The 70873-nt window shown below is 45.6% G+C and overlaps 6 protein-coding genes and 1 pseudogene across 8 annotated transcripts in view; 5 read left to right on the top strand and 2 right to left on the bottom strand.

Annotated features, from left to right (window-relative positions):
• The window catches only part of LOC144480869 (uncharacterized), a 1429-nt gene extending 253 nt beyond the window's left edge, over positions 1-1176 (top strand). The window contains exon 1 of the mRNA XM_078200494.1: positions 1-1176. This exon is cut by the window's left edge and continues 253 nt beyond it. Within this exon, the coding sequence (XP_078056620.1) occupies positions 1-1007 (1007 nt within the window). The 3' untranslated portion in view covers positions 1008-1176.
• Positions 1177-11443: 10267 nt separating this feature from the next.
• On the bottom strand, positions 11444-21093 carry LOC144480914 (uncharacterized). Its single transcript, XM_078200540.1, has 3 exons — positions 20587-21093; positions 15116-16076; positions 11444-12263 (listed from the first exon to the last, which is right to left on the bottom strand). Exons 1-3 carry the CDS (start codon positions 21028-21030, stop codon positions 11875-11877), a joined length of 1794 nt encoding a protein of 597 aa, XP_078056666.1. The 5' UTR covers positions 21031-21093; the 3' UTR covers positions 11444-11874.
• On the top strand, positions 17763-28101 carry LOC144480813 (uncharacterized). Of its 2 annotated transcripts, XM_078200427.1 has the most exons (3): positions 17763-17836; positions 22379-22503; positions 26862-28095. In XM_078200427.1, the coding sequence occupies exon 3, from the start codon at positions 27220-27222 to the stop codon at positions 28030-28032; it is 813 nt and encodes a 270-aa protein (XP_078056553.1). In that variant the 5' UTR covers positions 17763-17836; positions 22379-22503; positions 26862-27219; the 3' UTR covers positions 28033-28095. The 2 variants fall into 2 exon arrangements, with proteins under 2 accessions (XP_078056553.1, XP_078056552.1); XM_078200426.1 differs by lacking the exon at positions 22379-22503 and having other exon boundaries at positions 17771-17836; positions 26862-28101.
• Positions 28102-29131: 1030 nt separating this feature from the next.
• LOC144480913 (uncharacterized) lies at positions 29132-34708 on the top strand (annotated as a pseudogene).
• An 828-nt stretch (positions 34709-35536) lies between these two features.
• LOC144480785 (uncharacterized) lies at positions 35537-43227 on the top strand. 2 transcript variants are annotated; one of them, XM_078200382.1, is made up of 2 exons: positions 35537-35576; positions 38248-39721. In XM_078200382.1, the coding sequence occupies exon 2, from the start codon at positions 38357-38359 to the stop codon at positions 39392-39394; it is 1038 nt and encodes a 345-aa protein (XP_078056508.1). In that variant the 5' UTR covers positions 35537-35576; positions 38248-38356; the 3' UTR covers positions 39395-39721. The 2 variants fall into 2 exon arrangements, with proteins under 2 accessions (XP_078056508.1, XP_078056507.1); XM_078200381.1 differs by lacking the exon at positions 35537-35576 and adding an exon at positions 37583-38161 and having other exon boundaries at positions 38248-43227.
• A 2628-nt stretch (positions 43228-45855) lies between these two features.
• Positions 45856-50481, top strand: LOC144480911 (protein NYNRIN-like). The gene is made up of 2 exons (XM_078200539.1): positions 45856-48340; positions 48398-50481. Exon 1 carries the CDS (start codon positions 45856-45858, stop codon positions 47845-47847), a length of 1992 nt encoding a protein of 663 aa, XP_078056665.1. The 3' UTR covers positions 47848-48340; positions 48398-50481.
• Positions 50482-58535: 8054 nt separating this feature from the next.
• Positions 58536-59549, bottom strand: LOC144480801 (uncharacterized). Its single transcript, XM_078200405.1, has one exon. The coding sequence runs from the start codon at positions 59454-59456 to the stop codon at positions 58587-58589; it is 870 nt and encodes a 289-aa protein (XP_078056531.1). The 5' UTR covers positions 59457-59549; the 3' UTR covers positions 58536-58586.
• Between the last annotated feature and the right edge of the window lie 11324 nt (positions 59550-70873).

The raw sequence follows: 70873 nt of genomic DNA, 5'->3' as shown, positions 1-70873 counted from the left end.
AGAGGCCATTTTCCTGCTCTCAATGTGAGAAGGGATTCAGTCAGTTATCCGACCTGCAGAGACACCAGCGAGTTCACACTGGGGAGAGGCCGTTCACCTGCTCTCAGTGTGGGAAGGGATTCACTCAATTATCCACCCTGCGGACACATGAACGAGTTCACACTGGGGAGAGGCCATTCACCTGCTCTCAGTGTGGGAAAGGATTCATTCTGTTATCCAGCCTGCGGATACACCAGCGAGTTCACACTGGGGAGAAACCATTCACCTGCTCTCAGTGTGGGAAGGGATTCATTCAGTTATCCAGCTTGCAGAAACACCAGCAAGTTCACACAGGAGAGAGGCCGTTCACCTGCTCTCAGTGTGGGAAGGGATTCATTCTGTTATCCCTCCTGCAGAGACACCAACGAGTTCACACTGGGGAGAGGCCATTCAACTGTTCTCAGTGTGGGAAGGGATTCACGAACTCATCCATCCTGCGGACACACGAACGAGTTCACACTGGGGAGAGACCGTTCACCTGCTCTCAGTGTGGGAAGAGATTCACTCAGTCAGCCGACCTGCAGAGACACCAGCTACGTCACACAAGGGAGAGGCCGTTCACCTGCTCTCAGTGTGGGAAGGGATTCATTCTGTTATCCAGCCTGCGAATACACCAGCGAGTTCACACTGGGGAGAAACCATTCATCTGCTCTCAGTGTGGGAAGGGATTCACTAACTCATCTGATCTGCGGACACACCAGCGAGTTCACACAGGGGAGAGGCCGTTCACCTGCTCTCAGTGTGGGAAGGGATTCACTCAGTCATCCCACCTGCAGAGACACCAGCGAGTTCACACTGGGGAGAGACCATTCAACTGTTCTCAGTGTGGGAAGGGATTCACTCAGTCATCCAACTTGCAGACACACCAGCGAGTTCACACTGGGGAGAGGCCATTCACCTGCTCTCAGTGTGGGAAGGGATTCAGAGTTTCATCCCACCTGCTGAGACACCAGCGAGTTCACGAGTGATTCCAGAGGTTGGATTCTGCTGTTATTGTTTCTGCTCTCAATTACATCCAGGACTGCATTTTGTTCATTCTCACAGTTGGTCAATGGGGAGGGTCGGAGGGTTTCTTTCTGCTGGACTGGCCGGTCTCATGACTTTGCCTCCAGTGGGCTGATGCTCTTTGAGTCTTGTTGCGAATACCTGGTTTTTAGATTTCACATGGATCACAGAGTGACAGGGTGTTAGGAAGTTATAGAGGTTTACAACATGGAAACAGGCCCTTCAGCCCAAATTGTCCATTCCGCTCAGTTTTTACCACTAAGCTAGTCCCAATTGCCCGTATTTTGCCCATATCCCTCTATACCCATCTTACCCGTGTAACTGTCTAAATGCTTTTGAAAAGACAGTATTGTACCCACCTCTACCACTGCCTCTGGCAACTCGTTCCAGACACTCACCACGACCTGAGTGAAAAACTGCCCCTCTGGACCCTTTTGTATCTCTCCCCTCTCACTTTAAACCTCAAACTAAGAACAAGAAATGTATCGATAAAATGATTAGAGAACAGAGCCAACATTTTGAGTCTGAATGATACTTCATGAGAGCTGTTATGAAGGGTCATCCATTATCGAAACCTTGGCTCCATTCTTCACAGGTGCTGTCAGACCTACTGAGATTTTCCAGCATTTTGTGTTTTTGTTTCAGATTCCGGTATCTGCAGTATTTTACTCTTCTGATGAAATGATTAGTTCTGATTGGAATCCCCATGACCCTCCTTCAAAACAGAGGGAGTGGTGGCAGAAGGAGAAAAAGGATCAGGATGATAAAGTCTGGGTTCTGATTCTCCGAGCCCATGTAGAATTAACAAAATGAGTGAACCAGTTTATAAAGAACAGAAGTTACCCATCCCTAACAAAAACTGAACAAATTAAAATAATTAGGTTGAGGAAGAGAACAAAAGAATTCATAGATAAAGTTTAAAATCAACTTTGTTTTGTTGTTAGAGAAGTTTTTAAAAATTATGTAAAGTGATGTAACTGTGTGCCAAGTTTCTTCTCACTCCCCACCCCTTTCGGTTCTGTAGAAAAGTTAACCCTTTCAGCAGACAGTTGATTTAGTCATGGAGTCATAGAGGTTTCCAGCTTGGAAACGGGCCCTTCAGCCCAACTTGTCCATGCCGCCCCTTTTTTAACCCCTGTGCTCATCCCAATTGTCCACGTTTGGCCCATATCCCTCGACACCCATCTTACCCATGTAACTGTCTAAACGCTTTTTAAAAGACAAAATTGTACCTGCCTCTACTACTACCTCTGGCACCTTTTTCCAGACACTCACCACCCTCTGTGTGAAACAAGTGCCCCTCTGGACCCTTCTGTATCTCTCCCCTCTCACCTTAAACCTATGCCCTCTAGTTTTAGACTCCCCTACCTTTGGGAAAAGATATTGACTATCTAGCTGATCTATGCCCCTCATTATTTTATAGACCTCTATAAGTTCACCCCTAAGCCTCCTACATTCCAGGGAAAAAAGTCCCAGTCTATCCAGCCTCTCTTTATAACTCAAATCATCAAATCCCGGTAGCATCCCAGTAAATCTTTTCTGCAGTCTTTCTAGTTTAATAATATCCTTTCTATCATAGGGTGACCAGAACTGTACACAGTATTCCAAGTGTGGCCTTACCAATGTCTTGTAAAACTTCAACAAGACATTCCAACTCCTGTATTCAATGTTCTGACCAACATGCAGAATGCCTTCTTCACCACTCTGTCCACCTGCAACTCCATTTTCAAGGAGCTATGTACCTGTACCCCTAGATTTCTGTTCTGTAACTCTCCCCAACACCCTACCATTAACTGAGTAAGTCCTGTCCTGGTTCGATCGCCCAAAATGGATTACCTTGCATTTATCTAAATTAAACTCCATCTGCCATTCGTCAGCCCACTGGCCCAATTGATCAAGATCGCGCTACAATCCTAGATAGCCTTCTCCACTGTCCACAATGCCACCAACTTTGGTGTCATCTGAAAACTTACTACCCATGCCTCCTACATTCTCATCCAAATCATTAATATAAATGACAAATAACAGTGGACCCAGCACCGATCCTTGAGGCACACCGCTGGTCACAGGCTCCAGTTTGAAAAACAACCTTCTACAACCACCCTCTGTCTTCTGTCATCAAGCCAATTTTGTATCCATTTGGCTAACTCACCCTGGATTTCATTAGATTTAACCTTAAGCAACAACCTACCTTGCGGTACCTTGTCAAAGGCCTTGCTAAAGTCCACGTAGACAGCATCACCTGTACTGCCCTGATCTACCTTCTTGGTTACCCCTTCAAAAAACTCAATCAAATTTGTGAGACATGATTTTCCACTCACAAAGCCATGCTGACCGTCCCTAATCAGTCCTTGTGTCTCCAAATGCCTGTAGATCCTGTCTCTCAAATACCTTCTGACAACTTACAGATGTGAATCACACCGCCCTTTAGTTCCCAGGCTTTTCCCTGCAGCCCTTTTTAAACAAAGGCTCCACATTTGCCACCCTCCAATCTTTAGGCACCTCACCCGTGACTATCGATGATTCAAATATCTCTGCTAGGAGACCCGCAATTTCCTCCCTAGCCTCCCACAGTGTTCTGGGATACACTTCATCAGGTCCCGGGGATTTATCTACCTTGATGCGCTTTGTGACTTCCAGCACCTCCTTCTCTGTTATAAGTACACTTCTCAAGACATCACTTTATTTCCCCAAGTTCCCTAACATCCATGCTTTTCTCAACAATAAATAATGATGAAAAATATTCATTTATGATCTCACCCATCTCTTGTGGATCCGCACATAGATGACCTTGTTGATCCTTAAGAGGCCCTGCTCTCTACCTAGTTACTCTTTGGCACTTTATGTATTTATAGAACCTCTTTGGATTCTCCTTTGCCTTATCTGCCAAAACAATCTCGTGTCCCCTTTTTGCCCTCCTGACTTCTCTCTTAATTCTACTCCTACACCCTCGAAACTCTTCAAGGGATCCACTTGATCCCAGCTGCCGATGCATGTCATGTGCCTCCTTCTTCTTGACGAGGGCTTCAATATCTCGAGTCATCCAGGGTTCCCGACTTCTACCAGCCTTGCCCATCACTCTAAGAGCAATGTGCTTACCCTGAACCCTGGTTAAAACACTTTTGAAAGCCTCCCACTTACCAGACGTCCCTTTGCCTTCCCACAGACTCCCCCAGTTAACTGTCGAAAGTTCCTGCCTGATACCATCAACATTGGCCTTTCCCTAATTTAGAATTTTAACTTTTGGACCTGACCAATCATTTTCCATAGGTATCTTAAAACTAATGGAATTATGGTCACTGGTCCCAAAGTGATCCCTCACTCACACTTCTATCACCTGCCCTTCCTTATTTCCCAAGAGGAGGTGAACTTTTGCCCCTCTCTAGTCGGGCTTATTTCCCAAGAGGAGGTGAACTTTTGCCCCTCTCTAGTCGGGCCATCCACATACTGAATGAGAAATTCCTCCTGAATACACTCAACAAATTTCTCTCCATCCAAGCCTCTGGCTGTCCCAGTCAATGTTGGGAAAGTTAAAATCCCCGACTATTACCACCCAATTTTTCTTGGAACTATCTGTAATCTCCTTACATATTTGCTCCTCAATTTCCCACCGACTATTTGGGGGCCTATAGTACAACCATATCAAAGTGATTTCCCCCTTCTTTCTCAGTTCAACCCTTTTGACTCAGTAGGCGAACCCTCGGATATATCCCCTCTCAGTACTGCCGTGATGTTTTCCTGAATCAAAAGTGCAACTCCCCCTCCTTTCTTTCCTCCTGTTCTATCTTTCCTCTGGCATCTTGTTTTTAACTTGTTTTTAAATCACCCAGAAACTCGTGTCTATTTTAGTTTATAATTGTGGATTTATTGGAGCCAGTTAAATGTGGAAATTTTAAGCATACCCTGGAGGAATTTGGAATAACTGAGAATTTTATTTTGTTGTCACCTCAACACCAGATAAAGAACAAAGAGTTTGCAGGTGGTAACGTGTTTGGGATTTTAAATTAACAAAGATTAGATGTTGCTGATAAAATCAGGCCTTGGAAGTTGGCTTAAAAAGGGTTAAGTTACAATGAAGGATCTTGCATCTTATTTTAATCAAGGAGTTGTGAGCTTGTAGTGCTCTGTCGCTTTAAGAAGTTATAGCTGCGAGAGAGAATGCTGAGGATTCATTGTTTGAAATTTACAAGCTGTGAGAATCTGTGTGTTTTGTTTGTTTTTGTGTGGATGTTTGTAGATGTGTTTTATCATTGTTTTGGGCTACATTTGTTAAGGTTTATCTTTCTGGGGAATTAACCTTACCTTGAGTCTTTAATTAAAGGCATTTTTGGGAGTTTAAAAACAGAATCAGAAGAATGCTTAAGTAATTAATTTTGGTTATTATTGTAAAGCACATGCTAAGTTTCTCTGTTGGTGTGTGGATGATATTTGTGGGTTGAACGCTTTAAGCTTTGAGGTTTTTTGTCTGTGATTTAAATCAAACAGATTTTTAAAATGGAAGTGTAATGAATAAAGCTTTTTTTTTCAAAAGTTATGAACCTGGAGCCATATTTACTGTCCAGAGACAGGATTCCAGGATATTTTACTAAACATGTGGGAATTTTAATCCAGATAAAACTCACTCATGAAATTGAGAGTTTTAATTTGTCATGGTTATTGTAAGGGGAAGTTTTCTCACTTCCTACCAGCATGAAAGACAAGCAGACATGAGTACAGTACAAAAAGGCAACACAAATTTTATTCTCTGTTTAAAATAACAAAACCGCAGGCCTGGGGAGAGACAGCTGCTCGTCAACTGCTCTGCCTGGCCATTATGCGCTTTACAGTTTATAGGGTTTTGAACTTCATGCCAAACATATGGTAATAGGTTCAACATTTACGACAAGTTACATGATCAGTACCAGCTCATAACACAAAGCAGTGGCACAATAGCGAGATATTAAAACAGCCATTATAGATAGGTGGAGCTGATCCCATTTCCCCTGGGCTGATCTGTTTCTGGAGGGCTCCCTTTGTGATTTGAGCTTCTTGCATAATCTAATCAGTTGAGCTATTGTCTGTGTTTCCCTGCTTGGAGTCTAAAGTGATTAAGGCTGTCTGAAGTGATTAGGGGGTGCAAGGAGCCTCTCCATGAGTCATCGCATTGCTGTGAACTGTTGACAATATTTTAAAATAAATTTGATATACACACGTAAAAATATCCATGATATTAAGCATAAAGGTCGCCCCCTTCAGTTATTTAAAATTTGGTACATATGAAACGATTCTGACCAATCCTGTGTTGGATTGATCTTGGGTTAAACTTCCTGTCAGGTCCAAAGATTTAATCCTGACACAATTAACACAATGAAAAGGAAAATTCTGGAATTGGATACTGAAGAACAGAGTTTAAAAGGAGAGATTATTAAATAGAAATGTTCCCAGACCGTGTGGTCATTAGATTGAAACAAAGGAAGGGTGCTGACATCCATTTGAGAATTTTTAATCCACCCCTTTTCAAACTGAGTCTATGTACAAAGAAAACCCCAAGGATGGTAGACGAGGGGGTCTGGAAAACATCATGATGGGGGCACCTATCTGTCCATGAGATGATCACAAAGCCCCATAATGCCCAGATACTAATTTTATTGAACCTATAATGTATGTAATCTATCACCATTCTGATTGGATTGTGTCCAGCCGGGATGGGCTGAGTAACTGGATAAGAATTGATGATTTTCTTTGTTGGGTGGAGTTACACATGGTCAGCCCCTGTGGCTTCTCCCCACTGGCCTAGCTCAATAAACTGTTTGTCGATTGAATCAGGTTTGAGTGTTGAATGATTCTTCTGAGTTCATTCCCCACAACACACTGGGTACATTACCACTTCATCCTCGGGAGTGGCCTGATAGGCCGTGGTCCAGACTACATGTGGCCCTTGGGGGGCCTTTCATGAATCACATGTTTTTGCTTGTTGTAGATGCACATTCAAAATGCTTGGAAGCACAGATCATGAGTAATATTCCAGGGCAATTAGGACTAGCTTAGTGGTAAAAACTGGGCAGCATGGACAAGTTGGGCCGAAAGGCCTGTTTCCATGCTGTAAACCTCTACAACTCTAACTACCTTTTTTGTGGCCTGAAGTTCCCACAATTGGAAAGCAGCCAGATTAGTTAAATAGACAGCATTAATTGTGAGACAATTAAATAATAAATGATTCATTAATACATATGTTATAAAGGCTGGAAATATAAATTTGAACACAGGTTTATAACTTTTAGAATTATAAACACTTTAAGAATGGTTAAAATGCTGTGGGAATTATAAGATGTTCCCTTCCCATGCTGACAGAATAAAGAAAGATGAAAGGACTTGTTAACCTTGACTGGAGGGAATGAATCGGCTCCTGTTCAAGATGTCTCAACATTGAATGACTGATGTGAACCAATTATCGGTCAACACTTGGGCTACCCCAAGCTAAGAGATATCGTTTGAGAGAAAGGTATGTCTTAAAATTAAGACAATATGTGCAATTAGCTAAAAACCAAATCAATTTCATTATTGACAAGTTATAGACCAATTGGCTAATTCCTAACAATTAGCTGAGGATGGCTTTCTACATTTTGAAAGTATAAAAAAGGGGATTCGAGAAACCAATCTGGTAGAAGTTTTTAAAAGTTAACTTTTTTTATAGTTTGTTTATTAGTGTCACACATAGACTTACATTAACATTGCAATGAAGTTACTCTGATAATCCCCCAGTCGCCACACTCTGGTGCCTGTTTGGGTAAACTGAGGAAGAATTTAGCATGGCCAATGTACCCAACCAGCACGTCTTTCGGACTGTGGGAGGAAACCGGAGCACCCAGAGGAAACCTGCACAGACACGGGGAGAATGGGCGAACTCCGCACAGCCAGTGACCCAAGCCGGGACTCGAACCCTCTGCTGTGAGGCAGCAGTGCCTCACACTGTGCCCTACAGAGAGACGTTGAGAGCTGTTAGTTTTACAAGTTATCCACGTTTTCAGAGCCATCACTTCATGTCCTGGTTTGAGAAGGATGGAGAAGTTGAAGTTAAGCTCTCCTCCTTTTGCTGTTGATCGATACTTTGCTTTTTTATCTTTCTGACTCGTTACATTTTTAATGGTTAATAAACTTTCTGAATTCACCATTTAAAGTGTTCTTTCTTGCTATATGATTAAGTCACTGGAACCTGGTGTGATTTACGATGAGGGAAGTTATTGTAAACAAGAGAACCCTCATAAATCTTAGTTCAAACAAATCAAAGTTCTTATAAATGGAATGTTATCCTTTATTCTGAGAGAAATTGAACATAGAAGTAAAGATGTTATGCTTCAGTTGTGCAGGGCGTTGCTGAGATTGCACCTTGAACACAGGGTACAATTTTGTCTCCTATTAAACAAAGGATATAAATACATTGGAAGCAGTTCAGAGGAGGTTTACAAGATTGATTCCCAATCCAGTAGTGTGAAACATTAACACTGTTTCTCTCTCCACAGATGCTGCAAGACGTGTTGTGTTTTTCCAGTCCTTTCTGTATTTATTTTAAATCTACCTGTAGTGGTAGGAAAAACACTATTTACTATCCAGGATAAAATAAATGTCCTTCATCAGCTTTTGTGGATCATTTCAGTGGCAATGTGCTCTCCCAGGCTCAAAGAGCATCAGCGAACTAGAAGCAAAGTCGTGAGACCGGCCAGTCCAGCAGAAAGAAACCCTCCGACCCTCCCACTTCACCAACTGTCAGAATGAACATGGTTCAGTCCTGGATGTGATTAACAGCAGCAATAAAACAGAATCCAACCCCTGTCATCACTTGTGAACTCGCTGGTGTCTCAGCAGGCTGGATGACTGAGTGAATCCTTTCCCACACGCCCAACAGGTGCATGGTTTCTCCCCAGTGTGAACTCGCTGGTGTTCCTGCAGGTTTGATAACCGACTGAATCCCTTCCCGCACTTGGAGCAGGTGACAGGCTTCTCCCCGGTGTGAACCCGCTGGTGATCCTGCAGGGTGGACGAATGTGTGAATCCCTTCCCACACACACAGCAAGTGTACGGTTTCTCCCCAGTGTGAACTCGCTTGTGTCTCAGCAGGTTGCTTGACTGAGTGAAACACTTCCTACACTCAAGGCAGGTGAATGGTCTCTCCCCGGTGTGGCTGCGTCGATGGGTTTCCAGCTCAGATGGGCACTGACATGCCTTCCCACAGTCCCCACATTTCCACGGTTTCTCCATGGTGCAGGTGTCTTCGTCACCCTCCTGGTTAAACAGTCAATTAAATCTCACACAGAACACGGGTACAGTCTCTCCCCGCTGTGAATACTGCGATGTATTTTCAGGCTGTGTAACTGGTTAAAGCTCTTTCCACACTCAGTGCACTGGAACACTCTCACTCAGGTGTGTCTGTGTCTTGGTGTATTTCCAGTCACATTTATGTTATAAAAAATTCTGACGCAGACAGAACATTAAAAGATTTCTCCTTCAAGATTGAAAGGCCAATGATATTCGGGTCCCAATCAATCAAATGTCTGTCAGATGTTGATGTGACGTTTGATTCGAGATTTCTGTCTGTAAATCCCCACCTTCTGATATCCTGCAAAAGGAGATTACAAAATTCATCAGTGTCAGTACAGGACAGAAATTCAGAACAGACAATTCTAGTTTCTATGGAACATTCTTTCCTCTCTCATTCCCCAAACGCAGTAAATCTCCATCCCACACACTCTCCCTCAATTCTCACTCTGCTGTATCTAATATTCACCCTCCCAATTCTCCTGAAGGTGCTGATTGAGGCTGATTGACAGATCCATGCTCACGGCTTCCTGTCCTGGACACAGGGAGCTGAAAATCTCCATGCAGGCTGCCAGACAGATGTCTATAATACTGGATAAAAGTGTAACATACAGGACATTACTTGAGTAGTGGTAGAGCAGGGATTTGAGGAAGATTTATATTTAGGTAGGGAGAGCACATGATCTAGAACTCGCTGCCTATGAGGATGGTGGAACAGAAGATTCAATCATTTCAAAATGAAATTGGATGGGTACTTGAAGGAAATAAAACTTGCAGAGGAATGTTGATAGAGAGAAAGAACAGGATTCTACAGAGAATCAATCTGCAGTCCATAAGATGACGTGGAGATGTCGGCGTTGGACTGGGGTGGGCACACAACACCAGGTTCATCAGGTGAGTGGCCATTCACCTGATGAAGGAGCAGTGCTCCGAAAGCTCGTGCGATCAAATAAACCTGTTGGACTTTAACCTGGTATTGTGAGACTTCTTACTGTTTATAAGATGTACAGGTTAGGTTGATTGGCCATGCTCAATTGCCACTTAGTGTCCCAGGATGTGTGGGTTGGGGGGGCAATGCTCGGGGGGGGGCAATGCTCGGGGGGGGGCAATGCCCGGGGGGGGCAAAGCCCGGGGGGGGGGCAAAGCCCGGGGGGGGGCAAAGCCCGGGGGGGGGGGGCAAAGCCCGGGGGGGGGGGGCAAAGCCCGGGGGGGGGGGGGGCAAAGCCCAGGGGGGGGGGCAAAGCCCAGGGGGGGGGGGGGGGGGGCAAAGCCCAGGGGGGGGGAGGGACAGAGAGATAGTAAAAGTTTTTACAAATATATAAAAAGGAAAAGAGTAGCTAAAGTAAATGTTGGACCCTTAGTAGATGAGAAGGGGGATTTAATAATGGGAAACGAGGAAATGGCTGAGGCCTTAAACAAGTTTTTTGTATCAGTCTTCACGGTAGAGGACACAAATAGCTTACCGAAAATTGACGGTCATGGGACTGTAGGGGATGAGGTCCTTAAAATGATTACTATTACTAAAGAGGTAGTGCTTGGGAGGCTAATGGGACTAAAGGTAGACAAGTCCCCGGGCCCGGATGGAATGCATCCCAGGGGACTGAAAGAAATGGCAGAAGTAATAGAGGATGCGTTGGTTGTAATTTATCAAAATACGCTGGACTCTGGGGAAGTGCCGGCTGATTGGAAAACAGCTAATGTGACGCCACTGTTTAAAAAAGGAGGTAGACAAAAGGCGGGTAACTACAGGCCGGTTAGCTTAACGTCCGTAGTTGGGAAATTGCTGGAATTCATCATTAAGGAAGAAATAGCAGGACACCTGGAAAAAAATGGTTTGATCAAGCAGACGCAGCATGGATTCATGAAGGGAAAGTCGTGTTTGACAAATTTACTGGATTTTTATGTTGATGTAACGAGTGCGGTTGACAGAGGGGAACCAGTGGATGTGGTGTTTTTGGATTTCCAGAAGGCGTTCGATAAGGTGCCTCACAAAAGGTTGCTGCAGAAAATCAGGGTGCACGGAGTTAGGGGTAAAGTGTTAGCGTGGATTGGGGATTGGCTATCTAACAGGAAGCAGAGAGTTGGAATAAATGGGTGCTTTTCTGGTTGGCAGTTGGTGACTAGTGGCGTGCCACAGGGATTGGTGCCGGGGCCTCAAGTATTTACCATATGCATAGACGATCTGGAGGAGGGGACCGAGTGTTGGGTAACAAAGTTTGCGGATGACACAAAGATGAGTGGGAAAGTGAATTGCGTGGAGGATGCGGTAAGTCTGCAGAGAGATTTGGATAGGCTAAGTGAGTGGGCGAGGATCTGGCAGATGGAGTATAGCGTTGGTAAGTGTGAGCTTATCCACTTTGGAAGGAATAATAGTAAAATGGAAGCTGCAATGCTGCCCCCTGTTGTTCACTTCTCCCAGTCTCAGCATTGCAGAGTGTTTAAACAAGAATGGCACATTCAGCACCATGGAATGAGAACATTCGGACTAACTCTTCGTTATACAATTGTTCTGTTTGTATTAACAGTTCACAATCCAGGTCACAGATCTGATTCAGTGAGAGGAGGTGAGAGTGCCTTTGCAGGTTTTTGTACGGGCTCACTGCGCCTTTGTAACAGTGTGGGGCTCAGCGCACAGTGATACACGGCAGAGTCAGAGACATGGACCCCAGTGATATTTAAAGGAACTGTTTTCTTGTCCTTGTCCAAATCAGCAGAAAACCGGTCAGGGAAATCTGGAGACTTTTCTCCGCCCCCCGTGCTATATTTCTGCAGTAAATATCTCGGAGCTTCCCCGGGATACTGGATGTACCAGAAGAGATTTGGAAAAGCATCCGTTGTTGTGTAATTACAATTCACTATTACGTTCAATCCTTCCTGAACCGTTAATTCAGCCGGGTCCTGGGAAACTGAATCTTGGCCATTGATTCCTGCAACAAAATGTAGAATGTGTGAGAAATCTGTGAACAAATATAACCCATGAAACACACACTGAGGATCTGAGCTCAGACTCACCGGGCAGCGTGGTCATTGTTATCAGTAAAGCACACAGGAGATACATGGTTCCTGATTGGACAGTAAGCAGCGACAATGTTTACAATAAGTTGCTGCCTCTAGTCTTATATCACAGAGTGAACTCAGATCAGAGGCAGCTTCAAGTATTCAGAAACAGGGAGGCGTTTCTCAGTGCTGCGATTGGCTCATCTCCCTGAGCTGACGTCAGCTGCGAATCATAAAATCCCTGCAGTGCAGAAGGAGGCCATTCGCCCCATCGAGTCTATACCGGTCACAATACCACCCAGGCTCCACTCCCGCAACTCCATGTATTTACCCTGCGTATCCCCTGACGCTCGGGTCAATTTAGCATGGCCAATCAACCTAACCTGCACATCTTTGGACTGTGGGAGGAAACAGGAGAACCCGAAGGGGACCCACGTAGACACTGGGAGAACATGCAAACTCAGACAGAAAGTGATCCGAAGCCGGAATTGAACCCGGGTCCCTGACACTGTGAGACAGCAGCGCTGACCATTGTGGCATCATGCCGCCCCGTAACCAGTGAACCAATCACTGTTAGTTAATGATTTAATATAGCTGGCACTTTCCAATCACATTCCTTCCCTGGCCGTAAACTTATTTCTAAAGTCTTTGCTCTCTCTCTGCTCTCTCCCACATCATCACTTATTCTGTCTCATTAACTGGTTAACTCGCTTTCCTCAGAACTCAGTCCATCAATCTTTCTTAAGGCAGATCCTTTTTTCTAATTTAATCATTTATGGGTGACACGGTGGCGCAGTGGTTCGCATTGTTGCCTCACAGCCCCAGGGACACGGGTTCGATTCCAGCCTCGGGTCACTGTCTCTGTGGAGTTTGCACTTTCTCACCGTGTCTGCGTGGGTTTCCTCAGGTGCTCCAGTTTCCCTCCACATTCCTAAACTGTGCAGGTTTGCTGGATTGGCCACGCAAAACTACCCTAAGTGTCAGGGGATAGCAGGGTAAATATGTGGGTTACGGGGATAGGGCCTGGGTGGGATTGTTGTCGGGACAGGCTCCATCCTGCATTGTCGGGATTCAATGATTCAGCAGCCTAACGTACAGGGATTAATGAGTAGCATCCAGGACTCAACATAATTAATAGTTAGTGCTGTAAGTATACCGGGGATAAGTAGTCACTCAACTCTGCACCAGGAAATATTTCACGGACTCATAACATAGAAACTAGAAGCAGGAGCCTTCTCCGCCATTCATCGTAATCATAGCTGATCATGGAATTCAATATCCTGATCCTCCTTCCCCCTCGACCCCTTTAGCCCCAAGAGCTATATCAAATTTCTTCTTGAAATCAGACAACGTTTTGGCCTCAACTACATTCGGTGGTATTGAATTCCATACATTCAACACTCTCTGGATGAAGGAATTTCCCTTCACCTCAGTTTTTCCCTTATCTTCAAAAGATGACCCATGGTTCTGGATTCCACCATTGGGAACAGTCTTCTGGATCTACCCTGTCGAACCCTGTTAGAATTTTATAAGTTTCTATGAGACCCCCTCTCACTATTCGAAACCGCAGTGAATATAATCCTAACGGATTTAATCTCTCCTCATATGACAGAGCTGCCATCCCAGGAATCAGCATAGTAAATCTTCACTGTACCCCTCTATTCCCCAAATAGAAAAGCTCTGATTTCAATCAGTTATTATTTCTGCTCCACGGACTTGAAAATGGAACAATTCTGAGGCTGCATTTGATAATAGATCACTTTTAAAATGTGTCGCCGGGCAGATAGGCACCGAATCCAGAATTTTTCTAAGTACAGATTAAGGAAGTTATTCACCCGGGGTAATCTGCAGATTTTGTGCGGATGGGATCGGAGAATGGTTGGATTTGATCCGGGAATAATAGGATGGCAAATGTGACATTTCACAACACTGACAATGGCTGAGCTCAGTGGGGGAATATTATTCAGCTGGGGCTGTATTGTGGCCTTCATTTCCTGCGCATTTTCGTTGAGATCCGACTCTTTTTCTCTGACCCTGAAACGTCTGCGTCACTTTTTGTATGAGGCCCGCGGGAGCCTCATTCACTGTGGGTCTCAGTGGGAATCAAATTGTTGTCTAATTGTCCCAGCAGATAACAGGTTCCTTTGAACTCTCCAGCTGCTACTTTAATGCAGACTTTAACCAATTTATTTTGAGCTGGTTTCTGTTCAATAAACTGGCACTGACACACAAACACATTAAAATATTTTAGACTTTTCTGCATTTTCAGTCTGGAAATCTAATCCTGCCATTTCACTCTCAGTCAGGAACAGATCCCAGTTTTGCACCAATCTCTGATTTAGCAGCATGCTTCCAGCATTCACTGTTGTTCTTCCTGACTCTAAACACAGTTGTAAAGGAACTTCTGTTCCTGGTCTAGGAGCGCTGAAACATAGAAGGGAGTGACTGAGATTCTTGCACATCTCAGGATTAAACCACACGGGTACTTTGCTGTCGTGAAGAGAGACGAGGAAGAGCAAAGTGCTGTTTGTCCCTCTGTGACCCTGAAGGACTGCGTCCTGTTTGCCATATGATCCACCCCCGATTGTCTTTTCTGAGCTCCAGCCTGGTGATGTTAAACAGTCAGGTGGGAAAGACAAAAATCTACAACAATTTTAAAAAACAAAGCTGGTCTATTTCATATTTATTCAGAATATTAAACCTCAACGGATGAAGACTGTCAGAGTGAACACGATTCAGTCCTGGATATGATTAACAGCATCATTAAGAGTAGAATCCAAACCTTGCAGTCGTTTGTGAACTCGCTGGTGTGTTAGCAGGTGGGATGACTGAATAAATCCCTTTCCACAGACATTACAGGTGAACGGCCTCTCCCCAGTGTGAACTCGCTGGTGTTTCAGAAGATAAGATAAATGAGAAAATCCCTTCCCACAGACAGAGCAGGTAAGTGGCCTTTCCGCACTGTGAACTTTCTGGTGTGTCAGCAGGTTGGATGACTGACTGAATCCCTTCCCACACACAGAGCAGGTGAACGGCCTCTCCCCAGTGTGAACTCGCTGGTGATTCAATAAGTTGGATGAACGAGTGAATCCCTTCCCACAGTCTGAGCAGGTGAAGGGCCTCTCCCCAGTGTGAATTCTCTGGTGGTTCAATAGGGCAGATGGACGGCTGAATCCCTTCCCACACACACAGCAGGTGAATGGCCTCTCCCCAGTGTGAGCATATTGGTGCGTGAGCAGATCCTTTTTATTTTTAAAGCTCTTCGCACAGTGGGAACAATTAAAAAGTTTGTTATCAGAGTGAACAAGTTGATGTGTCTGCAAGTGGGATGACTGAATGAATCCTTTCCCACACACAGAGCAGGTGAACGGTCTCTCCCCAGTGTGAATTCGTTGGTGTGTCAGCAGATCCTTTTTGCATTTAAAACTCTTCTCACAGTCAGAACATGTAAACATTCTCTCATCAGTGTGAACAAGTTGGTGTGTCACAATGTGGGATGAGCGAGTGAATCCCTTCCCACACACAGGGCAGGTGAACGGCCTCTCCCCAGTGTGAACCCGTTGGTGAGTCAGAAGGTTGTATGAATGGGTGAATCCCTTCCCACAGACGGAGCAGGTGAACGGTCTCTCCCCAGTGTGACTGCGCCGATGAACTTCCAGTTGTGATGGGAAACCGAATCCCTTCCCACAATCCACACATTTCCACGGTTTCTCCATGGTGCGGGTGTCCTTGTGTTTCTCCAGGTTGGATGATCAGTTCAAGCCTCATCCACACACACAACATACACGTAGTTTCACCCTGCTGTGAACTGTGATGTTTTTTCAGGCTGTGTAACTGGTTAAAGCTCTTTCCACATTCAGTTCACTGGAACACTCTCACTCGGGTGTGTGTTTGTCTCGATGCTTTTCCAGTCACAGTGATGTTTAATTTCTTTGCCCACAGGCAGAACAGACAAATATTTCTCTTTCTATATTCAAAGACCAATGATATTCAGCTCCGAAGGAACTGAATGACTTTGTCAGATGTGATGTCCGGTTTGAGTTTTCTGTCTGCCGTTCTTTCACTTCCAATATCCTGTAAAAACAGTTTAGAAAAGTCATCACTGTCAGAACACGATACAAACTCTGAACAGACAATTCTAGTTCGTCTGGAACATTTTTTCCTCTCTTGTTCCCCCAAATCTGTAAATCTCCGTCCCACACACTCTCCCTCTTCCCTGGGCTGAAATCCAAACCCATAGCGTTATGTTGCAACTGTACACAACTCTGGTGCGGCCGCACTTGGAGTACTGTGTGCAGTTCTGGTCCCCACATTACAGGAAGGATGTGGAGGCTTTGGAGAGGGTGCAGAGGAGGTTTACCAGGATGTTGCCTGGTATGGAGGGGAGATCCTATGAGGAGAGGCTGAGGGATTTGGGATTGTTTTCGCTGGAAAGGCGGCGGCTAAGAGGGGATCTTATTGAAACATATAAGATGATTAGAGGTTTAGATAGGGTGGATAGTGATAGCCTTTTTCCTCTGATGGAGAAATCCAGCACGAGGGGGCATGGCTTTAAATTGAGGGGGGGTAGTTATAGAACCGATGTCAGGGGTAGGTTCTTTACCCAGAGGGTGGTGAGGGATTGGAATGCCCTGCCGGCATCAGTAGTAAATGCGCCTAGTTTGGGGGCGTTTAAGAGATCCGTGGATAGGTTCATGGACGAAAAGAAATTGGTTTAGGTTGGAGGGTCACAGTTTTTTTTTTAACTGGTCGGTGCAACATCGTGGGCCGAAGGGCCTGTTCTGCGCTGTAGTGTTCTATGTTCTATGTTCTATGTTCTATCTCTACCATTTCTTTCCTCCACTCCCAGTTTTCTCCCTCCCTCTCCTCTGTCTGGGTTCAGTTCTCCAGCTCCTGTCTGCAGACTGACAATAAAACCAATGGGTCTTACTGGGGGTGTTGGGACCTCCAGCGGGTGTTTGTGAATCCTCCCCGCCCACCTCCCAGGGTTTCCTTCCTTCCCAGAGATCAGAACCCTCATTGATTTGAGGCCAAAGTGTAACCTCTTATTTATTGTCCTCCTCCCCCATCCTCTGATGTGAACCATCCTCCAGTGGCTGAGCCAGGATGGGGCCGTTAACCTGGGCCTGTTCCCGGGAGGGAGGGAGGGAGAAGCCCCGCAGCTGCAAACCAGGGAGCTGACAATGATTCTGAAGGGTTTGCGGATCCACAAAGTGTTTCCAAATCCTCCCAGCCACCGCCTAACGCTGACTCCGCTTCTCCGGGACAAACAAGCGCCAAGGACAGCAATGACACTGCGCATGCTCCACATCACAATGCCCGGGAGCTGATTGACGCCAGCTCCGGACCAATAGGAAGAGGGGGCGGGGCTGGAGGACCGAGCGGGAGCGGCTGGTCCTCCAACCAATCGGAGTGAATGAGGGGCGGGACCTGAAGCATGCGCAGTGCGGGTAATGGCGGCGGCGGACGGACGGTTTCAACTTGGAAGCGAGATCAATACAAGGTAGAGGGCGGCGCGCGGGGAATGATAAATGTGGCGGGTGGGTGGCCTTCAAAAAGAATACGGCCCGGCCGGACATCTTAGAGGCCGCGACAATGGCTGAGGGGCCGACAACCCCAGCCATTGCCTTGACACAGGCCTCGATGGACATGTCGGGGTGGGCGTAGCACTTAACCCCGAGCTGCCGCGTGAGCAACGAAAAAGGTGGCAGGGCCTTGGGAGCGGCGGGGGCTCTGGCAGCCGCCACGCCCGCATAGGTGGGCCGAGAAGGCTCTGCCACGGCAGGGCGTATAAGAGGAGGGAAAAATAAGGGAGGGTAGGGTAGGTGGATGGGGATCTAGGTGCTCTCTCCCCGGAGCGAGAGAGGAGGTCGGAGGAGCAGGAGGGAGGACGAGGGACAAGGCACGGAGGGGGGCCGGTGCCCCAGTCAGGGGGAAAGAGGGGAGGGGGTGCCGGTGTTGGGGGCAGCAGCAGTGGGTGGGGGACTTTACTCCTCCAGCCCTTTTGGGCGCAAACAGTTCAAGTCCGGGGTGTCTTCGCCCGCCCGCCCGCCGATGGAAAAAACAGTCTGAATTTACTTCACCCCCCCATCCCTTTCAGGCACCGACCTTCTGATGATGAGGGCACCAGCCCAACCACTCAGTCCCTCGATGTTGAAACGTGCAGTCCTCCCTCCCAGAGATGGAAAGAAAAAAGAAAGAAAGTCACTCCGTGTCCTCTCTCCCTCCAGGGAGAGAGCACCCTCCAGTGGGCGGACGGACGGAAGACAGCCAGGCCAGACGACAGGCAGGCAGGCAGGCAACAGCTCACCTTCCTCCCCCTTCCCACTTTCAGATGCTGGAATTAACAAATTAACATTCCTGCCCGGTTCTGACCCGGGGACCTTTTGCGTGTCAGGCAAACGTGACAACCACTTCACTACAGAAACAACCTCTCTGATGTTGGAGACAGGAGGAAGTTTCAGTCTGTCTGAAGCTCAATCTTCATTCACGCAAAGCCCGCGCTCTGATCAGCTGGAGAACCAGAGTCCTTCCGGTCCTCCAACTCTTCCTATTAATCAACACCTCAGAAGGTCAGGGGGCAGGATCTGCCCTGCAATTCACAGCTTCCCCCTCCCTTGGACCTGCGCAGTCCCGGGCCGGGGGGAGGGGGAGCTCACCGAGCGGCTTCTCGCTCTGGCCGGAGCCGCCAGCCGGTTGCCTGGAAACCGTGGCTCGATGTGGTGTAGGGGGAGGGGAACAATGGGTGGGGGCGGGGCTCCCGGGTCCGCGCGCCCGGGCCTGCTCACTGGAACCCGGAGACGTCACCGCGGAGCACAGTGATTCCCATTGGCTGATTCAAGGATGGCTCCACTGTGACGTCACAAAGGGGAAGTTGGCCAATGATGATGTAATTTAAACAATGCCTTGAGATCACTTCACTTCTTGGTCAGACCCCCTTTTCAGTCCAGTGCTACTTGGAGTTTACCGTCAATTCAACAACTATTGGGTTACAAGTCCCTCACAGTTCTGATCACAAATTTATGATAAAATAATTCAAATAATGCATGAGAACGCTTCTTAACTAACTACCTACCACTGTTTGTTGATTGATCAGACCCCCTTTTTACACATTCAGGAATCTCAGCCACTGAACACCAGCCGGTCCTGGGATAAGTTTAATTCTAACTCATTATGAGTAAATATTCTCACCAGGTCCTCTTTCAGAGCCCTGCTAAGCAGCTTTAATGGTTCATGATTGCAGAAACTGAGCAGTCACAGGAATGTGGTCAAGATAGTCATGTCCCACAATGCCTCGCATTTAATCTGCAGTCCTTCAGTTATAACAGAATATGTGGCTGTCTGTAGCTGCCTCGGCCACGATCAGCACCAACACTGCCTTCCTGAACTGCTACAATGCCTGAGGTGTAAGTACACCCACAGTACTGTTAGGGAGGGATTTCCAGCTACACATTCCACACTTCCTCTAGACTGTGGGTGGATACGAGATTGATACATTTCATTCAACTGCACCCAAGCTGAGTTATTCAAATCCCTTTATTGTACGGGACAATATATTCATGATTTCTTTAAAACAGAAATTAAACATTCCCATTTGATTTCAGGTATTAACATATTCTGTTAGTTTGTTCTTTATTGTCAATGTCAGGCTGGGGGTTGTTCCTCTTGGAGAAAAGGAGGTTGAGGGGAGATTTGATAGAGGTGGACAAGATTCTGACAGGTTTAGATAAGGTGGACAAAGAAAAGCTGTTCCCATTAGCTGACGGACAAGGACGAGGGGGACACAGATTTATGGTTTTGGGTCAGAGATGCAGGAGGGATGTGAGGAAGAATATTTTGATGCAGCGAATGGTAATGACCTGGAACTCGCTGCCTACGAGGGTGGAGGAAGTGGAGACAATAAACAATTACAAAGGAAATTGGATGGGCATTGGGAGGTTTCAAACAGAAATAGTGACTCTGAACTTCCTAACACCCTGTCACTCTGTGATCCGTGTGAAATCTGAAACCAGGTATTCGCAACAAGACTCAAAGAGCATCAGCCCACTGGAGACAAAGTCATGAGACCGGCCAGTCCAGCAGAAAGAAACCCTCTGACCCTCCCCATTGACCAACTGTGAGAATGAACAAAATGCAGTCCTGGATGTAATTGAGAGCAGAAACAATAACAGCAGAATCCAACCCCTGGAATCACTCGTGAACTTTTTGGTGTCTCAGCAGCTGGGATAAAAGACTGAATATCTTCTCACACACAGAGCAGGAGAACGGTCTCTCCCCAGTGTGAACTCGCTGGTGTCTCAGCAGCCGGGATGAAACTTTGAATCCCTTCCCACACTGAGAGCAGGTGAACGGCCTCTCCCCAGTGTGAACTCGCTGGTGTATCTGCAGGTCAGATAATTGACTGAACCCCTTCCCACACTGAGAGCAGGTGAACGGCCTCTCCCCAGTGTGAACTCGCTGGTGTCTACGCAGGGTGGATAAATTAGTGAATCCCTTCCCACACTGAGAGCAGGTGAACAGTCTCTCCCCAGTGTGAACTCGCTGGTGTCTCTGCAGGTTGGATAACTGACTGAATCCCTTCTCACACTGAGAGCAGGTGAATGGCTTCTCCCCAGTGTGGCTGCGCCGATGAACTTCCAGCTCTGAAGGGGCTCCGTATCCCTTCCCACAGTCCGCACATTTCCATGGTTTCTCCATGGTGCAGGTGTCCTTGCCTCTCTCTTGGGTGGACAATCAGTTGAAGCCTCGTCCACACACAGAACACGTGTCCAGTCTCTCCCCGCTGTGAATGGTGTGATATTTATTCAGGCTATGTAACTGGTTAAAGCTCTTGAGTCTGTGAACTGGAAGACTCTCACTCGAGTGTGGCCGTGTGTTGGTGCTTTTCCAGTCACACTAATGTTTGAAATCTTTTCAAACTGACAGACCAGACAACAATTTCTCCTTCAAGATACAAAGGCCGATGATATTCAGGTCCCAAGGAATATGACTCTGTCAGATCTAGATGTGACGTTTGAGATTTCAGCCTGTGATTCCTCTTTCAATATCCTGTAAAACAAGTTTACAGAAGTCATCAGTGTCAGTGCAGGATAGAAATTCAGAACACACAATTCTAGTTTCTATGGAACATTCTTTCCTCTCTCCAGACTCAGAACATTGGCTCTATTCTCTCTCTATCTGGTGGATAGCGTGGGAAATGATGCTGCGGTAGATCAGCCAATTCTCAATGAATGGTTGAGGCAGTTCAATGGGCTGAATGGCCAACTGCAGCTCCTATTATGATTTCTGAGTCGTGGACAGGAAGCAGTGAGCATGGATCTGTCAATCAGCCTCAATCAGCACCTTCAGGAGAATTGGGAGGGTGAATATTAGATACAGCAGAGTGAGAATGGAGGGAGAGTGTGTGGGATGGAGATTTACAGCTTTTGGGAATGAGAGGGGAAAAAATGTTCATGAGAATCATAGAATTAATACATCTTATCAACTGTCCCTGAGCCTTCACAATGAATCTCTCTTCTCAGGACACTCTTATCTCTGACTTGTCTGTGCTGCTCACAGTCTCACAAAGCAGCTGCCTGTGTGTTGATACGAGGGGCCCTGCGAGGCAAGTTTAATGCTCCATGACTGTGTCTTTAATGACTGAATAACTATAGGAATATGGTCAAGTCAGCTAAATCACATGATGCTTTATATTTCGGTTAGTAACTGCCCATTTTGTTAACATAGCACATTTGGATATATAAATATATATAAAAGCAAAATATTGCGGATGCTGGAATCTGAAACAAAAACAGAAAATGCTGGAAAATGTCAGCAGGTCTGACAGCATCTGTGGAGAGAGAATAGAGCCAACGTTTAAAGTCTGGATGACCCTTCATCAGAGTTCTGACAAAGGGTCATCCAGACTCGAAATGTTAGTCTATTCTCACTCTATAAATATATATACGACAGCTGCCTCAGCCTTGGCCCACTCTAACACATGCACGAAGCAGTGCTGACTATGTGGAAATGCTCAGATTAAAGTTTCCTGCCTTCTCTTTAACAGCGAGTGAAAATGTTTATCGGCTTGCAGACCTTCAAAGGAGTCAGTGTCTGCTATTTCAGCATGAACAGGCTAATCTTCACCTACGTAGGCCCCAGAACATTCTGCTTTTCGGCCTTCACCAGAGGGTGAGCAAGACCAGATTTCTCCATAACAAATACCAAAGGCGAGATATGGGGATATGCTATGCAAATAAAAGATTAGCAGAAGTCAATTTTGAACGCGAAAGGGCGAAAAGCTAGGATTTAATTGGCGAATATGTCCGTCAATGAAGGATTAGAAACATTCCTGGTTTCTGATTTGCTGTAATTGACTATTATTGCCAAGTTATTTTTCTGTAACATCAGAACCACTTGCGGGACAGCTGCACAGGGTTTCTCCTTGTGCACAAGTTATTAAAGGGCCCACATTGGATTATGCCTGGTGTCCAGTGCTGTTTGTACTCAAGTTGACTAAGAATGCTTAAAGTTGCTGGTACCCAGGATCTCTGACAACTCTCCCTAACCAGACCTTGATTACCCAAAGGTTGGCCAAATCCTCTCCAGTAACTTACCCGCCACTGTTGTCAGGTTCACCGGCCTGTAATTACCAGGCTTCTCTTTGCAACCCTTCTCCAACAATGGAATAACATTAGCCACACTCTAGTCTTCCAGAACTTCACCAGTGGAAAGGGATGAAGCAAATATTTCTGCAAGAGCCTCTGCAATTTCTTCCCCAAACTCCCACAAGATCAGAGGATGCACTTGATTTGATTTATTATTGTCACATGTACTAGTATACAGTGAAAAGAATTGTTTCTTGCACACTATCAAGACAAGGCATACAGTTCATAGAGAAGGAAAGGAGAGAGTGCAGGATGTAGTGTTACAGTCATAGCTAAGGTGGACAGAAAGATCAACTTAGTGCGGGGTAGGTCCATTCAAAAGTCTGATGGCAACAGGGAAGAAGCTGTTCTTGAGTTGGTTGGTACGTGAGCTCAGACTTTTGTTTCATTTCCCAAAGGAAATAGGTGGAAGCGTGAATGTCCGGGGTGCGAGGGTTGATTATGCTGGCTGCTTTTCCGAGGCACCCGGATGTGTACACAGAGTCAATGGATGGGAGGCAGGTTTGGGTGATGGACTGGGCTTCATTCACAATCCTTTGAGGAATCCTTTGTTGAGAAAAGCATGGATGTTAGGGAACTTGAGGAAATAAATAGTGATGTCTTCAGGAGTGCACATGTAACAGAGAAGGAGGTGCTGGAAGTCTTAAAGTGCATCAAGGTAGATAAATCCCCGGGACCCGATGAAGTGGATCCCAGGACATTGTGGGAGGCTAGGGAGGAAATTGTGGGTCCCCTAGCAGAGATATTTGAATCATCGATAGTCACAGGTGAGGTGCCTGAAGATTGGACGGTGGCAAATGTTGTGCCTTTGTTTGAGAAGGGCTGCAGGGAAAAGCCTGGGAACTACAGGCCGGTGGGTGAGCCTCACATCTGTAGTGGCTGAGTTGCTTGAAGGAATTTTGAGAGACAGGATCTACAGGCATTTAGAGACGCAAGGACTGATTAGGGACAGCATGGCTTTGTGAGTGGAAAATCATGTCTCACAAATTTGATTGAGTTTTTTAGAACTTAGAACATAGAAAAAAATACAGCACAAACAGGCCCTTCGGCCCACAAGTTGCGCCGGTCATGTCCCTACCTACCTAGGCTTATATATAGGCTTACCTATAACCCTCAATCCTATTAAGTCCCATGTACTCATCCAGAAGTCTCTTAAAAGACCCTATCGAGTTTGCCTCCACCACCCTGACGGCAGCCGATTCCACTACCCATCACCCTCTGAGTGAAGAACTTACCCCTGACATCTCCTCTGTAGCTACTCCCCAGGACCTTAAACCTGTATCCTCTCATAGCAGCCATTTCAGCCCTGGGAAAAAGCCTCCGAGAATCCACTCGATCTATACCTCTCAACATCTTGTACACCTCGATCAGGTCACCTCTCATCCTTCGACTCTCCAAGGAGAAAAGACCGAGCTCCCTCAACCTATCCTCATAAGGCATGCCAACCAATCCAGGCAACATCCTTGTAAATCTTCTCTGCACCCTTGCAATCATTTACACATCCCTCCTGTAATGAGGTGACCAGAACTGAGCACAGTCCTCCAAGTGGGGTCTGACGAGGGTCTTATGAAGCTGCATCATTATCTCCCAACTCCTAAACTCAATCCCTCGATTGATGAAGGCCAGCACACCATACGCCTTCTTAACCACCTCCTCTACCTGCGAGGCCGATTTAAGAGTCCTATGGACCCGGACCCCAAGGTCCTTCTGATCCTCTACACTGCTAAGAGTCTTACCCTTGATATTATATTTTTGAAGGGGTAACCAAGAAGGTAGATGAGGGCAGTGCAGTTGATGTTGTCTACATGGACTTTAGCAAGGCCTTTGACAAGGTACCACATGGTAGGTTGTCGCAGAAGGTTAAATCTCACAGGAGCCAGGGTACGGTAGCCAAATGGATACAAAATGGGCTTGATGACAGAAGATAGAGGGTGGTTGTGGAGGGTTGTTTTTCAAACTGGAGGCTTGTGACCAGCAGTGTGCCTCACGGATCGGTGCTGGGTCCTCTGTTATTTGCCATTTATATTCATGATTTGGATGGGAATATAGGAGGCATTGTTATTAATTTTGCAGATGACACCAAGATTGGTGGCATATTGGACAGTGAAGGTTATCTAGGATTGCAACAGGATCCTGGTCAATTGGGCCAGTGGGCTGATGAATGGTAGATGGAGTTAAATTTAGATAAATGCAAGGTGATGCATTTTGGTGGATCGAACCAGGGCAGGACTTACTCAGTTAATGGTGGGACTTGAAGAGAGCTATAGAATAAAGAGATCCAGGAGTACAGGTTCATAGCTCCTTGAAAACGGAGTCACAGGTGGACAGAATGGTGAAGAAGGCATTCAGCATGCTTGGTTTCATTGGTCAGAACATTGAATACAGGAGTTGGGACGTCTTGTTGAAGTTGTAAAAGACATTGGTAAGGCCACACTTGGAATACTGTGTCCAGTTCTGGTCACCCTATTGTAGAAAGGATATTATTAAACAAGAAAACGTGCAGAAAAGATTTACTAGGATGCTACCGGGACTTGATGGTTTGAGTTATAAGGCTGGATAGACTGCGACTTTTTTCTCTGGAGCGTAGGAGGCTTTGTAGTGACCTTATAGAGGTCTATAAAATAATGAGGGGCATAGATCAGCGAGATAGTCAATATCTTTTCCCATTCCATTGTGACCTCACACTCCGACCCATTCCATTGTGACGTCACACTCCCACCCATTCCATTGTGACGTCACACTCTCACCCATTCCATTGTGATGTCACACTCTCACCCATTCCATTGTGATGTCACACCCTCACCCATTCCATTGTGACGTCAGGGCTTCACTCTCCGGTCACAATCCCTGCCGGCCTCCCACATGCAGCCTCAATGGCGGCAGTCAGCCCGGGTCTAACACTACAAGCTGCCGCTCCATTTGGTACAAAGGGGGGGAACCGTGAAGTTCATTTCCGGGGTTTGGGTTTGAACAACATGTTTACAAAGTCTCTCCACCCACCCGCCACATTTATCATTCCCCGCACGCCGCCCTCTACCTCGTATTGATCTCGGTTCCGAGTCAAAACCATCCATCCGTCGCCATTACCGGCACTGCGCATGCTTCAGGTCGCGCCCCCCATTCACTCCGATTGGTTGGAGGACCAGCCGCTCCCGCTCGGTCCTCCAGCCCCGCCCCCTCTTCCTATTGGTCCGAGCTGCCGTCAATCAGTCCCCGGGCATTGTGATGTGGAGCATGCGCAGTGTCATTGCTGTCCTTGGCGCTTGTTTGTCCCGGAGAAGCGGAGTCAGCGTTAGGCGGTGGCTGGGAGGATTTGGAAACACTTTGTGGATCCGCAAACCCTTCAGAATCATTGTCAGCTCCCTGGTTTGCAGCTGCGGGGCTTCTCCCTCCCTCCCTCCCGGGAACAGGCCCAGGTTAACGGCCCCATCCTGGCTCAGCCACTGGAGGATGGTTCACATCAGAGGATGGGGGAGGGGGACAATAAATAAGAGGTTACACTTTGGCCTCAAATCAATGAGGACTCTGATCTCTGGGAAGGAAGGAAACCCTGGGAGGTGGGCGGGGAGGATTCACAAACACCCGCTGGAGGCCCCAACACCCCCAGTAAGACCCATTGGTTTTATTGTCAGTCTGCAGACAGGAGCTGGAGAACTGAACCCAGACAGAGGAGAGGGAGGGAGAAAACTGGGAGTGGAGGAAAGAGATGGTGAGATGGGTTTGGATTTCAGCCCAGGGAGGAGGGAGAGAGAGTGGGTGGGACGGGGATTTACAGATTTGGGGGAACAAGAGAGGAAAAAATGTTCCTGACGAACTAGAATTGTCTGTTCAGAGTTTCTATCCTGTTCTGACAGTGATGACTTTTCTGAACTGTTTTTACAGGATATTGGAAGTGAAAGAATGGCAGACAGAAAACTCAAACCGAACATCATAACTGGCAAAGTCATTCAGTTCCTTCAGAGCTGAATATCATCGGTCTTTGAATTTGGAAAGAGAAATATTTGTCTGTTCTGCCTGTGGGCAAAGAAATTAAACATCACTGTGACTGGAAAAGCATCGAGACAAACACACACCCGAGTGAGAGTGTTCCAGTGAACTGCATGTGGATAGATCTTTAACCAGTTACACAGCCTGAAAAAACATCACAGTTCACAGCAGGGTGAAACTACGTGTGTGTTGTGTGTGTGGATGAGGCTTGAACTGATCATCCAACCTGGAGAAACACAAGGGCACCAGCACCATGGAGAAACCGTGGAAATGTGTGGAGTGCGGGAAAGGAATCAGTTTCCCATCACAACTGGAAGTTCATCGGCGCAGTCACACTGGAGAGAGACCGTTCACCTGCTCTGTTTGTGGGAAGGGGTTCACCCATTCATACAACCTTCTGACTCACCAACGGGTTCACACTGGGGAGAGGCCGTTCACCTGCCCTGTCTGTGGGAAAGGATTCACTCGCTCATCCCACATTGTGACACACCAAGTTGTTCACACTGATGAGAGACTGTCTCCATGTTCTGACTGTGAGAAGAGTTTTAAATGCAAAAAAGATCTGCTGACGCACCAATATACTCACACTGGGGAGAGGCCATTCACCTGCTGTGTGTGTGGGAAGGGATTCAGCCGCCCATCTGGCCTACTGAACCACCAGAGAATTCACACTGGGGAGAGGCCCTTCACCTGCTCAGACTGTGGGAAGGGATTCATTAATTCATCCAATCTTCTGATACACCAGCAGCTCCATACAGGGGATAGACCGTTCACCTGCTCTGGATGTGGGAAGAAATTCACCCGTTCATACAACCTTCTGACACACCAGCAGGTTCACAGTGAGGAGAGGCCATTCACTTGCTCCGTGTGTGGGAAGGGATTCACTCGTTCATCCAATCTATTGAATCACCAGCGAGTTCACACTGGGGAGAGGCCATTCACCTGTAACGTCTGTGGAAAGGGATTTATTCAGTCATCCCACCTGCTAACACACCGGCGAGTTCACAAACGACTGCAAGGTTTGGATTCTACACTTATTGATGCTGTTAATCATATCCAGGTCTGAATCATGTTCACTCTGACTTTTTTCTTCTGTTGAGGTTTGATATTCTGAATAAATGTGAAATAGACATTTGATTGAATCATTGTTGTCAATTTTTGTCTTTTCCATTTGAGTGTTTAACGTCACCAGGCTGGAGCTCAGAAAGGGAAATCTGAGGGAGGATCATACAGTAGGAACAGAACTTCATTCTTGACCCAGTCCTTCAGGGTCACGCTGAGAGGGACAAACAGCACTTTGTTCTTTTTCGTCACTTTTCACTGACAACAAAGTCCCCGTGTGGGTGAATCTTGAGGAGTGTAAGAAATGTGTCCCAGTCGTTCTTTTCCATGGTTCAGAGCTCCTAGACACGGAACAGAAGCTCCTTCACAACTGTGTTTAGAGTCAGGAAGAACAATGGTGAATGCACCCAGAGGAAACACACATAGACACAGGGAGAACGTGCAAACTCCACACAGATAGTGACCCAAGCTGGGAATTGAACCCGGGTCCCAGGCGCTGTGAAACAGCTGCCCCTCAATGTTGGTCTTGGAAATAGGGCAGTGCTGACCCAGTCAGTTCTGGAATGTAAGTGGTCAGTTATCCTATTTACAGCAGCACAGCCACACCAGAAAGAGACCATTCAGGTATGTTGTGTGTGTAAATGGATTTATTCATTTTCCCCTTCTGTTAACATATTTAAAAGTTCAAAGGATTTGATCAACCATGAGTTCATTCTTATTTTCAAGTCCGTGTGTGTGTGTGTGTGTGTGTGTGTGTGTGTGTGTGTGTGGAGAGGGGGTGGATGGTAAATCAATCAGTTTGTTACACCAGCTGACACTCCAAGGAGTTCATCTTCAGATGTAGACGTTTGTTCCGCTATTAATTAAACTCAGGACAGAGCTGTGGTGCCTGTTGACATTAGCTGCTGTATTAGTTATTTGCATTTTATACCTTGGTGCTTTGGCTTCAGTTGTAATTGAATCACAAAACATAATTTTTTAATATGCAATAACATACTTCAATGGTGGCTATCTTACCCAGCATTCACAGTGAATCAGAATATGATCTATCCTTACAACAGACTTTGCGCACGCGCATTGTAGATCCAAAGTGCATGCGCAGTGGATGTTGCTGCCGCAGTAGCAGCAGGGCGGTTATATCGGCTCCGGGTTTCCAGGGAAACGGCTTATTCTGGAGGGTAATGCAGGCGGTGGGGTGGGTGGGGCTTCATAAGCACCCAGTGGAGACAGGAGAACCCGAATAATAACTGCTCAGTGCCGCGTTCCAACCATTCGGGGCCGCGACCGCAGATGCCGAGTTGGAGGCCCCGAGTTGACGGAGACCATCTTTCTCGGAGCGATGGGCAATAGCGCGCATGCGCGCTGCTCCCTGTCAGCAGGAGGAGAGAATGTTGTGAATTTCTCTCCTGGACTGACAGGGATGGACTTTGGAAACTCCTTTTACAGGGAGTTAGAAGGGGAGGATTTACACACAGAAAACTCAACCCAAGAGAAATGTTTCTCACTTAATTTCTATTCTTGACTGACAGTGATGATCTTTTTTTACAGGAAATTTGACGACAAAATTTGAAGGGAAACTCAAACCAGACATCAGATCAAAACCTGCCAGAGTCACTCCATTCATCAGAACCTGATTGTAAGTGTGTCTGTAGAAAAGGATTCAAACATCTGTGTGACTGGAAATACGGAACAATAATGTCATGGAAGGATTTGCAAAAAAAGATGCAATGTTTTAAATTGAGTTGTTTAACTGGGAGCCTGTGTGGGTCAGTGTTTTAAACTTTATTTATTAGTGTCACAAGTAGGCTTAGCCTATATTAACACTGCAAGTTCCTGTAAAATTCCTCTAGTTGTCACACTCCGGCACTTGTTCGGGTCAATGCACCTAACCAGCAAGCCTTCCTGACTGTGGGAGGAAACCCATGCAGACATGGGAAGAATGTGCAGACTCCACACACACAGTCACCCAAGCCATGAATTGAACCCACTGTGAGGCAGCAGTGCTAACCACTGCAGCCCCATGGTGAGGACATGGTGATGGGTGAGTGTGTGGGACTTGATGCAGAGGACAGGGGTTTATATACAACAACGTTTTTCATGGGTTAAATGAGGGACACTGACAGTCAAGTCTAAAGAAAATAAAGGAATGAATGAAAGTTCTAGAAACCTCAGCTGAGACAGGGATTTAGCGAAACTCAAGTTGGTAATGAATAGATGAGGCTGTCCAGTCAAGTCAGGAGGGAATGCATGAAATTTTCAGAAACAACACTAAGACAGGGCCAGGGTGAGCCATGTTAGGGGGATATGTTATCTACAGGAGGGGCGGAAGGTAACTTATTCCACATTGATTTCTCATCTCACATCTGTCTGTGACCAGAAAGATGTTTTTGATTTGATTCGTCCTTTATAAGCAGTGGCATACGACCCAATACTTCAAGGCTTACTCCTGCTCGTAATTCATACATCCGTATGTATGTTCACTAATGTCCTTTAGGGAAGGAAATGGGTACGATGGCTATAGAGGGATATGGGCCAAATGCGGGCAATTGGGACTAGCTTAGGGGTTTAAAAAAAGGGGTGGCATGGACAAGTTGGGCCGAAGGGCCTGTTTCCATGCTGTAAACCTCTATGACTCTAAGTGAGAATTAACTTTAGTTTACTCACAGACACTCCAAATGTGGTAACTCAATGTTGCACCATTTGATTTGATTTATTATTGTCACACAAAGTTTATTTATTAGTCACAAGTAGGCTTACATTCAGACTGCGATGAAGGTCCTGTAAAAATCCCCTCGTCGCCACACTCTGGCACCTGTTCAGAGGGAGAATTTTAGCACGGCCAATTAACCTCACCTGCACATCTTTGGACTGTGGGAGGAAACCAGAGCTTCCGGAAGAAACCCATGCAGACACAGGGAGAATATGCAAACTCCACACAGACAGTGAGCCAAGCCGGGAATCGAATCTGGGTCCCCAGTGCTGTGAGGCAGCAGTGCTAACCACTGTGCCACCATGTATTAGTATGAAGTGAAAAGTATTGTTTCTTGCATACCATAGATAGAGGAAGAAAGGAGAGAGTGCAGAATGTTGTGTTACAGTCATAGCTAGGGTGTAGAGAAAGATCAACTTAATGTAAGGTAAGTCCATTCAAAAGTCTGACAGCAGCAGGGAAGAAGCTGTTATTGAGTCGATTGGTACGGGACCTCAGACTTTTGTATCTTTTTCCCGATGGAAGAAGTTGGAAGAGAGAATGTCCGGGGTGTGTGGGGTCATTGATTATACTGGCTGCTTTTCTGAGGTTGCGGTAAGTGTAGACAGAGTCAATGGTTGGGAGGCTGGTTTGCGTGATGGACTAGGCTTCGGTCATGACCCATTGTAGTTTCTTGCGTTCTTGGACAGAGCAGGAACCACGCCAAGCTGTGATACAACCAGAAAGAATGCTTTCTATGGTGTATCTATAAAGGTTGTTGAAAGTCATAACGGACATGCCAAATTTCCTTAGCTTCCTGAGAAAGCAGAGACATTGGTGGGCTTTCGTAATTGTAGCATTGGCATGGAGGGACCAGGACAGTTTGTTGGTATCTGGTCACCTAGAAACTCAGCTCTCGACCATTTCCACTTCATCCCTGTTGATGTAGACAGGGGCATGTTCTCCTTTACGATTCCTGAAGTCGATGACTATCTCCTTCATTTTGTTGACATTGAGGGAGAGATTATTGTCACCAGTTCACCAGATTCTCTGTCTCATTCCTGTCTCTGTCTCATCATTGTTTGAGAAATGACTCACTGCGGTGGTGTCATCAGCAAACATGAAAATCAAGTTGCGGGGGAATTTGGCCACACAGTCATAGGTGTATAAGGAGTATAGTAACGGGCTGAGGACACAGCCTTGTTGGGCACCAGTGTTGAGGATGATTGTGGAGGAGGTGTTGTTGCTTATTCTTACTGATTGCAGTCTGTGTGTTCGGAAGTCTTGGATCCAGTCGTAGAGAGAGGAGCTAAGCCCCAGGCCACGGAATTTGGAGATGTGTTTCGTAGGAATAATGGTGTTGAAGGCTGAGCTGTAATCAATACATAGGAGTCTGAAATAGGTGCTTTGTTATCCAGGTGGTTCCAAGGTTGAGTGCAGGGCCAGGGAGGTGGTGTCTGCTGTGGACCTGTTGTGGCAGTAGTGAACTGTAGTGGATCCAGGCAGTCTGGGAGGCCGGACTGATTTGTGCCATGACTAACCTTTCGAAGCACTTCATAATGATGGATGCATTCATACATAGAAGATGGACAGAGAAAGGAAAGATTTACAGTGCAGAGATCACAGAGAACAATTGTGTTTCACATGATCCAGAATCAAAATGTCGCTTTTGGGAGAATGAGGTGTGAGTTTCTTTGTGTCTCCCAGATTGCTCCATTTGTTCAGGGGTCAGAGACACTCACAGATTCAGCTATTTCTCCCATTTTAATAATTTTAGAAATAGCTATGAGGATATCAATACATGTTTTCAAAGAAGTATGCAGTGTGAGGTCCCAGCCCCCTCACCGATGGAAACCCATTCTTGGAGATGGGACAGGTGTGTGGTTGGAAGGGCATCGAGGGGGTGAGACCCAGGGTAATGTTCTGGGAACCGAGGTTCAAATCCTGCCACGGCAGGTGGTGGAATTTACATTTAATAAAAGTTTAAATTTGAAAAGCTAATGATGAGCAAAAAACCATTATTGATTATCATTAAAGCCCATTGGGTTCACTAGTGCTGTTTAGGGAAAAACAAATCTGCCATCTTCACCTGGTCTGGCCTACATGTATCTCCAGATCTGCAATGTGGTTGAATCTTAAATTCCCTCTGATATGACACAGCAAGCCACTCAGTTATACCCAACTGGTACAAAGTTACTAAAAAGGTATGGAAATGGGCAGACCAGGCATAGGCCTTGGCACGGGAAACAGCCTTGTCGACCCTGCAAAGTCAGACTTAGAAAATAAATATTTGAACCTGGTTGTAAACAGCCTGCTTCAGCATCAGAGTGGGATGGTGTCAGTGTCCACGGGGTGGAGTTTGTAGCGTGGACTGAAGACAATTGTTTCATGTTTCTCACTCTTTAAATGGAGGAAACTTCTCCTAATCCAGGACAGGATCTCAGTCCAGTCGCGATGCTGTGTGACTTTGAGGTGATGATGTTCACATTCACCTGTGAACCTGGTCTTTCTAAATGGTGGAGGTTAAGGGTTTGGGAGTTTCTGTCTGGTTGTAGATGTATCCACTCCTTCACCTCTTCTCCTCCCACATCTCTTAATCCCGCCCATCCGCTGCCTCTTCACATTGAAGCTCTGGTCTTGTATAGGTTCAGACTGGCTCAAAGGTTCCCTTCCCTGAAGGACATTAGTGAACCAGTTGGGTTTTTGTGACAATCCATCAGTTTTCTTGGTCTCTTTTTCCCAGTGCCGGCCCCACAAATTACCAGATTCATTCAGCTCAATTTCACAACCTGCCTTTGTGTTTTTGTGGGTTCTCTCTCACTCTCTTTTTTTCTTTTTTAAATCAATTTCACAGCATATTCAAAGGTGAGGATTTGCAGTCGGAAAACTGAAACCAAACATCACATCAGGATCAGACAGAGTCGCCCAATTTATCGTAATATGCGTATCATTGGATTTTGAACATGGAAGGAAAAAGCACCGCTCACAGTGGGGAGAAACTGTACACGTGTTCCGTGTGTGGACGAGGATTCAGCCGTTTATCTGGCCTGTCAAAACATAAATGCAGTCACAACGGAGAGAAATTGTGGAAATGTGAGTATTGTGGCAAGGGATTCAGTTCCCCATCAGAGCTGGAAATTCATCGACGGTGTCACACTGGGGAGAGACCGTTCACCTGCTCCGAGTGTGGGAAGGGATTCACTCAGTTGTCCCACCTGGTGAGACACCAGCGAATTCACACTGGGGAGAGACCATTCACCTGCTCTGTGTGCAAGGTGGGATTCACTCAGTCAGCCCACCTGGTGTCACACCAGCGAGTTCACACTGGGGAGAGACCATTCACCTGCTCCGAGTGCAAAATGGGATTCACTCAGTCAACCCACCTGGTGACACACCAGCGAGTTCACACTGGGGAGAGACCATTCACCTGCTCCGAGTGTGGGAAGAAATTCAGCCGGTCGTTTCACCTTCTGATTCACCAGCGAATTCACTCTGGAGAGAGACCATTCACCTGCTCTGAGTGTGAGAAGGCATTCATTACATCAACAGAACTGTTGACACACCAGCGGATTCACACTGAGGATAACCCGTTCACCTGCTCCAAATGTGGGAAGAAATTCGCTAACTCTTCGAACCTGATCTGCCATCAACGGATTCACACTGACGAGAGACCTTTTAAATGCCCAGACTGTGGAAAGTGCTTTAAAAGTTTTGGGAACTTGATGACCCATCAACGGGTTCACACTCGAGTCCGTTCGGATGCTTTCACTGTGGGACTGAGTTCAGACAATCATCTCCTCTCACTGTAAACCAGCGAGTTCACACTGGGGAGAAACCATTCATCTGCTTCAAGTGTGGGAAAGGATTCAATCAGTCATCCAACGTGCTGACACACCAGCCAGATTGGAGTTTGCTGTTAATCACATCCAGAACTGAACTATATTTATTGGGGTCTGATGTTAACAATATCCAGTGCAGATTTAGATATTAGTATTCTGGGTTCAAAATAAAAAAAATCAACTTTGTTTTAATTTTTGAATGACTGCATCTTCATTTGGGAGGCTGGGATTATCCCCGTTTCGAGGGAACTAAGGAATAGACCATAAGCCGTAGGAGCAGCATTCGGCCATTCAGCCTTCATTATAACAATGATCCCATTGTGATTCCTGCTGGTTGGGAAATGTGCGATATTACTGCCAGTCTGTCTTTCTTTAATTATCTTCAATCCCAGTCCTCTGGTTACTGACCCGCATCAGTGGAACAGTTTCTCCCGATCTGCTCTATCAAACCACCCGTCCCCACCCCGATCATCTTGAACAGCTCCATGAAATCTCCATTTCAGCTTCTTTGTTCTAAAGGGAACAAATTTGGGGGAGGCGATGCCTAATGGTATTATCGATAGACTATTAATCCAGAAACCCAGCTAATGTTCTGGGGACCCGGATTCGAATCCACATTTTGAAAAAGATGAACAGTGTCTGTGGTACCTGCTGGATGTGGTGCAGCACATTTCCCAGGACATTGGAGCAGTAATGAATGAGGCCAGGATAACAGAGTCGAAACAACATTATATTCTTTATGCTTGAAACCTGTCTTAGAATTCTCTTCATTAACTGGACCATCAATGTGAGGGGAATTAGCATCTTCTGTAATTCCAGAGCCCAGAGACACTGATTACCCAGGGATGTTGTTCTGTAATTTACACTATCCCCCAGCAGGGCTCTTCACCCAGGCTGACAAGAGGCAGCTCAGTGTTAGTGATTTGTCACTGCTGCTGTCCCAGATGTTGTTCAATATAGATTCAAGTTTAGAGAAAGGAGTGGAAATGGGTAATCAGAACTGCTCACTGCCCCTGACGGGTAATGGTTACTTGAATTTCTCAAACATCGTAGTTTGTGAAGCCACTGTTATTTCATCTCCAGTATTAGTCAGAATGGGCTGTATTCTCCACATGATAGGGCTGGAATTATCTGTGTGGGTGTGTGTCTATGAATGAAGATGTCTGTTTGGTTGTGGATATGTCTCTATGTTTGCCCATGTCTGTGTAAGAGACAGGGAGAGAGAGTGTGTTTGGATCTCTGTGTTTGGATATCTTTATGTGCTGCTTCTTCTTAGGTGCTTCCTCTCAAAGGTTCCTCTCCGGGTGATTTGAATAGAATCATTCAGAGATTCTGCATCCTGGGTGAATCCACAGGCTGACCATGTGCTGTGTAAAACCTGACATCCACACCACCAGACCCCACTTTTCCTGGAACAACATCAAGTGTTTGCTGCTTTCCTGATCCTTCCTTTTCCCTCCCTTTTCAATGATATCACTTCTCATTATTCTGAATTTCAGAGAGGACAGACTCATCCCACTGAATGTCCTCCAAGGACAACCGCCTCATCTCAGGAATCAATCCAGTGAAATTTAGTTGCACAAAGACAGTGAGCAAATAGAACAAAGACCAAAAGAGGGAAATAGAGACACAGACAAAGACTGTTAGAGTGAAGGAGACTGAGCGAGAGTTACAGTCATAGTCATACAGTGCAGAAAACACCCTTCGACCCATAGAGTCTGCACCAACAATAGCTATCACTAAACCCCATGCTAATCCTATTTTCCAGCACTTGTCCCATATCCTTACCTGAATGCTATAATATTTCAAGTGCTCATCCAAATACTTTTTAAAGGTTGTTAAGTTTCCAGCCTCCACTACCTTCCCAGGCAGTTTATTCCAGACTCCCACCACCCTCTGATTTTTTTTTCTCAACTCCCCTCTGAATCTCTTGTCAGGCACCCTAAAACTATGTCCCCTCATGATTGACCCCTCAACCAAGGGCTCTGCTCACCCGGTCCATATCCTTCATAATCTTATTCACCAGTCATGTCCCCGTCAGCCTTCTCTGCTCTAAACACTCCAAACCGATCCAGTCTCCTTATAGCTCAAATGTTCCATCCCAGGCAACATCCTGGCGAATCTCCTCTGTACCCCCTCCAGTGCAATCACATCCTTCCTGGAGTGAGGTGACCAGAACTGCACACCGTACTCCAGCTGTGGCCTAACCAACATTCAGTACAGCTCCAACATTATCTCCTTGTTCTTATACTGTATGCCACGACTGATAAAAGCAAGTGTCTCATATGCCTTCTTATCCTATTCAGCTGCTCTGCTACCTTAAGTGAATAAGTACCCCAAGATCCATCTGCTCCTCTGATTTTACCTCGTGTCCTTCCTTTCATTAATTATTTCTTTGTCTTGTTACTTATTCCAAAGTGCATCACTTTGCACTTATCAAGATTAAATAGCATATTTTTTTTATTAATTTGTGGGACATGGGTGTTGCTCGCTGGCCATCCCTAGTTGCCCTTGAGAAGGTGGTGGTGAGCTACCTTCTTGAATCGCTGCAGTTCATGTGCTGTGGGTTTACCTACAATGCGGTTCGGGAGGGAATTCCAGGATTTTGTCCCAGCGACTGTGAAGGAATGGTGATATATTTCGAAGTCTATCACTGTTCTGCCCATGTGACCAACCCAACTATATCTTGCTGCAACCTACGACAGAGTGGGGAAGACTTTAAAAGGACCCTGGGTCTCTGGAATACTCGTCCAGTGACAATCCCACCATGCACATTGGTAGATGTATCAATTGGTTTAATAATTTTATATATTAACCCTGTAGTTCTGATCGTAATTGGATGACAAAATACAATTTTGTGTTGAACATTATCTCCTTCCTATGGCGGTCCTCTTACCCAGCATTCGCAGCGAGAGAGAATGTGCCGTATTGTCACAATAGCAGCCGCTTGCGCGGGCGCAGTACCTGATTCTGAGTGGAGCATGCGCTGTGCGGATTCGGACTGGCCCATGCGCAGTGTGGGTGCTGGAGCTGCAGGGAGGCGGGGAAGTGAGTGCAGAGGCTTCAGAAACAGCCAGTGGAGGAGGCCTCAAACCCCGAATAAAACCCCCCCCGGGCCCGAGTTTGCACCGACCTGGGGGGTAATTGCAGCCCCTCTACAATCGGGGAGGTGGTGGTAATATCAGTGACACAGCCTAATGTTCTGGGGACAAGGGTTCAAGTCCCATCATGGAGCTGGGGGGGATTTAAATAGAATTCACAAAACGCCGGAAAATCTGGAATATAATTTCACTTGAGTAACCATTACAGCTGTGAACAATTTTAAAAACCCACCCTGTTTATTCATGGGAATCTGCTGTCTCTCCATAGACTTGTCAACATGCGATTCAGTCTCTAACTGCCCTCCTCAGGGGCAGGAAATAAATGCTGGTTTTGGCAATAAAACCCACATCACATGAAATAGTGAAGGAGAAACACTGATAGACTTGGGTTAATGGCTGTCATCTCAGGACACAGGCACGGTTATCACTGTCCCTGTGAGAAAATGTTGTGAATTTCTATCCTGGACTGACATTGATGGATTTTGGAGTCTCCTTTTCCAGAGGGTGAGAAGGGGAGGATTTCCACACAGTAAACTCAAACCAAGAGAAATATTTGCTTCAATTTTTAACTTTGGACTTTTTTTTTACAGGATATTAGAAGTGCAGGAGTGGAAGGGAGAAAACTCAAACCAAACATCGCATCAGGATCTGACGCTATCGCCTAAATTAGTGTAATCTGAATATCATTGGGTTTTGAACATGGAAGGGGAAAGCACGGTTAACAGTGGAGAGAAACCGTACACGTGTTGTGTGTGTGGACGAACATTCAGCCGATCATCTGGCCTGTTGAAACATAAATGCAGTCACAACAGGGAGAAACAATGGAAATGTGGAGACTGTGGGAAGAGATTCAGATTTCCATCTGAACTGAAAACTCATCGACACAATCACACTGGAGAGAGACCATTCACCTGCTCTGAGTGTGGGAAGGGATTCACTACCTCATCCATCTTGTTGACACACCGGCGGGTTCACACTGGGGAGAGACCGTTCACCTGCTCCAAGTGTGGGATGGGATTCATTTGTTCATCCCATCTGCTGAAACACCGGTGGGTTCACACTGGGGAGAGGCCATTCAACTGTCATGAGTGTGGGAAGGGATTCGCTACCTCATCAATCCTGCTGACACACCAGAGAGTTCACACGAGAGAGAGACCATTCAGATGCTCTGACTGTGGGAAGGAATTCCCTACCTCTTCTATCCTGCTGAAACACCAGCGAGTTCACACTGGAGAGAGGCCGTTCACCTGCTCTGATTGTGGGAAGGGATTCACTGATTCATCCTACCTGCTGAAACACCAGAGAATTCATAACGGGGAGAGGCCATTTATCTGCTCCCAGTGTGGGAAGAGATTCACTCAATCATTCAACCTCCTAAAACACCAGCGAGGTCACACCGGAGAGAGGCCGTTCACCTGCTCTGAGTGTGGGAAGGGCTTCAGTCAGTCATTCATCTTGTTGAAACACCAGCGAGTTCACACTGGGGAGAGGCCATTCACTTGCTCCAGTTGTGGGAAGGGATTTATTGATTCATCCACCCTGCAGAGACACCAGCGAGTTCACACCGGGGAGACACCATTCACCTGTTCTGATTGTGGTAAGAGATTCAGTCAATCATCCAACCTGGTAAAGCACCAGCGAATTCACACTGGGGACAGGCCATTCACCTGCTCCGTGTGTGGGAAGGGATTCACTCAGTCACCTCACCTGCTGAAACACCAGCGTGTTCACGAGTGACTGCAAGGACCGGATTTTGCTCTTAATCACGTCAAGGTCCTGACTATTTTCATTGGTGTCTGTTTCTGCTGATAAATCCTAGCCCAGTTGGAAGGTTTATATTTTGGGTGGAACTTAAATACACAAGCTTTATGTTCAACACAGTGTGATGAATGCTTTTAATACCTCAAACATGTTAGTTCCATTTGAAGGGCTTCCCCCTCTCCCGTCTCCTCCATCCTCACCTCCAACAAGTGTGAGGAGCTCATGGAGCTTCTTTGTCACCAAGATTGAGACAATCTGATCAGCTGCCTCTGCTCCTTCCCTCTCTTCCATTCGCCCACCGGGCCAAACTGTCTTTAAATTTCCTTCTGGCCTGACTCCTGAACTCATAAATACAAACAGGGAGTGCTGTAAAAACACAGCGGGTCTGACAGCACCTCTGGCGAGAGAAACAGATTTAATGTTTTGGGAGGCACGGTAGCACAGTGGTTAGCACTGCTGCTTCACAGCGCCAGGGACCCAGATTTGATTCCCATCTGAGTGTTTAACACACCCACAAGACAACGGAGCTGTTACATTATTTCTGCTGTGAAATGAGAACCATTATTATTACTCTCCATCCTTTTCAGAAATCCCCATCTTGTAAAGAACTGTTCCCACAAGATTTTAGCTGTAATTTATGCATAATTTTTATGCATAAAGAGTTTCAATCCACCAGGTAAATATATCTACCACTACAAGGTTATTCTGGGATAAAGGGGGAGGTGGCTAGATGGGTGGAGAACTGGCTTGGTCATAGAAGACAGAGGGTGGTAGTGGAAGGGTCTTTTTCCGGCTGGAGGCCTGTGACTAGTGGTGTACCGCAGGGCTCTGTATTGGGACCTCTGCTGTTTGTGATTTATATAAATGATCTGGAAGAAGGAGTAACTGGGGTGATCAGTAAGTTTGCGGACGACACAAAACTGGCAGGACTTGCAGATAGTGAGGAACATTGTCAGAGGCTACAGAAGGATATAGATAGGCTGGAAATTTGGGCAAGGAAATGGCAGATGGAGTTCAATCCTGATAAATGCGAAGTGATGCATTTTGGTGGGAATAATGTGAGGAGGAGCTACACGATAAATGGAAGAACCATAAAGGGTGTAGAGACGCAGAGGGACTGTAAGGGAAATTGTACTGGATATTGTATGAGTTTAGTATGAAATTCAGATTCACTTGTAAGGGAAATTGTATTAGATATTGTATGAGCTAGGTATGAAATTCAGATTCACAGGTTTTAGTGAAATGATATAGCAGATTTAGGTGAGTAGTGAGATGGGTATATAACCTAAAATAACTTCGTGTGACCTAATATAATCAAGTGTAGTCGATATGATCAAAGTGGAGGAACTAGAGAAGTAATATAGCAATCACTAATTAAGGTAAGCAGACAACAGTCACTTAAGAAAACAAGGAAGACTGCTCGGTGGTTCAACTTAATAGTGGACCATAAAACCATAAAATCAGCAGAGAGAATGTCCTTTCTAACACTTTCGGCCTTAGTCTACAAAACCACGATTATTATACAAACAGAAAAATTCAGATAAGAGCAAGAGTTATAACCACCATGGTTTAAGAGACAAAGAGATATAACAGGGAGCGACCAATTGCAAAGAAAACAGATAAAGGGTCAACTAAAACTAATGGTGGCCAAAGAAAGGTCGGGCTGTAGGGTAAGATAACAACCAAGGACAGGCTGTAAAAGGGAGAGGAGGATCTTGAAATATGAGGCTGAAATGTACATAAAAGACTGTAAGCCCAAGGGCTCTTTGGAGTGTTCCGGACGTTCCCGACTTTATCTCTTGTGCTGAGAAATAAAGTCTATTGCTTGGAAGATCGCTGCTCAGACTCTCTGTTTTAATTGATGTGAATAAATTGTCGTCCTGGGGAACCACGACAAAATTGGCGCTGCTTAGCAGGGTTGGTGAGAGATCGCCCAGAAAAGCATCTGGAAGGAGTAGCGGAGACGGTGGTCCGACCGGAACCGAGAAGTCCCCAGCCGGCCTTCTGTCAACAAGGTAAGCAGACTTGCATGCATGTAAATCCTTGTTGTCAGAAAGGGGTTTTCTCGAGGCCCGGTGCGCCCGGCTCTCTGCTGGTCCTGGATCTCCCCAACCCAAAAAGATATCCTGCACAGGTAAAACCAAATTGTGTAAAAATTTTTGAGAGACTGAGTCTGATCTGAAGAGCAGAATTTTTGCATGCAAAAGCGCGCTGCGAATACTGTATTGTCTGTGAATGGGTAAAAAGTGAGACGGGAAAAAGGCCGAAAGCTAAAGTAATGCAATTAGGTTAAGTCAAGCGGTTTGGAGCGGGTTTTTCAGGTCACGACTTGCCCAGAAGAGAGTAAGTGTGGGAAAACCTGCCAGTCCAAACCTACCCAGGACCTCGGGTAAGGGACGTCAACCGAGAGGGAGAGAGATCAGTGAGAGATCACTCTCTGACCTAATACAGTAGCCAAAAGCACAGGAGTGGATTTTAACCACAGGAAAGGGGAGTAGCAGCTAGAATAGAGGAAGTAAAAGACCAATTTGAACAAACTGGTCTGAGAAAACAGCGTGAAGGACAGAAATAAGAGAGAGAGTCAGAATATAGGTAGGGTAATAACTAACAACTTGAAAAATTACCCTGACATAACTGCCTGGTGACAAGATTGAAAATAACTAATCTTTGAATAATAAAAAAAAAAACGGAAGCAACACTGGATTGGAAAAAGATTACACATATAACTAACTTAGAGGAGATAAAGAATGAGTGGCCGTATGTAAAATGGGAAAGAGTAGTCGATAGGAATTGGATAGACGAAATAAAATTGGAAACCCTAGAGAAATTAATAAAGGGATCTGACCGATACAGGATTCTTATACACATAGACGAGCAAGTGAAAACCTACTACCCTCTGGCCCGGGAGAGGAAAATAGTGCCGGGACAGGGGACTACGGGGAAGTGGATATCAGGACCCCGGTTAGAATTACAGATAGTGGCAAAAGAAATCCAAAGGAAAGGTAAACAGGGGACTGAGCACGGAAAAACAATACAGCAAGTAATAATCACTGTAATACCTAACTCTGACAGACTAAGTGACAAAAATTGTGACAGTGATCCAAAAAGACGAGTAATGGCGCACCAAGTTAAGACACCAGTGGAGATATTAGGGGATAAGTTCCCAGCCCTTAGGGGAGATATAGAACACGTCTCTAAAAAATGGGCCAAAAGAACAAATAAGACCAATACACAGTGGCCGGAGGAAGGCACATGGTCCATAGAGAGGTGTGAGGACCAGAAGGGAATGATAAAGAACTATAAGATTAAGGATAAATCGAGCAAAAGAAGGGAAAAGCGAGAAAAGGAGTTAGAGATATTAGCCCTATTCCAACAAGAAGGGAAAGAGAGAAGAGGGGTATGGAGGGGAGGTAGGATGCAGATGCCAGTACAACTTGAGGAAAAAGCAAAATTGGAAGATCCAAACGTAGCCCCACCCCCATACTTAGAGAAACAGAGCTCCACGGGACTGTACCCAGTTATATCAGGCACAGTTGGAGGAGATCAAAAGCAAGGATAAGCTAAAGGCAAAAGAGGATCTCGCACCCAGAAAAATAGCACCAATGATGGTGGAGCAAAAGCCAGAGGAAATACCTGCACTAATCAAAGGGGGGAGCGGAGATGGAGGCCAGCCCGTCATAACCTATAACATTTCTGCCTTCCCACTGTCCATGAACCCAGGAGCCTATGGCCTAAATTATCAAAACCCATACGCCCTGCAAAGTCAGACTGACTGGAATAGAAATGGGAAAGGACAGGGAGGTGGTAGGCCACCCTATCAGAATCAGAGAGGACAGGGACAGGTTAATCATCAGACTCCGAGACAGGGACCACTGCCTGGCCCTTCAGGTGTGTGTTGGGGGTGCGGGGAGGCAGGGCACATAAAAAGGAATTGCCCGCGGAATTTCCCCAGACAGGGAGAAAACCAGCAGCAGACAGGCCAACAACTGATCCAAGGATCGCCAAACAGCATCCCGATGTTTCAAGGGCCGGTAAACCATCAGAATTCCCCATAGGGAGGCCCAGAGAACCCCGAAATGGTAGGACAGTACGTACAGATAACAGAAACTGCAGAGCAGGAACCTATAGTTAACGTTAGAGTAGGAGGGATCGAGGTCCCCATGATGATAGACACCGGCGCCACATGTACGTGCATGCAAACGAAATATGCGGATCACTTACCATTGTCAAACCAGTTTGTAAAAACTGTGGGGTTCTCGGGGAAAGTAACATTAGCTCGAATGACGACGCCGGTGCCTGTTACCATTGGAAATAAGACAACCCATGTACCTATTTTAGTATGTGATAAAACTCCTTTAAATCTATTGGGAAGGGATGCAATCCTAGGTTTAGGACTGAAATTAGAATGCACTGAACAAGGAATTGATTTGATGGGAATGTATCCACTTGAAATACCAGGAAAGGAAGGGGTTAATGTATATTGGTTGGGAGATATAGAGGAACAAGTTAAAAAACAGATATGGGAAGTTTGGGGAAAGCTTATAAACACTTGGGTTCCACAAGCCAAATGGCCAAGAACAGAATTACACAGTACAATGATATTTGATGAAGGGCAGGAACCTGAGATACAGGAGAAATGGGAAAGGGAGGCAGGACGAGAACAGGAAATAAAGTCAGGAAGTATTTTAATCGGACTAGAGGGAGTAGCCCTCACCATTGTTAGGAATGAATGGGTTAACAAATGGTTCTCTGTATCTGGGGCGGAGCCACATGTCACATTGAAAGTGAATCCGAGATACAGATCAAAAGACCTAGGACCAATGGTGTTGAGAGCACAAGATTTAGAATTTGTCCAGACAGACAATGTAGATATTTGGACGTCCAGCAATGGACAAATGACGAAAATAATTTTGGATGTTAAAATGCTTGGGAAACCGAAGCAGATAACAATAGGAGTGCAAATCGAGAAACAGGAACTGGAGTGGAGAGAGAGGTTAGAGCAGGATTTGAACTCCCTCCCGCAGGAGTTGTGGTCCAGACAGGACACGGATGTAGGGAGGGTCAAAAACGCTAATCCAGTTGAAGTCAGATTAAAGATAGGACGTCAGGGGCCGTATAGGCCGCAGTACCCAATCAAGACAGAAGCAATTGAAGGAATTAGAGGGACGATTAAGGGATTGATAGAAGCAGGGGTATTAAAAGAAACCCGGAGCAGGTGTAATACACCGCTACTACCAGTGAAAAAGGCGGACGGAGAAAAATGGAGATTGGTGCATGACCTAAGGGCAATTAATGAGGTAGTGGAAGATATGCCAGCAGAGGTTCCAAACCCTTATACCTTGATGACAAATATACCACCTGAAAGTAGATGGTTTACTGTAATAGACCTATGTTCGGCATTTTTTAGTGTGCCACTAGCTCAAGAAAGTCAGTATCTCTTTGCATTTACGTACGAGGGGAAACAATACACATACAATAGGATGCCCCAAGGATTTAAACATTCCCCACATGTATTCAATCAGGTGTTGAGAGCAGATTTAGAAGGAATACAGTTGGAAGGAACACTAATACAATATGTGGATGATTTATTATTATGCACAGGAACACAAGAACAATGCAGGAAGGATAGTTTAAAACTATTGAAAAGACTAGCAGAAGGGGGCCATAAAGTTTCCAGGAAAAAGCTGCAGCTGTGCCAGAAAAAGGTAGAATACTTGGGGAGAGAAATATCAGCAGGACAGAAGGAGATAGCTTCACAGCAAATAGAAGCAGTACTAAAAGTTCCGAAACCACAGACGGTGGGACAAATGATGACATTTTTGGGAATGACAGGATTCAGTTCAGAATGGGTGGAAAGCTATGCCGAAAAAACGCAGGCACTACGAAAGATAATGAAGGAGGCAGGGTGTGACGAATTAAAAGCCAAACTAAAATGGGATAAAGATGCTTCAGACGCATTTGAGAATATAAAGAGAGAAATGGCACAGGCACCAGCCTTGGCTTTACCGACCTATGACAAGCCCTTTGACTTATTTGTGAGTAACAGAGAAGCTGGATTTGCTACAGCAATGTTAATGCAGGAAAATTGCAAGGGTAGACGAAGGCAGGCTGTAGCATATTACAGTACCAAGCTAGACGACGTAGCAATGGGATACCCTCCGTGCTATCAAGGTCTGGCAGCAGCTTGGTGGGCGTACGAAAAGGCAGCCACGGTCACAATGGGATATCCGATAAACATACATGTATACCATAAGGTAGCTGAATTGATTGAGCAAGGAAAATTTGTGCTGACACCTGCTAGGATCCATCATTATCGAATGCTAACCACATTTCCAGATATCACGATTATAAAGTGCAACAGAGTAAATCCAGCTGATTACATGCCATTACCTCATGAAGGAGAAGAACATGAATGCTTAAGAGAAGCAAAAACATTTATGAAACTGAGAAAAGATTTAAGAGCAGAGGGACTAGTGACAGAAGGGAAAAGGATACTGTATGTAGATGGCTCATGTTACAGGGATCACTTAGGAAACCACGCAGGCTATGCCATAGTTGAACAGAAAGGGGAAACACTTGAAGTCATAGAAGCAGAGAAATGTGAACAGCCCTGTTCAGCCCAACTGGCAGAACTTAAAGCATTGACCAGACCATGTGAGCTAGCAAACGGGGAAGCATTGGAAATTTATACTGATTCGGCCTATGCCCACGGGGTCTGCCATCTGTTCGGGGCAATATGGAAGCAAAGGGGATTTATGAAAAGCGGAGGAGGACCAATACAACACGAAGGTCAAATCAGGGCTTTAATAAGGGCCATGATGGGTCCAAGGGAATTAGCCATAATTAAGTGTCAGGCGCATAAAAAGGGAGCAGACAGCATCACACAGGGAAACACCAAAGCCGACAAGGCAGCTAAAGAAGCGTCAGGATGCATTGAGGCTACGATAGCCCCAGTAGAAATAGCAAGGCCGCACCCAGGGCCAGGTACGGGGGATATCGAACCTCAGATCACATTAGAAGATGTAGCACAGTTACAGGAGGAAACCTCTGTAGCTGAAAAGGCAATGTGGAAAGATAGAGGAGCACTACAGGGACAACAGGACAGGATATGGAGAAATGGGGAGGGATTAGTCATAGCACCCACATCATTACTAACCGTACTAATTAGCGAAGCGCATGGAGTGGACCACTGTGCAAGAGGAGAAGTGGCTAGGAAGATCAAGAAGGAAGGATTCTGGTCACCATACCTGCAAAACTCGATTGACTCCATACTAAGTCAGTGTGAGGTGTGTGCTCAGAATAACATCAGGAAGGGCATTACTGCCCCAATAGGGCATATACCCATTCCTGAAGGACCATTTAAACATCTATGCATGGACTATGTGGATATGGGAAAGGTGGTGAGGGGGAAAAGATACATGTTAGTGATTATTGATAGATTCAGCAGATGGATAGAAGCAACGCCATCCAAAGATCAAGGATCTGGAACGGTGATTAACTTCCTGTCAAAAGAAATTATCCCAAGATTTGGCATACCCACGCAATTAAGTTCAGACAATGGATCTGCTTTTATAGGAAGGGCACTGAGAGAGACACTCTCGGCACTCCGAATAAAGCAGAAGTTTGGATGCGTATATCACCCCCAATCCCAAGGAATGGTGGAGAGAGCAAACGGGACCCTTAAGGCTAAAATAAGCAAAATTTGCAATGAAACAGGGAAAAACTGGATAGATGCTCTGCCATTGGCTCTAATGCAATACAGGAGTCAGGAAAACAGAATCACACATTTGAGCCCTCATGAAATGATGACAGGAAGAGTAATGCCGGTACCTAAGATCAGGGGATCAGGAGGTCCTACGCTAGAATGTTTAGATCAAAGCACAAAAGAATATATACAACAATTAACTGTTATACATAGAACTATATTTGAACAGGAAAAAGCCAAGGAGGAGGAGAATCCGGTAACAGAACATCAGATCAAACCTGGAGATCGAGTATACATCAGAAAGTTCCGGAGACGTTGGAACGAACCGAGACGAGAAGGACCGTTTGAAGTCACCAAAGTGTCTCCCACGGCGTTGCAAGTAGAAGGCAGTACACTGTGGTATCACTTAAACCATTGTACCAGAACGGTACCAGGGGTAGGGGAGAGAAGGGAAATTGAAGAAGTACACAGAGTGGATAGAGGTGATAGCGAGGAAGAAATAGAAATACACGGGGAGAATCGTGGGGAGGAGGAACAGAGCCAAGGAAGAACAAAAAGAATAGAGGATGATGAAAGTAGTTCTGTACATGAGCTGGCTGATGATACAAATGCCCAGCCTGAGCCTATTAGTCAAGGTGCCGAGGGAGGTGAGGACAGGGAAGGGGCCCCATTCCCCACCTGGGAGTTGGAAACTATTTCCCTTAGGAACTTCCGTGACCCATAGAAAAGGAGAATGGGATACAGAAGACATAAGGGTGCAAAATCAGGAAGATAGAGTATTAAGACGAACAAAACGTGAACGATTAGTGAGCACAAATACTATTTGGGAAAAAGCGCAGAAAAACAAATGGTGGAAATGGGCTGAGTATACAGGTCAGAGAAACAGTGATGGGAAAGAGTGTGTAGTATGCGCATCAGAGAAACCTAACACCCAAGTAACTGATATACCATGGGGATCAGGAGACTGTAGAACCAGGCAACAAAGCTGGAGAAAGGAAAATTGCCGTCCATATACCACATATATACGGTATCATATGATAGGGAATCGGAACTACTCGTATGAGAAGATAGACTGTTCCGGATCCGCATGTGATAACCTTTGTAAAGGTGAGTCGCCGTTGTGTCAATACCACTGCATCCTGTTTGCTGGGGTAAAAAAGGGCATCTACAACTTGACCCACAGATGTCCAAAGTGGCCAAAAACGACAGTAGACGCGGTCCCAAAGGAATGGAGTGTAGAGCCCAACTTACAAATCCAAGATTGCTATTGGAAGGAAAGTAGCACAGGAAGTAGTGTGGGAAATTACACAGGAAAGTGTGAAAGGATTTGGAATATAACCGATGCTCTTAATCTGATCCTCTAAGGAGAGGGATGGGCACCCCCTCCTTATGTGTTAGACTATCAAGAAAATCAACTGGCCGATCTCTGGTGGCTTTGTGGCCCGGAGAAAGGGCTATTGGCAAAATTACCACAGAATTGGAAGGGACTATGTGCTCGAGTTATGCTTGCCCAGAGCACTGTGATACTACCGGTGGAAAGAAAAATTAAATCACAAAAAGTTAAGAGGGCATATACCCCTGACCCTACGATAAAATTGGATGCAATCGGACAGCCCCGCGGCATCCCGAATGAGTTCAAAGCTAGGAACGAAATAGCTGCAGGGTTTGAATCCCTCTTTGTTTGGATCACACCCAGCAAGAATACTGAGTGGATCAATTACATCTATTATAATCAGCAGAGGTTTATTAATTATACGAATGATGCCCTGGAGGCCTTAGGAGAGCAGTTGGATGCGACCAGCAAAATGGCGTGGCAAAATCGACAGGCGTTAGATTGGCTCCTGGCAGAGAAAGGAGGGGTGTGTGTTATGTTTGGGGATCAGTGCTGCACATTTATCCCTAATAACACTAATCCAGAGGGGTCATTTACACAAGCCATGAATAAGTTAAGAAATCTTAAGAAAGAAGTGAAAGAAAATGCTGGGTTTGGGCATGAGGTATGGAGTTGGCTGGACAGAATATTAGGAAGATGGGGGGCGTGGTTTGCCAAAGCTGGAGCTGTAGCAATCGCAACAATAATCATTCTGGGATTGATATTTTGTTGTTTTTTACCCGCCCTGAGATCCTTCCTTACCAGAATGGCAGCGCGGCAGATGGTGACGCGGGTGCTAAGCAGCTCACGCTCGAGAGAAAAAACAGAGGAATGGGAAAACCTTGAGCCGCCCCCGCTGAGTGGATTCACAATGACCTTGGTCGAAGTTGAAACTCGTCACTCTGTAAAATAACTACAATAGTGGAAGATCATCTTGTGGAAACAACAGCACCTTGCTGAAGTCCGCGCGAAACCAGGAGAACTTAGTCTGTACACAGGAATCAGTCTTTTTCCCTTCCCTAGACAAGAGTGGGAAGGTTTTTGGCTGATGACTGTCAGGGGCAGGCAATCTGGAGGAGCAACCCAAAAATCAGAACCAGGATAGACAAATTATGATAAAGTTAGAATAGGGACACTGATCCCTGACCAAAATAGTCGGCTCCTCCACATCGCCTGAAAAAGTGATTAAAATGAAATGCAAATGGAATTGAGCGAGGGGATTATTTGAGCTTGGTAATTGGGATGAGGCTAGGGAATAGCCTCAAAGGGGGGACTTGTAAGGGAAATTGTACTGGATATTGTATGAGTTTAGTATGAAATTCAGATTCACTTGTAAGGGAAATTGTATTAGATATTGTATGAGCTAGGTATGAAATTCAGATTCACAGGTTTTAGTGAAATGATATAGCAGATTTAGGTGAGTAGTGAGATGGGTATATAACCTAAAATAACTTCGTGTGACCTAATATAATCAAGTGTAGTCGATATGATCAAAGTGGAGGAACTAGAGAAGTAATATAGCAATCACTAATTAAGGTAAGCAGACAACAGTCACTTAAGAAAACAAGGAAGACTGCTCGGTGGTTCAACTTAATAGTGGACCATAAAACCATAAAATCAGCAGAGAGAATGTCCTTTCTAACACTTTCGGCCTTAGTCTACAAAACCACGATTATTATACAAACAGAAAAATTCAGATAAGAGCAAGAGTTATAACCACCATGGTTTAAGAGACAAAGAGATATAACAGGGAGCGACCAATTGCAAAGAAAACAGATAAAGGGTCAACTAAAACTAATGGTGGCCAAAGAAAGGTCGGGCTGTAGGGTAAGATAACAACCAAGGACAGGCTGTAAAAGGGAGAGGAGGATCTTGAAATATGAGGCTGAAATGTACATAAAAGACTGTAAGCCCAAGGGCTCTTTGGAGTGTTCCGGACGTTCCCGACTTTATCTCTTGTGCTGAGAAATAAAGTCTATTGCTTGGAAGATCGCTGCTCAGACTCTCTGTTTTAATTGATGTGAATAAATTGTCGTCCTGGGGAACCACGACAGGACCTGGGTGTGCAAGTCCACAGATCTTTGAAGGTGACGTCACAGGTGGAGAAGGTGGTGAAGGCGGCATATGGCATGCTTGCCTTTATAGGACGGGGCATAGAGTATAAAAGTTGGGGTCTGATGTTGCAGATGTATAGAATGTTGGTTCGGCCGCATTTGGAATATTGCGTCCAGTTCTGGTCGCCACACTACCAGAAGGACGTGGAGGCTTTGGAGAGAGTACAGAGGAGGTTTACCAGGATGTTGCCTGGTATGGAGGGGCTTGGTTATGAGGAGAGATTGGGGAAACTGGGGTTGTTCTCCTTGGAAAGACGGAGGATGAGGGGAGACTTAATAGAGGTGTATAAAATTATGAAAGGCATAGATAGGGTGAACGGTGGGAAGCTTTTCCCCGGGTCGGTGGTGACGTTCACGAGGGGTCATAGGTTCAAGGTGAAGGGGGGGAGGTTTAACACAGATATCAGAAGGACATATTTCACACAGAGGGTCGTGGGGGCCTGGAATGTGTTGCCGGGCAAGGTGGTGGAGGCGGACACACTGGGAACGTTTAAGACTTATCTAGACAGCTATATGAACGGAGTGGGAATGGAGGGATACAAAAGAGTGGTCTAGTTTGGACCAGGGAGCGGCGCGGGCTAATTGTTCCTTGTTTCTCGTGGAAGTGGAAATGACTAGGGTTGGGAAGCATTTTCCGATCAGGGCCATTGTGATCTCCTGGACTCGTTTCGATCGCCTCAGGGGGTCGGAGAGGAATTTCCCAGATTTTTTTTTCCCCATATTGGCCCTGGGGTTTTTCACTCTGGGTTTTCGCCTCTCCCTGGAGATCACATGGTCTAAAAGGGGGGGGTGGGGGTGAGTTAATAGGTTGTAATGAACAAAGCATCGTAGCTGTGGGGGACAGCTCGGTAGATAGGATATTGGTATGTAGATAGGCTGGAAAATTGGGCGGGGATCCTGGATTCAGGATTCAATCCTGGACCGGGGAGCGGCGCGGGCTTGGAGGGCCGAAGGGCCTGTTCCTGTGCTGTATTGTTCTTTGTTCTTGGTCCCCTCTTTTTACTGTGGGTTGTGGACCTGCAAACTCAATCTGCAATATTTCCCATTGGGACTTTTCAATTCACAGGTCTGGATTAACTTCGAATCAGATGATATAGAAACATAGAAACTAGAAGCAGGAGTAGGCCATTCGGCCCTTCGAGCCTGCTCCACCATTCATTTTGATCATGGCTGATTATCGAGTTCAATATCCTGATTCAACCCCCCCTCCCCCGCCATATCCCATGATCCCGTTAGTCCCGAGAGCTATATCTAAATTCTTCTTGAAATCAGACAAGTTTTTGCCTCAACTACATTTGGTGGTCGTGAATTCCACACACTCACCACTCTCTGGCTGAAGAGATTTCTCCTCATCTCAGTTATAAAAGGTTTACCCCATTATCTTCAAACTATGACCCCTCGTTCTGGACTCTCCCACCATTGGGAACATTCTTTCTGAATCTACCCTGTCTAACCCTGTGGGAATTTTATAAGTTTCTATTAGATCCCCACTCACTCTTCTGAACCCAATGAATATAATCCTAACCAACTTAATCTCTCCTCACATGGTAGACCCTGCCATCCCAGGAATCAGCCTTGTAAACCTTCACTGTACTCCCTCTATAGGAAGGACATCCTTTTTCAGATAAGGACATCAAAACTGCATACAATACTCAGATGTGGCCTCACCAACGCCCTATACAATTGCAGCAAAACATCCCTATCCCTATACTCAATCCTCTCGCTATGAAACCCAACATACCATTCCCTTCTTTACTGCCTGCTGTACCTGCACGCTTACTTTCAGCGACTGATGCGCAAGGACACCAAGGTCTTGCTTGTTATTGACCTCTCTCAATTTACACCCATTCAAGTAATAATCTGTCTGACTATTACTGCTTCCAAAGTGGATAACTTCACATTTATCCATATTATACTCTACATTATGCATATGCTCACACATTCAGCCTGTCCAAATCACGCTGATGCATCTCTGCAGCCTCCTCACAGCTCACCCTCCCACCCAACTTTGTATCATCTTCAAATTCTGAGATAGTACCTTTTGTTCCGTCTTCCAAATCATTAATATATAATGTGAACAGTTGGGATCCTCGTGTAAATCCCTGCAGAACTCCACTACTCACTGACTGCCAATCAGAAAAAGACCCATTTATGCTAACTCTTTGTTTCCTATCTGCTAACCAGCTTTCTATCCATCTCAAGACATTACCTCCAATCCCATATGCTTTAACTTTACATAGTAGTCTGTTTCATGAGACCTTGTTGAAAATATGTCTAAATAATCCACGTCCACTGGTTCTCCTCGTACAACCTAACTCTTTGATCAAACTTCGGGTCAGAATCTACTTCGCCATTCTGTATCGAATTTGTTTTCAAAGTTCATGTCGAGCATCCCTCACATCCGTATTGGAATACCTGAAGGAAGAAGGACAAGTCAACCTTTGCAAGTGAAATCTCGAGATGAGTAATAAATGTTGACCTTATCAGGAATATTCAAAATATAATTATCCAAAATTTGTCAAACTTGCTAACTCAAGACACAAGACAGATCAGCTTAAAAATCTTGAATCTCCATTTATCCCTTTCAAAGTTTCCATAATTAATTGCTAAGACCACATTAATATATCACTGTTCCTTCACTGATACTGGCTCAAACTCCTGGAACTCCCTCCCTAACAGCACAGTACGTGTACCTATACCACAGGGACTGCAGCAGTTCAATTGGCAGCTCACTGCCACCTTCTCAAAGGTATTTAGAAGTGTACAATACATGTTGGCCTGGTCAGCAACGCCCACATCCTGTACATAAATGAAAACAATAAAAATAACAGTTGGGACAATCCAACAAACTGTAGCTATTACCTATTTCCTGAGAGCGCACTATACATTACTGTTATCACACAATATATTTTCTGTCTCAACTAATGTCATATAATGATTGCACTGCCCATTTTCTGAGACTATGATATCAGTTCACGAAAAGGTATTTTACTGCACCATGAAATGCTGTCATTCCACAATGCTAAAGGTTGCATTTTATTACATTAGCATGAGCGTTAATGTCAAGTTATAAATCAGATGATTCACGCACTGCCATAAACTACAATTCATATTTCAGTGATAATAAACTATTTCTGTAAATGTGCAGCAAAATAATATGAATAGTATATAATTATATAATATATATGGATAATATATATTATAAATAGATAATATATATTACATAATAATATAGTCAAAGAAGGAGGCATGGCTCAGGTACAAGCAGCTGGAATCAAGAGATTCCCTGGACGTGCACAGGGGTCACAGGAATATACTCAAGGAGGAAATTAGGAGGGCAAAAAGAGGACATGAGGTAGCTTTGCCTGAGACGATTAAGGTGAATCCAAAGGGATTCTTTAAGTATATTAAAGGAAAAAGAATAACTAGAGAGAGAATAGGACCCCTCAAAGACCAAAGTGGACACATACATGTGGAACCGCAAGAGATGGGCGAGGTTCTCAATGAAACTTTCTCCTGTCTTACCGTGGAGAACGACATGAAGACTTGGGAAACTCAGAAACGTTGCGGCGATATAGGGGTCAGTCCGCATTACAGTCAAGGAGGTAACTGATGTATTAAAATGTATGAACATGGATAAATCTCCAGGCCGTAAAGTTTAAAGTTTTATTTATTAGTCACAAGTAAGACTTACATTAACACAGCAATGAAGTTACTGTGAAATCTCCTGGCCCTGACCAGGCATATCCAAGAACATTGAGTGAGGCTAGAGAAGAAATTGCGGGAGTCCTGGTTGAGATATTTGCGATGTGGAGATGCCGGCGTTGGACTGGGGTAAACACAGGAAGAAGTTTAACAACACCAGGTTAAAGTCCAACTTGGAGAACGCTTGTACCGCAAGCCCACGGATAACCTCACGATGCTCCACTTCTCCAGCTTCCACCCTAAACACGTTAAAGAAGCCATCCCCTACGGACAAGCCCTCCGTATACACAGGATCTGCTCGGATGAGGAGGATCGCAACAGACACCTCCAGACGCTGAACGATGCCCTCATAAGAACAGGATATGGTGCTCGACTCATTGATCAACAGTCCCAACGCGCCACAGCGAAAAACCGCACCGACCTCCTCAGAAGACAAACACGGGACACAGTGGACAGAGTACCCTTCGTTGTCCAGTACTTCCCCAGAGCGGAGAAGCTACGGCATCTCCTCCGGAGCCTTCAACATGTCATTGATGAAGACGAACATCTTGCCAAGGCCATCCCCACACCCCCACTTCTTGCCTTCAAACAACCGCACAACCTCAAACAGACCATTGTCCGCAGCAAACTACCCAGCCTTCAGGAGAACAGTGATCATGACACCACACAACCCTGCCACAGCAACCTCTGCAAGACGTGCCGGATCATCGACACAGATGCCATCATCTCACGTGAGAACACCATCCACCAGGTACACGGTACATACTCTTGCAATTCGGCCAACGTTGTCTACCTGATACATAGAACTCCAAAAGTGCAGAAGGAGGCCATTCGGCCCATCGAATCTGCACCGACCACAATCCCACCCAAGCCCTACCCCCACATATTTACCCGCTAATCCCTCTAACCTACACATTCCAGGACTCTAAGGGGCAATTTTTTTTTAACCTGGCCAATCAACCTAACCCGCACATCTTTGGACTGTGGGAGGAAACCGGAGCACCTGGAGGAAACCCACGCAGACACGAGGGGAATGTGCAAACTCCACACAGACAGTGACCCGAGCCGGGAATCGAACCCAGGACCCTGGAGCTGTGAAGCAGCAGTGCGAACCACTGTGCTACCGTGCCGCCCCGATACTCTGCAAGAAAGGATGTCCCGAGGCATGGTACATTGGGGAAACTATGCAGGCGTTGCGACAACGGATGAATGAACACCGCTCGACAATCACCAGGCAAGACTGTTCTCTTCCTGTTGGGGAGCACTTCAGCGGTCACGGGCATTCGGCCTCTGATATTCAGGTAAGCGTTCTCCAAGGCGGCCTTCGCGACACACGACAGCGCAGAGTCGCTGAGCAGAAACTGATAGCCAAGTTCCGCACACACGAGGACGGCCTCAACCGGGATATTGGGTTCATGTCACACTATTTGTAACCCCCACAGTTGCCTAGACCTGCAGAGTTTCACTGGCTGTCTTGTCTGGAGACAATACACATTTTTTTAGCCTGTCTTGATGCTCTCTCCACTCACATTGTTTTGTTTCTTAAAGACTTGATTAGTTGTAAGTATTCGCATTCCAACCATTATCCATGTAAATTGAGTTTGTGTCTTTATATGCTCTGTTTGTGAACAGAATTCCCACTCACCTGAAGAAGGGGCTTCGAGCTCCGAAAGCTTGTGTGGCTTTTGCTACCAAATAAACCTGTTGGACTTTAACCTGGTGTTGTTAAACTTCTTACTGAGATATTGGCATCATCCTTAGGCAAAGGTGAGGTTCCCAGAAGACTGGAGGGTAGCAAATGTTGTGCCCTTATTTAAGGGCTGCAAAGAAAAACCTGGGAATTATAGAACGATAAATCCAACACCTGTGATGGATAAGTTACGGATAAGAGGATTCTGAGGGATAAGATATGCAGGCATTGGAAAGATAGGGTTTGATTAGTCGTCAGCACGGCTTTGTGCATGGGAGATCATGCCTTATAAATTTGTTAGAGTTATTTGATGAAGTGACCAGGACGGTTGACGTAGTCCATATTGAGTTCAATGAGGCCTTTGATAAAGTTCCACATGGTAGGCTGCTCTGGAAAGTTAGGTCACATGGAATCCATAGAGAGCTGGCAAATTGAATACACAATTGGCTTGATGGTAGGAAGCAGAGGGTAATGGTGGAAGGATGCTTGTCAGACTGGAGACCTGTGACTAGTGGTGTGCCTCAGGGGTCAGTGCTGGTCCCCTTGCTGTTTGTTATCTCTCAACGATCTGGATGAGAATGTACAAGGCATGATCAGTAAGTTTGCAGATGACACTAAAATAAGTGGTATTGTAGACAGTGAGGAAGGTTATCAACAATTGCAGCAGGATCTTGATCAGCTGGGGAAGTGGGCCGAGAAATGGCAAAAGGAATTCAATACAAATAAGTGTGTCGTGTTGCATTTTGGAAAGTCAAATCAAGGTAGGACTTTCACAATGAATGGTAGGACCTTCGGGGGTCTCTTGGAACAGAGGGACTTTGGAGTTCAGGTGGGGGCACCGTTCTCTAAAAGTGGAGTCACAGGTAGATAATGCAGTGAAGAAGGCTTTTGGCATGATGGCCTTCATCAGTCAGGGCAGTGAGTATACAAGTTGGGAAGTTATGTTGTAGTTGTGTAGGATGTTGGTGAGGCCGCAGCTGGAGTATTGTGTCCAGTTTTGGTCGCCCTGCTATAGGGAAGATGTTAATAAACTGGCGAGAGTGCAGAATAGATTTATAAGGATGTTGCCAGGACTCAAGGGACTGAGTTAAAGGGGCAGACTGATCGGGCTAGGACATTTTTCTTTGGCACCTCGGAGACTGAGGGGTGATCTTATAGAGAGGTATAAGATCATGAAAGGCATGGATATGGTGAATGCACTCAGTCTTTTTCCCAGGGTTGGGGGATCAAGAACTAGGGGGCACAGGTTTAAGTTAAGAGGGAAAAAATTAATGGAAACCTGAGGAGCAGCTTTTTTACACAGAGGGTGGTACGTATGTGGAATGAGCTGCCGGAGGGAGTGGTTGAGGCAGGGACATTGTCAACATTTAAAAGGCATTTGGACAGATACATGGATAGGAAAGGTTTCGAGGGATATGGGCCAAATGCAGGCAAATGGGGTTGGCTTAAATGGGCAATTTGGTCGGCATGGACCAGTTTGGGCTGAAGGGCCTGTCTCCGTGCCATAGACTCTCTGATTCTATGACCACACACACTGAGTAGTTAGGGAACGGAATTTGTCGTGGTGACTGAAGACAATGGCTTTGGTCTTCCTGAATTTTAACTACAGGAAATTTCTGCTCATCCAGTACTGGATGTGGGATGAGCAGTTTGATAATTTAGTAACGGTGTAGGAATGGAGAGGAATGGGGCTGAGGAAGAGCTGGGTGTTGTCAGTGTACATGTGAAAACTAACACGGTGCTTTTGGATGATGTCACCCAGTGGCAGCATGTAGATGAGAAATAGGAGGGGCCAAGGATAGATCCTTGGGGGACACCGAGTTCAGGGGCTTTGGAGAGGAAAGGGAGGTTGGAGATGGGGCAATAATTTGCAAAGATTGTGCAGTCAAAAGATTTGATAATGGTGGATTTAAAGGTCAGAGAGACAGTGCCAGAAGAGAGAGAATAGGGATTTAATTTTCAAACCTGTATGTAAGATAGAGAGGTTGGGAGAAACACAAAGGCGGATATGGAGATAAAGACTGAGCAAGAGATGGGGAGAGAAACACAGATGGCAATACTCTGAGATAAACAGGGGGAAAGACAACAGTAGATAATGAAGGAGCGACAGTGGGTGAGCTAGAGGGGGAGAGAGAGCAAGAGAGAGAGAGAGAGCTATTGACATGGGGAAGTTGGTTGTCCTGCAGGTTAGTGAGATTAGGATCAAAGGGAGATGTGAGTTCAGAACTTGGACAAAAACAGTTTGCCCTGGTGGTCCAGTGGAAGGGAGGAAGCAGCTGATCAGATTGTCTCAATGTTTGTGTCAAAGAACCTCCTGAGCTCTTCTCAGTTGTTGGAGGTGAGGATGCAGGAGACAGGGGAGAGGGAGAGGGAGAGCCCTTCAGAAGAATTTGATTTGTGTTAGAGATATTTTTAAAAAACTGGCCACTGTTTGATTAACATGAATCTAATTTAATTGTATTTTGAATCCAGAATACTATCTATTATAACTGGAGAGGAGTTTATGAACATCAGCAGCAACAGACCCCAATGAACATGGTTCAGGCCTGGATGCGATTAACAGAAAGATCCAATCTCTTTAGTTACTTGTGAACTTGTTGGTGCATCAGTAGGTTGGGAAACTTAGTGAATCCCTCTCCACACTTGGAGCAGATGAACAGCCTCTCCCCAGTGTGAACTTGCTGGTGTCGATGAAGAGTGGATGACTGAGTGAATCTCTTCCCACACTTGGAGCAGGTGAATGGTCTCTCCCCAGTGTGAACTCGCTGGTGTCTCTGCAGAGTGGATGACTGAGTGAATCCCTCCCCGCACTCTGAACAGGTGAATGGTTTCTCTCCACTGTGAGTGCGCTGGTGTACAGTGAGATGTGATAAACGTCTGAATCCTGTCCCACAGTGTGAGCACCTGAACGGCCTCTCCTCAGTGTGAAGACGTTGATGGTACATAAGTTCCTGGGAAGTTTTAAAAAATTTCTCACAGTCTGGGCATTGAAAAGGTCTCACGTCAGTGTGAACTTGTTGGTGTGTCATCAGGTTGGCTGAAAAAGTGAATCCCTTCCCACACACTGAGCAGATGAATGGTCTCTCGCCGGTGTGAACTCGCTGGTGGGTCAGCAGGTTGGATGACTGAGTGAATCCTTTCCCACAATCGGAGCAGGTGAATGGTCTCTCCCCGGTGTGAGTGCGCCGGTGTGTCAGCAGGGTGGAAGATTTAGTAAATCCCTTCCCGCAGTCCGAGCAGGTGAATGGTTTCTCCCCGGTGTGACTGCGATGATGAATTTCCAACTGGGATGGGTAATCGAATCCCTTCCCACAGTCCCCACATTTCCACGGCTTCTCCTCAGTGTAGTGACATTTATCTTCTGACAGAGCAGATGGTTGGTTGAAGTCTTGTCCATACACAGAACATGTGTATAGTTTCTCCCCACTGTGAACAGGGCGTTTTCCTTCCATGATCAAAATCCAATGATATTCAGGGTACGATAAAATAATTGACTCTCAGATTTTGATGTGATGTTTCGTTTCCTGTTCCACGACTGCAAACCTTCCCTTCTGTTACTCTGCAAAATTGATTTAAAACAGAAAAAAGGAAGTGAGAGAGAACCCCCAAACACAAAGGCACGTTGTGAAATTGAGCTGAATGAATCTGGGGCCGGCACGAGAAGAAAGTGACCATGAAAACTGCTGGATTGTTGTAAAAACCCAACTGATTCACTAATGTCCGACAGGGAAGGGAACCTGCCACCTGGTCTGGACAAGACTTTGGCCTCTGAGGGAGGAGAAGGAGGGAGAGAGGGAGGAAGAGAGAAGTGGAGAGGCAGGAGGCGAAGAAGAGGGATTTTATACATAAACCACTCAGCCAGAACTTTGACCGAATCATTAAACACTGAACCTCCTCACCTCAAAGGACCAGGGCAGCGGGATTATGTGAACACTATCACCTGCAAGTTCTCCAACACACACACTGCACTGACTTGTCTGACAATCCACTTGCATATTAGGAAGTACAAAGCCATTGCCTTCAGTCTCTTCTACAAACTCCATCCCCTGGACATGGACTCCATCCCTCCCACTGGTAACAGCCTGAGGCTCAACCAGACTGTTCACAGCCAGGGAGTATTTTGTGTTACTGAGATGAGCTTCCAACCACATATCAACATCACCCAGAGCATCTATTTCCACGTCACTGACGTCATTGACTCCACCCCAGTCTCAGCTTACCTGCTACTGAAACAATCATTCTTTCCTTTGTTACCTCTGGATGTAATTATCCAAATGCCAGCCGGCCTCCCACATTCAACCTCTCTGTAAACTTGAGCTCATCCAAACCTCTGCTGCCCATGTGCTTACTCACATCAAGTCTTGTTCACCCATCACCCCTGTGCGCACTACAAAAGGAACTACAAAAGGTTGTGAATGTAGCCCAATCCATCACGCAACCCAGCCTCCCATCCATTGACTCTGTCTACACTTCTCGCTGCCTCGGCAGAGCAACCAGCATAATTAAGGATCCCACGCAACCCAGACATTCTCTCTTCCACCTTCTTCCTTTGGGAAAAAGATACAAAAGTCTGAGGTCACGTACCAACCAACTCAAGAACAGCTTCTTCACTGCTGCTGTCAGACTTTTGAATGGACCTACCTCGCATTAAGTTGATCTTTCTCTCCACTCTAGCTATGACTGTAACACGACATTCTGCACTCTCTCCTTTCCTTCTCTATTTGTATAGCTTTGTATAGCACGCAAGAAACAATATTTTTCACTGTATGTTAATACATGTGACAATAATAAATCAAATCAAAAATCATGACCTACAAAGGTTCCAGATCAATAAACAAACTATTTCTTTTTAAATTCTCAAGCTTATTTTAAAATTCTTCCATGGCTCCTACCTATCTCTGTAATCTCCTCGAGACACTCAAAACTCTGAGATAGAATCATCGAATTCCTAAATGTGGAAGGAGGCCATTTGGCCCATTGATCCTGCACTGACAACAATTCCACCCAGACCTTATCCCCATAACCCCACATATTTACCCTGCTAATCCCCCTGACACTAAGGGGCAATTTAGCATGGCCAATCCACCTAACCTGCACATCTGTGGAGTTGGATCTTTGGAGATCTCTGTACTCTTCTTTCCCTGACCATTCCTTATTTTAACTGTTTGACCTTTGGAGGCTGCATCTTCAGCTGCTGTCGTGGTTCCCCAGGACGACAATTCGTTCACATCGGTTTAAAACAGAGAGTCTGAGCAGCGATCTTCCAAGCAATAGACTTTATTTCTCAGCACAAGCGATAAAGTCGGGATCTCCGGATCAATCCAAAGAGCCCTTGGGCTTACAATCTTTTATGTACATTTCAGCCTCATATCTCAAGATCCTTATCTCCCTTTTACAGCCTGTCCTTGGTTGTTATCTTACCCTACAGCCCGATCTTTCTTTGGCCACCATTATTTTTAGTTGACCCTTTATCTGTTTTCTTTGCAATTGGTCGCTCCCTGTTATATCTCTTCGTTTCTTAAACCATGGTGGTTATAACTCTTGCTCTTATCTGAACTTTTCTGTTTGTACAATAATCGTGGTTTTGCAGGCTAAGGCCGAATGTGTTTAGAAGAAAAGACATCCTCTCTGCTGATTTATGGTCCACTAATGTGTTTAGAAGAAAAGACATTCTCTCTGCTGATTTATGGTCCACTATTAAGTTGAACCACCGAGCAGTTTTCCTTGTTTTCCCAGGTGGCTATTGTTTGCTTTCCTTAATTAGTGATTGCTATATTACTTCTCTAGTTCCTCTAGTTCCTCCACTTTGATCATATCGACTACACTTGATTATATTAGGTCGGGTCACACGAGGTTACTTTAGGTTATATACCCATCTCACTACTCACCTAAATCTGCTATATCATTTTACTAAAACCTGTGAATCTGAATTTCATACCTAGCTCATACAATATCTAATACAATTTCCCTTACAATCCCCCCTTTGAGGCTTCCCTAGCCTCATCCCAATTATCAAGCTCAAATAATCCCCTTGCTCAATCCCATTTGTATTTTATTTTAATCACTTTTCCCAGGCGATGTGGAGGAGCCGAATATTTTGGTCAGGGATCAGTGTCCCTATTCTAACTTTATCATAATTTGTCTATCCCGGTTCTGATTTTTGGGTTGCTCCTCCAGATTGCCTGCCCCTGACAGTCATCAGCCAAAAACCTTCCCACTCTTGTCTAGGGAAGGGAAAAAGACTGATTCCTGTGTACAGACTAAGTTCTCCTGGTTTCGTGCGGACTTCAGCAAGGTGCTGTTGTTTCCACAAGGTGATCTTCCACTATTGTAGTTATTTTACAGAGTGACGAGTTTCAACTTCGACCAAGGTCATTGTGAATCCACTCAGCGGGGGCGGCTCAAGATTTTCCCATTCCTCTGTTTTTTCTCTCGAGCGTGAGCTGCTTAGCACCCGTGTCACCATCTGCCGCGCTGTCATTCTGGTAAGGAAGGATCTCAGGGCGGGTAAAAAACAACAAAATATCAATCCCAGAATGATTATTGTTGCGATTGCTACAGCTCCAGCTTTGGCAAACCACGCCCCCCATCTTCCTAATATTCTGTCCAGCCAACTCCATACCTCATGCCCAAACCCAGCATTTTCTTTCACTTCTTTCTTAAGATTTTTTAACTTATTCATGGCTTGTGTAAATGACCCCTCTGGATTAGTGTTATTAGGGATAAATGTGCAGCACTGATCCCCAAACATAACACACACCCCTCCTTTCTCTGCCAGGAGCCAATCTAACGCCTGTCGATTTTGCCACGCCATTTTGCTGGTCGCATCCAACTGCTCTCCTAAGGCCTCCAGGGCATCATTCGTATAATTAATAAACCTCTGCTGATTATAATAGATGTAATTGATCCACTCAGTATTCTTGCTGGGTGTGATCCAAACAAAGAGGGATTCAAACCCTGCAGCTATTTCGTTCCTAGCTTTGAACTCATTCGGGATGCCGCGGGGCTGTCCGATTGCGTCCAATTTTATCGTAGGGTCAGGGGTATATGCCCTCTTAACTTTTTGTGATTTAATTTCTCTTTCCACCGGTAGTATCACAATGCTCTGGGCAAGCATAACTCGGGCACATAGTCCCTTCCAATTCTGTGGTAATTTTGCCAATAGCCCTTTCTCCGGGCCACAAAGCCACCAGAGATCGGCCAGTTGATTTTCTTGATAGTCTAACACATAAGGAGGGGGTGCCCATCCCCCTCCTGAGATGATCAGATTAAGAACATTGGTTATATTCCAAATCCTTTCACACTCTCCTGTGTAATTTTCCACACTACTTCCTGTGCTACTTTCCCTCCAATAGCAATCTTGGATTTGTAAGTTGGGCTCTACACTCCATTCCTTTGGGACCGCGTCCACTGCCGTTTTTGGCCACTTTGGACATCTGTGGGTCAAGTTGTAGATGCCCTTTTTTACCCCAGCAAACAGGATGCAGTGGTATTGACACAACGGCGGCTCACCTTTACAAAGGTTATCACATGCGGATCCGGAACAGTTTATCTTCTCATACGAGTAGTTCCGATTCCCTATCATATGATACCGTATATATGTGGTATATGGACGGCAATTTTCCTTTCTCCAGCTTTGTTTCCTGGTTCCACGGTCTCCTGATCCCCATGGTATATCAGTTACTTGGGTGTTAGGTTTCTCTGATGCACATACCTCACACTGACTTAGTATGTAGTCAATCGAGTTTTGCAGGTATGGTGACCAGAATCCTTCCTTCTTGATCTTTCTCGCCACTTCTCCTCTTGCACAGTGGTCCACTCCATGCGCTTCGCTAATTAGTACGGTTAGTAATGATGTGGGTGCTATGACTAATCCCTCCCCATTTCTCCATATCCTGTCCTGTTGTCCCTGTAGTGCTCCTCTATCTTTCCACATTGCCTTTTCAGCTACAGAGGTTTCCTCCTGTAACTGTGCTACATCCTCTAATGTGATATGAGGTTCGATATCCCCCGTACCTGGCCCTGGGTGCGGCCTTGCTATTTCTACTGGGGCTATCGTAGCCTCAATGCATCCTGACGCTTCTTTAGCTGCCTTGTCGGCTTTGGTGTTTCCCTGTGTGATGCTGTCTGCTCCCTTTTTATGCGCCTGACACTTAATTATGGCTAATTCCCTTGGACCCATCATGGCCCTTATTAAAGCCCTGATTTGACCTTCGTGTTGTATTGGTCCTCCTCCGCTTTTCATAAACCCCCTTTGCTTCCATATTGCCCCGAACAGATGGCAGACCCCGTGGGCATAGGCCGAATCAGTATAAATTTCCAATGCTTCCCCGTTTGCTAGCTCACATGCTCTGGTCAATGCTTTAAGTTCTGCCAGTTGGGCTGAACAGGGCTGTTCACATTTCTCTGCTTCTATGACTTCAAGTGTTTCCCCTTTCTGTTCAACTATGGCATAGCCTGCGTGGTTTCCTAAGTGATCCCTGTAACATGAGCCATCTACATACAGTATCCTTTTCCCTTCTGTCACTAGTCCCTCTGCTCTTAAATCTTTTCTCAGTTTCATAAATGTTTTTGCTTCTCTTAAGCATTCATGTTCTTCTCCTTCATGAGGTAATGGCATGTAATCAGCTGGATTTACTCTGTTGCACTTTATTATCGTGATATCTGGAAATGTGGTTAGCATTCGATAATGATGGATCCTAGCAGGTGTCAGCACAAATTTTCCTTGCTCAATCAATTCAGCTACCTTATGGTATACATGTATGCTTATCGGATATCCCATTGTGACCGTGGCTGCCTTTTCGTACGCCCACCAAGCTGCTGCCAGGCCTTGATAGCACGGAGGGTATCCCATCGCTACGTCGTCTAGCTTGGTACTGTAATATGCTACAGCCTGCCTTCGTCTACCCTTGCAATTTTCCTGCATTAACATTGCTGTAGCAAATCCGGCTTCTCTGTTACTCACAAATAAGTCAAAGGGCTTGTCATAGGTCGGTAAAGCCAATGCTGGTGCCTGTGCCATTTCTCTTTTCACGTTTTCAAATGCGTCTGAAGCATCTTTATCCCATTTTAGTTTGGCTTTTAATTCGTCACACCCTGCCTCCTTCATTATCTTTCGTAGTGCCTGCGTTTTTTCGGCATAGCTTTCCACCCATTCTGAACTGAATCCTGTCATTCCCAAAAATGTCATCATTTGTCCCACCGTCCGTGGTTTCGGAACTTGCAGTACTGCTTCTATTTGCTGTGAAGCTATCTCCTTCTGTCCTGCTGATATTTCTCTTCCCAAGTATTCTACCTTTTTCTGGCACAGCTGCAGCTTTTTCCTGGAAACTTTATGGCCCCCTTCTGCTAGTCTTTCCAATAGTTTTAAACTATCCTTCCTGCACTGTTCTTGTGTTTCTGTGCATAATAATAAATCATCCACATATTGTATCAGTGTTCCTTCCAACTGTATTCCTTCTAAATCTGCTCTCAACACCTGATTGAATACATGTGGGGAATGTTTAAATCCTTGGGGCATCCTATTGTATGTGTATTGTTTCCCCTCGTACGTAAATGCAAAGAGATACTGACTTTCTTGAGCTAGTGGCACACTAAAAAATGCCGAACATAGGTCTATTACAGTAAACCATCTACTTTCAGGTGGTATATTTGTCATCAAGGTATAAGGGTTTGGAACCTCTGCTGGCATATCTTCCACTACCTCATTAATTGCCCTTAGGTCATGCACCAATCTCCATTTTTCTCCGTCCGCCTTTTTCACTGGCAGTAGCGGTGTATTACACCTGCTCCGGGTTTCTTTTAATACCCCTGCTTCTATCAATCCCTTAATTGTCCCTCTAATTCCTTCAATTGCTTCTGTCTTGATTGGGTATTGCGGCCTATACGGCCCCTGGCGTCCTATCTTTAATCTGACTTCAACTGGATTAGCGTTTTTGACCCTCCCTACATCCGTGTCCTGTCTGGACCACAACTCCTGCGGGAGGGAGTTCAAATCCTGCTCTAACCTCTCTCTCCACTCCAGTTCCTGTTTCTCAATTTGCACTCCTATTGTTATCTGCTTTGGTTTCCCAAGCATCCTAACATCCGAAATTATTTTCGTCATTTGTCCATCGCTGGACGTCCAAATATCTACATTGTCTGTCTGGACAAATTCTAAGTCTCGTGCTCTCAACACCATTGGTCCTAGGTCTTTTGATCTGTATCCCGGATTCACTTTCAATGTGACATGTGGCTCCGCCCCAGATACAGAGAACCATTCGTCAACCCATTCATTCCTAACAATTGTGAGGGCTACTCCCTCTAGTCCGATTAAAATACTTCCTGACTTTATTTCCTGTTCTCGTCCTGCCTCCCTTTCCCATTTCTCCTGTATCTCAGGTTCCTGCCCTTCATCAAATATCATTGTACTGTGTAATTCTGTTCTTGGCCATTTGGCTTGTGGAACCCAAGTGTTTATAAGTTTTCCCCAAACTTCCCATATCTGTTTTTTAACTTGTTCCTCTATATCTCCCAACCAATATACATTAACCCCTTCCTTTCCTGGTATTTCAAGTGGATACATTCCCATCAAATCAATTCCTTGTTCAGTGCATTCTAATTTCAGTCCTAAACCTAGGATTGCATCCCTTCCCAATAGATTTAAAGGAGTTTTATCACATACTAAAATAGGTACATGGGTTGTCTTATTTCCAATGGTAACAGGCACCGGCGTCGTCATTCGAGCTAATGTTACTTTCCCCGAGAACCCCACAGTTTTTACAAACTGGTTTGACAATGGTAAGTGATCCGCATATTTCGTTTGTATGCACGTACATGTGGCGCCGGTGTCTATCATCATGGGGACCTCGATCCCTCCTACTCTAACGTTAACTATAGGTTCCTGCTCTGCAGTTTCTGTTATTTGTACGTACTGTCCTACCATTTCGGGGTTCTCTGGGCCTCCCTATGGGGAACTCTGATGGTTTACCGGCCCTTGAAACATCGGGATGCTGTTTGGCGACACTCGGCTCAGTTGTTGGCCTGTCTGCTGCTGGTTTTCTCCCTGTCTGGGGAAATTCCGCGGGCAATTCCTTTTTATGTGCCCTGCCTCCCCGCACCCCCAACACACACCTGAAGGGCCAGGCAATGGTCCCTGTCTCGGAGTCTGATGATTAACCTGTCCCTGTCCTCTCTGATTCTGATAGGGTGGCCTACCACCTCCCTGTCCTTTCCCATTTCTATTCCAGTCAGTCTGACTTTGCAGGGCGTATGGGTTTTGATAATTTAGGCCATAGGCTCCTGGGTTCATGGACAGTGGGAAGGCAGAAATGTTATAGGTTATGACGGGCTGGCCTCCATCTCCGCTCCCCCCTTTGATTAGTGCAGGTATTTCCTCTGGCTTTTGCTCCACCATCATCGGTGCTATTTTTCTGGGTGCGAGATCCTCTTTTGCCTTTAGCTTATCCTTGCTTTTGATCTCCTCCAACTGTGCCTGAAGGAGTTTACGTTGTATCTCCTTCAGCTGTTTGTCTGCATTCTTCTCATCTTTACGATGTCTTTCTACTGCATGGGCAACATAATCCACAAACTCTCGGTAATTTTTTGAGTCCAAGCCCACCACTTCCTCCAATCTTGTCTTAGCTGAGACTGGCAAGCCCTCTAGGATTGCAGCCCGGAACATGGAGTTGGTCAGTGGGTCTGTTAGAATGTCCCTCTCCGTGTCCCTTCTCCACCTTTTTAATTGATTTTCCACATACACAGCTGCATTCTCCTCCTCACCCAATGGCTCTCCCTTTAGGGTTTTTACATCCATTCGATTGGGGTACATATCCCGCAGTGCCTTCCATATGACTTGGCGGTACTGGTCCATTAGTGTCCCATCCACCTCCGGGTCATAAGCTGCGGTCGGGATGCCAGCACGTCTCATTACTTCCGCCATTTGGTCCATTCCTAGCACCTTTGTCAGGAGAGCTTTGATGTCGCCCAGTGCCATCCTTTTTCCCACCATTCCTGCCTCCAACTGTCCAATCCACCTTCCAGCTCCATCCAAAATATTGGGTAATTCATTAATTAAATTGGGCAAATCCTGACCTGACCAAGGGATATACTGTGGTCTGTCACCCTTCAGAATCACCGGGAATATCCTTTTCCCTCTCCTATCCACATCTGGAAACTTTACAGGTGGGTGCCTTTCCCACCTTGATTTTCTTTGCACCCCTAACATTGATTGGCTCTCTTCGTCTTCACTACTTTCTTCTGTTTCTCCTTCCGTCTCTCTCGCCATTCTACTTTCCTCTGGGTGCTTCCACCTCCATGCTTTCCCCCATTTTCGTCTGTCTGCCCCTTTGTGCACATCCCAGCGCATTCCCTCTCCGCTCCTTTCTCTTTCTTTTTCTTCTCTGCTCACTCCGACTCTCTTTCCTTCTATTTTTCCCTGTGATGTCTCACTTCCACACTCGTGAGGATCATCTCCTGTTTTCCCCTCATATTCTTTTCTAACATTCTTTCCTCCCTCTTCTCGTTCATTTTCCTTTTTCATTACCTTCTTTGCCCATTCCAAAAGTTCTACCACCTTTACTTCGTCCTCCAACTCCTTTCTCCTTTGGTTCAGCCCATCCAAATCCTCTTCTGTTTTCCTAGCCGCTTCCTCTATATCTTGTCTCTTTTCTCTCTCCCTTTGTGCCCATTCCTCCTTCGTCATCTGTTCTATGTCATATTCTCCCTCAAAATTCATTTTGCCTGATATAACTGGGTACAGTCCCGTGGAGCTCTGTTTCTCTAAGTATGGGGGTGGGGCTACGTTTGGATCTTCCAATTTTGCTTTTTCCTCAAGTTGCACTGGCATCTGCATTCTACCTCCCCTCCATACCCCTCTTCTCTCTTTCCCTTCTTGTTGGAATAGGGCTAATATCTCTAACTCCTTTTCTCGCTTTTCCCTTCTTTTGCTCGATTTATCCTTAATCTTATAGTTCTTTATCATTCCCTTCTGGTCCTCACACCTCTCTATGGACCATGTGCCTTCCTCCGGCCACTGTGTATTGGTCTTATTTGTTCTTTTGGCCCATTTTTTAGAGACGTGTTCTATATCTCCCCTAAGGGCTGGGAACTTATCCCCTAATATCTCCACTGGTGTCTTAACTTGGTGCGCCATTACTCGTCTTTTTGGATCACTGTCACAATTTTTATCACTTAATCTGTCAGAGTTAGGTATCACAGTGATTATTACTTGCTGTATTGTTTTTCCGTGCTCAATCTCCTGTTTACCTTTTCTTTGGATTTCTTTTGCCAATATCTGTAATTCTAACCGGGGTCCTGATATCCACTTCCCCGTAGTCCCCTGTCCCGGCACTATCTTCCTTTCCCGGGCCAGAGGGTAGTAGGTTTTCACTTGCTCGTCTATGTGTATAAAAATCCTGTATCGGTCAGATCCCTTTATTAGTTTCTCTAGGGTTTCCAATTTTATTTCGTCTATCCAATTCCTATCGACTACTCTTTCCCAATTTACATACGGCCACTCATTCTTTATCTCCTCTAAGTTAATTATGTGTGTAATCTTTTTCCAATCCAGTGTTGCTTCCGTTTTTGTTATTATTCAAAGATTAGTTATTTTCAATCTTGTCACCAGGCAGTTTTGTCAGGGTAATTTTTCCAAGTTGTTAGTTATTACCCTACCTATGTTCCGACTCTCCTCTTATTTCTGTTCTCCACGCTGTTACCTCAGACCAGTTTGTTCAAATTGGTCTTTTACTTCCTCTATTCTAGCTGCTACTCCCCTTTCCTGGGGTTAAAATTCACTCCTGTGCTTTTGACTACTGTATTAGGTCAGAGAGTGATCTCTCACTGATCTCTCTCCCTCTCGGTTGACGTCCCTTACCCGAGGTCCTGGGTAGGTTTGGACTGGCAGATTTTCCCACACTTACTCTCTTCTGGGCAAGTCGTGACCTGAAAAACCCGCTCCAAACCGCTCGACTTAACCTAATTGCATTACTTTAGCTTTCAGCCTTTTTCCCGTCTCACTTTTTACCCATTCACAGACAATACAGTATTCGCAGCGCGCTTTTGCATGCAAAAATTCTGCTCTTCGGATCAGACTCAGTCTCTCAAAATTTTTACACAATTTGGTTTTACCTGTGCAGGATATCTTTTTGGGTTGGGGAGATCCAGGACCAGCAGAGAGCCGGGCGCACCGGGCCTCGAGAAAACCCCTTTCTGACAACAAGGATTTACATGCATGCAAGTCTGCTTACCTTGTTGACAGAAGGCCGGCTGGGGACTTCTCGGTTCCGGTCGGACCACCGTCTCCGCCACTCCTTCCAGATGCTTTTCTGGGCGATCTCTCACCAACCCTGCTCGCAGCGCCAATTTTGTCGTGGTTCCCCAGGACGACAATTTATTCACATCGATTAAAACAGAGAGTCTGAGCAGTGATCTTTCAAGCAATAGACTTTATTTCGCAGCACAAGCAGAATAAAGTCGGGATCTCCGGAGCAATCCAAAGAGCCCTCAGGCTTTCAGTCTTTAAATACATTTCAGCTTCATATCTCAGGATTCTTATCTCACTTTTACATCCTGTCCTTGTTTCTTATCTTACTTTACAGCCTGACCTTGTTTCTTTGGCCACCATTGTTTTTAGTTGACCCTTTATCCGTTTTATTCGCGATTTGTCGCTCCCTGTTACATTTCTTTGTTTCTTAAACCATGGTGGTTATATCTCTGCCCTTACCTCAACTGTCTGCTTGCACAATAATCGTAGTTTTTGCTGACTTAGGCCGAATGTGTTAGAAAAAAACATCCTCTTTGCTGACTTAGGCCGAATGTGTTAGAAAAGACATCCTCTTTGCTGACTTTTATGGTCCAACATTAAGTTAGACCACTGAGCAGTATTCAT

Source organism: Mustelus asterias, chromosome 30 (assembly GCF_964213995.1).
Source record: "Mustelus asterias chromosome 30, sMusAst1.hap1.1, whole genome shotgun sequence".
Lineage (NCBI taxonomy): Eukaryota > Metazoa > Chordata > Chondrichthyes > Carcharhiniformes > Triakidae > Mustelus > Mustelus asterias.
The sequence above is the reverse complement of the archived record's forward strand: the minus strand, read 5'-3'. Positions and strand labels throughout refer to the sequence as shown.

Excerpts from the sequence above, each read along its gene's own strand:
- LOC144480911 (XM_078200539.1), top strand. The coding sequence starts at position 45,856 with ATGAAACTGAGAAAAGATTTAAGAGCAGAGGGACTAGTGACAGAAGGG.
- LOC144480801 (XM_078200405.1), bottom strand. The coding sequence starts at position 59,456 with ATGGAAGGAAAACGCCCTGTTCACAGTGGGGAGAAACTATACACATGT.
- LOC144480914 (XM_078200540.1), bottom strand. The coding sequence starts at position 21,030 with ATGGAGAAACCATGGAAATGTGCGGACTGTGGGAAGGGATACGGAGCC. Across the intron at positions 16,077-20,586 it reads AGAGACCGTTCTCCTGCTCT|CTGGAGAAACACAAGGACAC; the intron begins GTGTGTGAGAAG and ends TGATCATCCAAC. Across the intron at positions 12,264-15,115 it reads AGTTCACAAACGACTGCAAG|GAATCAATGGCCAAGATTCA; the intron begins GTTTGGATTCTA and ends ATTTTGTTGCAG.
- LOC144480813 (XM_078200426.1), top strand. The coding sequence starts at position 27,220 with ATGGAGAAACCGTGGAAATGTGTGGAGTGCGGGAAAGGAATCAGTTTC.
- LOC144480785 (XM_078200381.1), top strand. The coding sequence starts at position 38,357 with ATGGAAGGGGAAAGCACGGTTAACAGTGGAGAGAAACCGTACACGTGT.